The following is a 68,845-nucleotide window of genomic DNA, read 5'->3' on the forward strand; positions in this document are numbered from 1 at the left end:
GTTGGGGTTGTACTCAACTCCATGTGGTTGCCAGGGAACTATCCCCCCATTCCGCCATGGAGCTCCAGCTACCGTCCCCTCCCCACGTTGTGATCCTAAGTTTGGGATTCACTGGACCATATGGCCTCCTGAGCTCTCTTCCAACCCTAATCTATGATTCTATGATTTCCATTTTCCAGAAACCCTCTATATAGTCTTTGTGATCATGTTTTCCCCTTTATATTAGATTTCCTGGGGTACCTTAGCTTTGAGAACTAAGTAAAAGTCTCAGGCCTTCAGTGCAAACAGGGCAAAGATTCACTGAAGTCAATGAGTCTCCTGAGCTCGTGCACAGTCATGGGCCTCACTTTGGAGCCATATGTGTTTCCTGCTGAGCCTACTCACTAGATCTTGCATTATTGTTAAGGTGGATAGGCTTCCCAGCGCTGTAACTTAGCCGTTACAGTGATTACTCTGACAATTTCTCAAATAGCTGACATAAAATTGAGTTTTGAGGGTTTTTTTAATGTCTCGTGAATTCTATTGCATGAAAACTGAACATAACTTTACCGTAATTGACAGCAAAGTTATGGATTTGGGCAATTGGGGAAATGTCTTTTATTCTCAGTTGGGATTGACACAAGGGATAAGACCAGTATCCTAATTAAGTGATGTGTCTCCTTGTGCTGAAACTCTGCAAAAGGGTGCAATAGAAAGAAACCCTTCTGTAGCTTTTCTTCAATGCTGAAGTGAAGACTTTGGGCCTGACCTTGCCACGTGCTGAATAGCTCTTAGAAAATCTTCCCACAGTCTAAAGTCATAAACCTACAATCTCTCTCTCCTTTTATCTGTGCCATTTAAGCCTGTAAACAGTGCAGAAATGAAGAACCAGCTGCATGTGTCTTGTCCTAGTTAGCAGTAGCCAAAACATTTGTTCCAGTTTTGGCAAGGAATCTAATTATTTCTTGGCTTTCGGTCTTTAGTACCACAAAGCTTTTGAAGTTTAATGTATACACACTACAGGCCAAAGCCACAGTTGGTATAAATTGGTGTACTTCACTTGGATATCATGAAGTAGGGCCAGTTCACACCAGCTCAAGATTTGACTTCAAATTTTTTAGCATTAGAATGAACTTGGAATCTGTCTTTAGGGTTGCCAGATACTTTTACAAAAAATACCAAATATGGAGGGGGAAAAAATAGGACCAAAGTTACTGAGCAAAAAACCCCTCCCAAACAAAAACCACACCAAAAAAAAAAAAAAAGAATCACTGAGCCTTTAAATCCCTGCTCTCCCTGCTCCTGCACCCCTGCCAGATGCGGCAGGGGAGGAATGTCCCAAGCGGAGGAATGTTCGAGAAAATCAGAAAATGCCGGACATTTTACATGTCCGGTATTTTCTGTTCTTTTTTACCAGACAGAAGCCACAAATACAGGACTGTCCAGGCCAGTACTGGACACCTGGCAACCCTATCTGTCTTCATGAATGCTTCCTGTCTTCATGGGCAGAGATGCAAAATACTTCGGGTAAAAGATGACTTCTAATGTAGCATCTTTCTGTTGGATTTGGGCATCGCATGGGCTATTTAACCTTGTTTAGAAAAAGATTTATTTGTAATGGAATTTCAGGAAACCAGCAAATAATCCTTTTTTTTTCTTTCCTGGGTGCAGGTAATTGGTGGCATAGGCACTAACTTCCTGAGTTCCCAGGGATGCTCCACCTTCATTCTGTCCCTCCCCAGCCTCTTCCCAACATGCTTCTCTCCTTCCCCCACAGTGCCTCCTGCGTACCACTGATCCTCAGCAGGTGGGAGGCACTGAGGCAAGGGGGAGAAACTGATTGCTGGGGCCACCAGTGGGTGCTGTGGACCCATTATCTTTTTTCCATGGGTACTCCAGCTCCGGAGCACCCATGGGGTCAGTGCCTATGATTGCGGGTGAATTTTATAGACTCTAGATTAGGGCTGGATGTGGTTCACCATGGTTAGCCCCTGGTAGGTTGCTGGCAGCAATAGCCACTTGCAGCTCCCATTGGCTGTGGCTCGCCATTCCTGGCCAATGAGGGCGGCAGGAAATGGTGTCCTGGTCCATCTTGGTTCCGGCAGCTCCCATTGGCTGGGAATGTCTATCTGCAGCCAACAAGAACTGCAAGTGGCTGTACCTGCCCATGTGCAGGTAAATAAAGTGTTGGCAGCCCATCAGAGCTAACCCTGGTGAACTGCGTCCAGGCTGCAAGCTGCTTGTTGCTCATCCCTGCTCTAAGGCGGTGTCTAGACTGACATGATTTTGCGCAAATACTTTTAACGGAAAAGTTTTTCCATTAAAAGTATTTGTGCAAGAGAGCGTCTATACTGGCATGTGCCTTTGCGCAAAAGATTTGCTTTTGTGCAAAAGCATCCATGCCAGTGTAGATGCTCTCTTGCGCAAGAAAACTCCGATGGCCATTTTAGCCAGTGGGCTTTCTTGCGCAATAAATTAACATGGCTGTCTACACTGGCCCTTTTGCGCAAGAATACTTGCACAAGAGGGCTTATCCCTGAGCGGGAGCGTCGGAATATGTGCGCAAGAACCACTGATTTTGTACAGTTCAAAGTCAGTGTTCTTGCGCAAATACTCGCAGCCAGTGTAGACAGGTGGCAACATTTTGCACAAAAGTGACTGCTTTTGCGCAAAATCATGCCAGTCTAGACGCACCCTAGATGTTTACTTGTGTGGCTTGTAGATGCATTTATGGAGCTAGCAATGCGTGCTGTACAATGAGCTTGCAATTATTTATACCTCTTAGGCACTGGTAAAGTTAAGAAGTGACATAGCCCCTTGTACTACCCACAGAAAACCACTAAGAGGAACATACCCCCATCAGTATTTGGTACTCTACAAGAGAAGGTTTTCAAAACAGGTCTTTAGACCTCGCCACAACCCTGGAAATATAAGAGAAGCTTTGTAACGAGCATTGACATTTTTCAACAAAAGCCACTAGGGACATGGAAGTGTTCAGTGAGCAATAAAATGATTATGATTAAGCACCTGGAGGTTGTTAATGTCCTCCACATGAAAGGAGAGAGAATTTCCTTTTTCTTCTTTTCTTGATAGCCTGGATTAAAAACAAAGCCAGCTGTTCGGTCTGAAATGACTTTAGTTCAAATCTTTCTTGCTCAATAAGCCTTTCATGATGCGTTTCCTGCTGAGATAATTTTGAGCCAACCCATGCTACTGAACATGCAGCCTACTCTCTCAGCAGTAAGCATGTGTCCAGTTAGTCCCGAATCCACCCCTCTTCCTTGAATCATTAAAATGTTTTTGTCTGACAAGGCACAGCAGAAATGTTTCTTTTATAAAGCAGGGAACAGAGCGCTGCTCGTTAGAGGCTAGTTCTGTGCTGAACGCTTACGTAACATTCTGAAGGAGAGTCAACAGGAGGGTAAAGAGAGAGAAGCTGGAGTAGCAAAGAGAGAGTGGCTGGAGCCCCAACCCCTATAAATGGTTGCCTGAGTGCTGCCCCGTACACTCCAGGCAGTACTAAGAGCTGGGGGGAGGAGGCGCATGCCGCGTCCTGTGCAGCACTGAGGGCCAGCTGCCCTGGGCCCTGCCCCTTCCAGGAGCAGGGACCGGGCCCCCTCCCTCACCTTGCTCGGGGGCTGCAGCTGCAGTCAGCTCCACTGTCTGTGGTGTAACAGGCTCTGCCTATTGTCCTGCACTGGGTTATACCTATAGCATAGGCCCTTCCAGCCTTACATGACTATGAGGCTATAGGTTTTCCCACTGAAACTGCAATAGGCCTCTGCCATCTCTGAGCTGGTCCAACGGGGCAAATGCTCCTAAATGAGCTTTGGGTCAAGCTCTAGGCTGTGTGGACAGGAAGAGGGAATATGAAACGCATCCATCAAGAGGCCTAAGTAACAAATTTGTGGCGCAGGAAGATTTGTAATTGTAGGGAGGGTGAAAACTCCCTGCCTGCCCTCTTCCCTCCTCCCCGCGGAGTCTGGAAGCAGGGCTCTTTCTCTGGGAAAGGGAGGACCTGGACAGGGGCCAGGGAGAAGAGCCACAGGTAGGAGTGGGCGTTAGGCCAGGAGTGGAGCCTCAGGCACGGGACAACAGCGGGGACCCCACTTGTAAGGCCAAGAGCAGAGCCCTGACTGTGGAGCCAAGCACAGGGCTCTGGGGAAGGATCCCTGGCAGTGGGAGGCCAGGCACAGGGCCAGCAGATAGAGTGTGGAGGTAGTCCCAGAGAAAAGCCCCACACATGGGGCCGGGAGCAGGGTGAGCCCGGAGACCAAGAGGATGGGGCCAGTGGCCAAGACCCTAGCCCCAGGTGAGGTGACAGATTGGGGAGCAGAGAGTGGGTGAAGGGCTGGAAGCAGCACATAGGTGCAAGAAGCACCCCCAGCTTTTATGCATGGGGCCAGTGGCCCACATAAAACATGGGCATTCTGCAGCACTGCCTGCACTTATGCAGATGAGCATCTAATCCTCCAAAATTCGAGAGGGAGGTGAGGTAGTTCTACACTGGATATTCTAGCATGGGTGACAAGAATTGTGACAAGCAAGTCAGGCTTGGATAACCAGCTTAGGGATGTTAAATTTCGATTAATTCACTAATTGAATAGTCGATGGGATTTCCACTGACTATTTGATTAGTCAATAAGAACTTCTGCATTCCACCTTTGAAAAGTACAAGAGTGACCAGTGGGCTCTTTTAAGCCAGTTCCCTCTGGCACCCCTCTTCTCCCCCCCCTTGCTGCCTCTTTGTGATAGAGGCAGCAAGAGGTGGGGGGGGGGGGGAGAAGCGACTAGTTGCTTACATCCCTAAACTGGCTCCCAGCTCCTGTTATTTCAGGGAGAATTTGTTTAATTTGAATGAAATGTGGCTAAGCAAGATGCAAAAATGTACTGGAAGGATCATTTTAATTCTAGTTATTGAACTCTAGTTACTGCATTTTGTGCACATTAATGTTGTCAGAATTCCTTTCTGTACCAAGGATGATGACAACTAAATACTCATAACTTCCATATCTGGATCTTTAACATGGCTGGCACTGATTTTCATTGTAAAAGATTCGCTTGCAAAAAATGACAGATTTCACCCTGAATATGCTTGAATATTCACAGTCTCATAGCCCTGGTCTGTGGCAGTCTCTATTGGTTGATGCAGCTACTAATAAAACTGCCTCTGGCTACTTGTTGCTTACAAATTCAGAGTGAGGACAGTGTTTTCTTCCACACCAGTAAATATCTTCATTATATGGTATTTGGCCTTTAGAATACAGTGATTAAAAAGAATGATATAATTCCAGGGCAAGCTGTTGATGCAGATGAGCATGGACATGTTATTGTGAGCCTGGAGCAGGCGAGCACTATCTTAGAAAACTCCATCTATCTCTGTCTGGGTTGCTGGAGGACTTCCCACGCTAGAAGAGTGTCATTGTCTGAAGGCAGTTAGTATATTACATGAAGAGCAGTCATCTGTGCCCAGATCGTGCACTGAATGTGTTCTGCCATTACATATCCACTTGTAGTGGTATGTTATATTAAAGAAACTTCAGATATTATTCTATAATCTCATCTAAGTAGTGCTGGATGAATAATGGAAAATAGTTCCATTTATGTTCCTTCCACTTTGAAACTTGCTTCCTCTTTTACAGCCATTTTCGGTGGTTCTCAGCTAATTGCTGATAGGTTCTTTGTTTCAAAACTTTTAGTGGAAATGTTTTTAAATGCATCAGAAAATGCTTTGTGTGTCATAAAACACCCCTTTTTAATTTAAACTCTGGCTCATGAGAATGGTTCAGTCATTTGTGATGTAAATTTTCTTTGAACTTGGTTATAATATTCTCTTAAATGACAAAAAAAATTGAGAAGGTTTTCTCAATATTACTAAACACAAATATTTGGTTTTTCCCACTAGCTCAGTTGGTTGTCCCTTAATAATGCACAAATATTCATCTTCTGAGTTTGGTTCTGACTTTGAATAAGTCTCTATTATAGGATGGTGAGGGGAGATTAATTGTTTCACTAAGGACTTTGTCTGACTCAGAAGTGGAGTCCTTAATGACCCCATTGAGAAACATAGCTAAGTTCTTGACCAGGTTTTGCTTTACTACTTCCAGTGAGAGGAAGTTTTCCTAGTTCTGTTATTTGCAAGAAATATGATGTATGAGTAAGTCTTTTAATCATATTAGAAACCTGTGATCATGCAAAAGGCCCTCTCAGCATCATATCCTCACTGCGTGCCCAAACATAAATAAGACAAGGTGGTCAGAAAAAAAGTGCTGACCAATCAACTAAGCAATTGCAAATTGTGATGGACTGAAGCTACATTTGGGGAAAGCTTGCTTTAGCAATAGATTATGTGCAGAGTGAACCTCAAACCCTTTGCACTGCTCAAACCTCAAACCAACTCTTGTGCAAGCTGACACACAAAACATCAGTCAACGGCCGGTTGCAAATGATCATGTTCTCTACTAAAGCAGCATGTATAGAGCTGGAGTTCATGGATGGATCAACACTTTCAGCATGAAGAGCCAAACCTACTGTACTATACCCATGTAACCCTGTTGACCAGAGTGTCATGTGCACTCAGTAATACTCATGCAGCAAAGTTGTTTTTATATTTATTTACGGGGTTTTTATTTATTTACGGGGTTTAGTTAGTTTAAATGCTTTTGGATCCAAACAAGTTGATGAAATTGGAGAAATTCCTATTGGTCCCCATGAAAATGACTTAGTTACTGACTATGAGCAACCCTGTGGTACCTTAGAGACTAACAAATATATTAGGTCATGAGCTTTCATGGATAAAACCTACTTCATCAGTTACGAACATTAATGGAGGCTCAGGACGGTTTCATTCCTGGTGCTACCACATTCTTCCGTTTGTTTGTACATTTTTGCTACAGCTGCTGTTGTTCTATCAGGCCTGATGTCTGCTGAAGTAACTGACAAGATCACAGATGAGTTCTCACACACATGGTCTAGCAAACTGAATATGTTTGGATTCCTTGGGGGGTTATATACTGTACAGCAGACCTCACAGGGAGCTGAATGCGATGCTGCCTTTCATAGATCAGTCAGTGGTCTAAATAAAAGCCTCCTGTTCATTCACTGAACATGGCAATGAAAATGTTCCCTTTCCTGCTCAAAAGTACAAGATTAACTACTAATTAGGTGGATTAATGACAGTTGGATTCCACTGACTAACTGAGATAGACACCACTGAAAAATTTACCCCCTGCTTCTAAGTCGCAGTGACTTTTGGCACACTTTCGTACACATTAAGGGCCCTTTATAATAATCTAGTCTGACCCCTGCATAACAGAGGCAATAAAATCTTACCCAATAATGTCTGCATCATGCCAACGATTTTCTGGCTGAGTCTCTCTTAAGCTTTCTCCTGTTTATAAGATTTCAAGTGATAGAGAACCCATCAAATCCCATGCCTGTAAGGGAAAAACATCCCTTGACTGAGGTACTTCTGTGTGGGGCTTCTGCTTTTAAGCCAAGCTAAATTAGAACTGAAATTAAAAGATACCAATTTTCAACCAGATTTAGTTTTTAGATATCGCAAGTAAAGTAATGTGCAAGCAGAAAGAAGTGGCCCCAAAGTTCAATAGTTCTTTGTGATGTTATTACTATTACATAAGCAATTAAATCATCGAAAGTCTGCCAGAGAGCTGTTATCCCACACCTTCGTCTGATGTAGATCATAGCTGTTAGAGAACAGCTGTGTTTTCTGGAAATGATTTCATATTTCTGCATGTTGTCTGCCACTCCAAGTCTAACACTTTCAACAGAAAATAACGCTCTTCCTTTCACCCCCAGATTCCATTTCCTAAATGCAGTAAAGGTGGTAGATAATTGTTCACTGTGCAATGAATTATTTTGGCTGCCTTTCCTCAAAACCTTGTTTGCACTGGTTAAGTAGCTGCAAATGTCATGCAGGCATGTGGTGTTTGGTCCCGATTGGAACAGAGGCTATGCACGCTGGATCCAATTTGCCTCCCATTTGCACCAGTTGTGCTCTGGTGCAAGTCCTCTAATTTCAACAGAGCTACTCCTGAGTTACACTGATGGAAGTAAAAGGGGACTCAACCCCCCATTTCCCTTCTGGAGGCTTAGCTTTATGAATAACTCAAGCAACAGAACATAAATCACACACTTAGGCTTTTTTTCCAAAGCATGATTATTCCTACGATTACTCTGTAGGCCCTCCTTTGTCCTAGAGCAATGCTAAGGGCTAGCATGATCAGCATGCTAGTTTGAGTCAGCAATAATTAATCTGCATTTTTTTCTGGTTTCTAGGACTGGAATTTAGAGCAGGGCTGAGCAATGAGCAACCCGCGTGCTGGACGTGGGTCGCCAGAGTTAACCGCTGGCCGACTACCAGATGCTGCTTTCATCTGTGTGTCTGCAAGTATGGCTGCTTGCAGCTCCCATTGGTTGCAGTTTGTTGTTCCTGGCCAATGGGAGCTGTGGGAAATGGTGACCTGGCCCGTGGCGCTTCCTGCAGGTCCCATTGGCCAGGAACGGTGAACCGCAGCCAATGGGAGCTGTGAGTGGCCATGCAGGTAAATAAAGCATCTTGCAGCCCAACAGTAGCTATCCCTGCTGAACTGAATCCGGCCTGCAGGCCGCTTATTGACTACCCCGACTTAGAGTATTGCAGCAAAGGAGCTTTGCTTTACTGCTACTTTATTACAGTCCTTTTCTTCTTGGACCCTTTCACATTGTAGTGCACACACAACCTTGTCTCCTGTCTTTTATCACCCCTGAACTAGCGAAATGTTTTGTAGTTGCAATTCCCTTCACTCCTGTTGGTCAGGTTGAAAGGGCTGTTTATGTGTATACTAGAACTGTGATGGGCACCTGCCGAAAGGACACCCATGTGATTGTGTCAGAGATCCCATATATTGCACAGCTGTAAAAGCTTGGGGATTCTACCCAGCTAGCAGATTCCATTTATGGAAGTAGTGGCTATATAAATACTTGCAAGGCTACTTAGCAAATGATAGGGGAAGAGAGAATAATACTAAAGCTGTAGCTACCAGGCACCAAGTAAAAGTAGAGGGACTAATCCCATTGATTCCTTTTAAGTTCAGGGGAAAGAACGGGTATAACCAAAAGCAGAATTTGTCCTGGCTTAAACTACTTTAGGGGTCCTCAGCTTGCCACGGTTTGGTTTGTGCCAAGTATTTTGTTAATTTCAATGTAGTGCTAATCGGTAACAGGAGGACCAATTCTGAAGCAATTACTATCTTATAGACATTCTCCATGATGAATGGCACAGCTGAGCACCACTCCATCCTTGGTACAGATGTACAACTTGTTCTCCACTCTGGTCAGTGATGGCAAACAGTATGAAGGGCTGAGGGCACAGGTCCAGTCCAGCCGCGTTTTCTGCAGCCTTGCTGTTGGGGGCCAGTTCAGCCCAGGAGCAATTACATCAACTGAAATAGTCCTCTAGGAGCCATATTGACTGACCAACTAGGAAGTGGACATGTTCCCTCATCCACCTTAAGTGTCCCAGGTCAAGGGGAATCCCTAACTACGGCTCAGGACAGTTCTCCATATGCTTTGCACCGCCTGCACCTTCCTCCAACTAACTAACCCCATTTCCCAAGCCCCACTGCCTATTCCTGGCCTGAGGGTACAATTTCTGCTCTGCTCTTTCCCATCACACAGATGCATGTCCATCCTCTTAGCAGGATCCTAGGACCAGCACCACCAACAGGGGAGCCAAGGAGGCAATTGCCCTGAGGATTCAATTTAAAAGGGCCCAAGGCTCTGGGCCTTTTAAATCACTCCCGGAAAGGCCTGCCAATTGGGGGGTGGGGAGGGGGCTGACAGGGCAGTTGACTTGGGAATTCGAAAGGGCCTGGAACTCTGGTCACCACCACTGCTGCAATAGCAGCAATAGCAGCAGTGGTTGTCGGTTCTTTATATCGCCACCGGAGCACCACATAGTACACTCCAGGTAGCTCTAAGGGCTGCCTTGGGGCAGGGGGGAGGCGTGGCATGGTGCACGTCAGGTAGCACTGAGGGCTGGCTACCTTCAGCCCCGCCCCTTCCACCCAAGACCCCATTCTTTCCAGGAGTGCGGAGCTCGGTGCCCCCCACCTTGCCTAGGGGCCAAGCAAGTCTGTCAGCTCCCCTGCCACCGGAGCCCCCATGCAGCATGGTCCAGGCGGTGCTGAGGGCTGGCTGCCTCTAGCTCCCCTCCCTCCACCTGAGGTCCCATCCCTTCCGGGGAGTCCAGAGCCAAGCCCCCCCCTCACATTGCCCAGGGGATTCTGTTGCTAGTCTTGCCTAGGACTTGAGGGCTTGGTGGCCCGAGTCACACTGATTTGTATGTGGCTTACAAAGGGGTTTAGACTCCAAATTGAGTCAGTGCACAGACTTAGTGTGCAGCATGGATGTGTCCACGGATGTTAGCGTGAAGCACAGCCTGAAGTCAAGGGCTTTAGTCTCCCTGTATCATTCCTGTCAGCCATGTTTGAGGATCTGCTCCTTTTCAACTGCCTAGTTCTTTAGAAAACTGTTCAAACCGAGTTGCAAATAACAACTGCAAAAGATTTCTCTGTTCCACCTACTAGCATATGTGGAAGAAATGAATAAGTGTTGCTTTCAATGAAGCAATCTCTTGCCCGTACTGCTACCTCCAACTGGTCTGCTTGGCTGGGCATTGACCTGGAAGGCAGCTGGGGTAGGTCTACACTACAGCACTAATTCGAACTAACTTAATACGAATTAGTTAATTCGAACTAAGCTAATTCGAACTAACGCATCTAGACCTAAAAACTAGTTCAAATTAGCATTTTGCTAATTCGAACTAGCAAGTCCACATTGAGTGGACCCTGAACCGAGGTTAAGGATGGCCGGAAGCAGTGCCGGCAGGGCATCAGATTAGGACTTAGAGCGTGGAGCTGCTGTCTCAGGCTAGCCGAGGGCTGTGCTTAAAGGGACCTGACCCCCACCCTGGACAGGCAGTTCTCAGGGGTTTCCCGCTCGCTTGTCTAACTCGATGAGGAACAGCAAAGCAGTCCTGACTTGGAGTGCCCTGAATGCCCACACTCGGCACATCACAGCACTCAGCCATCAGCCCAGCTGCACTTGCTGCAGGCTGCCATCCAGGGGGGTCAATCGGGGGGCTGCAGGAGAGTTTCCACCCCGAGGAGCCTGCAGAGCCACCCCAGTCCTCTTCATCAGGGGCTCGTACCCCATTCCTCCCTCACATCCTTCCACTTACCCCTCCCTAGCCCCCCTTCCTGATGTAAAAAATAAAGGACACGTGTGGTCAAAAATAGAAACTCTCTTTATTTAACAAAACTCGGGGAGACTGGGAAAAGGAGGTGGGAGAGGAGAAGACAGAGGGTGGGAGAGGGGAGGGCAATTAAAATGATCAGTGGTTTGGGACAGGTCCCATATGAAGAGAGGCTAAAGAGACTGGGACTTTTCAGCTTAGAAAAGAGGAGACTGAGGGGGGATATGATAGAGGTCTATAAAAGCATGAGTGGTGTGGAGAGGGTGCATAAAGAAAAGTTCTTCATTAGTTCCCATAATAGAAGGACTAGAGGACACCAACTGAAATGAATGGGTAGCAGGCTTCAAACTAATAAAAGAAAGTTGTTCTTCACAAAGCAAATAGTCAACCTGTGGAACTCCTTGCTGCAGGAGGCTGTGAAGGCTAGAACTGGAACAGAGTTTAAAGAGAAGTTAGATAAATTCATGGAGGTTGGGTCCATGGAGTGGTTTTAGCCAGAGGGTAGAAATGGTGTCCCTGCCTTCTGTTTGTGGAAGGCTGGAGATGGATGGCACGAGACAAATCGCTTGGTCATTGTCTTCGGTCCATCCCCTGCAGGGTCCCTAGTGTTGGCCGCTGTCGGCAGACAGGCTACTGGGCTAGATGTGTAGCGCCTATTAAAGTTAATCCGAACTAACGTCTGTTAGTTCGAATTAACTTTGTAGTGTAGACATACCCCTGGATTCCTGTGAAAACCAATTGGATTTGTGATGAACAGAGATTTAGAAGAGTTCAAGGACTAGACTGAATACCCAGTAGCTTATGTGCAGGATTTACCCTGGGATGCTACTTACTAATGTGACAAAGCGCCTCCTCAGCCTTGTGATAGAAATGTAGCTGTGTAGTCTGGTGTAGCTGAAACAAAATACATTTCCTCAGCATTGGTGGGTCCTGCACTTTCAGGTGGATGATTTACCTCAGAGGTTCACAGCAGCCCTCAAGTTAGACACCAGCTTGCTGTTTGTTGAGCTATTTTCATCATAGGCCAGCATGGGGAAAAAAGAGGAAAAGCCACACTTCATAATCTCTGTGGCCCCTCTAAGTGGTCCAGGGGAGGACAAACCCTTGTACTAAAGCCAGTCTCTTTCTAGAACTGGAATGGGGAATTAAAGATGGGGGGAACCTGGTCCTCTCCTCTACTCTAGGTTCCAGCCCAGGGAACCTGTGGTAGCCATTGTTTGTAACGTCTCAGGGCAGGAATAGCTATGAGACAGCTACAAAATGCTTTGGCTACTTCCCCACAGCCTTCTCCAGCACCTTCCTTACCTCAGGTTATTTTTTTCCGGAAAAGTGCGTCTACATTGGCCACAGACGCTTTTCCGGAAAAAGGCTGCTTTTCCGGAAAAGCGTCTGTGGCCAATGTAGACGCACTTTTCCGGAAAAACTGAAAACGGAATAGTATTCCGTTTTAAGCATTTCCGGAAATTCATGCCAGTGTAGACATAGCCTCTATGTTTAACAAATCTGGCCCTTTGCAACTTTGGAGCCCAGAGCTCATCAATTTTCTATTGGTTTAGTCCCCTAATACACTTAAGTACTGAAAAGCCCACCTTAAATTTTTCTGACCTCATTTGCCTTGTGGTGCCAAAGCAATCAGAAGTTCTCTACACTGAAAATAATGTCTGAGACTAGTGAAAATGATGCCTTAATTAATCATTAAACAGCAAATTATACATACAATAACAGAGAGATGCAGAAAGGACACTACAGAGAACATCTTCTATATGATCTGTCTCTATCTAGTTTAAAAACTAAGGACAAGCAATGGGAAGGGAAGTCCTCACTGAACACGGCCAGGAAGGATGGCAGAAAAAAATTACTGATTCTGCCACCCTAGCTATCTTGATTAGTCTTATGGAAATTAGTTGCATAAGACTGCTGAAGGATTTGCAGAATCGAGATCTAAATATTTGTGCAGTGTAGGCACCTGATTCCTCAGTAGTGCTAACCACCTACTAAAATCTCCAAACCTACTCAAAACTGCTGAAAAAGCAAGCTATCAGCACCTCAGTAGAATACATCTCTGTTAAAGGGTGTACATGTACTTCCCCAACTGTCCAAAATAATCATTGGAAAGGTTATGTTCACAGGTGCTATTACAAAGAGGAAATAAAGCCTGTGCATCATTTAAATTGCAGAGTACTGTAGAAATGAAAAGTAAAGTATCTATGCTCAAGAGCAGAAAATGGACTTTGTTTCAGATGAGCACACTCACTCTATTGGTTTAGTTTGCTGAACAGTTGAAATGTCAGTTGTCCACTGTAATCTCTCCCTAGACTTTGGATCACTTAATGTGGATGCCTTCCAGCTTACATCCATAGGAGCAATACTGGTGCTGAAAGGAAGAATGCAGAAGTTGGGAGAAGTCCAATCAGACTGTCCTATCAGAGGCTGCTGTTCTGTCTGCTTCTGTCCGCATGTCTTTTCTGCCAGCACTTCCTTACCTTCCTTTGAAATTAGAGCCACACAGGAGTCCTGCAGACACTCAGTCTCTCATTTACACTTATTTCCTTAAAATAAGTTCATTCTACCTAAAGTTTTTTTTTCTCACCTCAACCTTGATCGCTCCATACAAGTATTTTAAAGACTATCTTTGGGTCCCATTCAGTTGCGATGTAATACAACATAGCACTGTTGACTCAGTGGAGGATTCTACTTGCCTTTGAACCTCTTGATGATGTCCTACTTTGGAGTTTGTCCAAGTGATTGGAATAACAATAGATCCGAATTTGGTTTATCTAACAGCTGGAACATTATAGGAACTTGTCTATTTATGTGCATAAGGATTTTTTTTCAAAAATGGTTAAGTGACTTGGGTGCCTGAGTCTTATTGACTATCAATGGGACCAAGGAGCTTCTTGTCTAGTTTTAGTGTCCAAGGGTAGGGTCTTGAATTGAAAAATGTACATGTGAAATGCCCCTGGAGAAGAAGCAAGGTAAACAAGGAAGAGGTAAGGAATTGGTGCTGGCTGAGTATATTTTAGTTTTCTGGTGCATTAAGTAACCCAAAGGGATTATTTTTCCTGTTTTAAATGAACAGATACAGTAAAATAAAGGTCAGCAGTGGAGTTGATTATATTCATATGTATTTGATATATGATTGCTGTACAAGATCTAGTCCTCTCTAAAACATGCTAAAGCCATGATTTACCTCCAAATGCTTCTGCATCAATCCATGATCCTGGCTACACAGATCTCAGAGAGAAATGTGCATTGTTGATACAAGATATGCAGTGCAACTGGGAGGGTAGAATTTGTACACTAAAATATTTAAAGAATGGAACGTCATGGTTTAATCCTACAGTATGATGCAGAGTTACCTATGGACTTGATCAGTCTTAGGGATACTAGTTGTATAAGACTATTGAAGAAGCATTTGCAGAATTAATATGATGCAGCATATCTATGGTACATCAGAGTCATCTATGGACATCCGAGCTGACTGTCTAATACTGTACAGTACTCTTGTACATTTCTAGTGATGATGGAATGAAAATTCCCTGTTAGGGAAAGATGGGATTGATTAGTTGTCCTCTGTACCAAGGAATATATGAACTGGAAAGCGATCTAAAAGTAAGTTGATCAATTACTCATTCAACATGGACAAAGTTGAGTATTGCTTGGGCTCAGTAACAAGAAATATTTAATTGTTTTCTTTCAGACACAGATGATAGGCCAGGTGAAGTATATTAGTTTCCCTTTGTCATCTGACATCCTTCATTTAAAATTAAGACCTTACTACACAGAGGTCTGAAAATCAGTGTGACAGGGTTGCCCTACTTCTTCCAGAAGAGGCCAGGTCACATTCTGCTGATGGCATTGAGGCTTTGGGGTGTGCTGGGAATGCAGGTTGAGTTTCAATGTATGGATGCCAGGCACGAGAACCCTAAAAACCAACTATGGTAAATATCATCTGCAGACCCACTGGAGGTGGAGGTGGGATGAACAACTGCCCTGGGGTCTGGTGATTCAAAAGGGTCTGGGGCTCCCAGCCACCACTGCTGCTGCGGTAGGGGAGGTGGCAGGAGCCCTGGGCCTTTCAAATCACCACTCAAGCGCTATGCAGTGCGCTCCAGACAGCTCTTAGGGCTGCCTAGGGAGGTGGGGGTGCAGCACGGCATGCTCCCAGCAGCACGGGAAGGGGGGTGCATGCTGGGCTTTGAGTGGGGCTGAAGGCCGACTGCCCTTGGACCTGCAGCCTTCTGCCTGAGGCCATGCCCCTAATGGGAGCGCAGAGGCAGCTGCCCCCCACCCTGCCCAGTGAGATTGTTGGCTCCCCTGGTAAATAATTCAGCCAATCAGTGGCTCACTTGGTCACTTTCATTTAAGGGAGAAGCGCAAACAGTGCTCGTGTCCTTTTGTGCTCCTTTAGAGATGGCCTCTTCTTTTTAAGGAATAAAGAAATGCCCTGATACTTTTTACCTCATGAAGGTGTTGCCTTGACTTCCATGTCTTTATTGGAGACCTCTTTGGAGGCCAGGGATGGGGAAAGTAAGCTGGAATGTGTGTTTCAACTTTCCCAGCCCCTGAAGGGTAAGGAGGGGGAAGATGCTGATCTGCTTGAGGTTCCAGTGCTGCAAAGCCTCACACCCAGATTCAATTTGTCATACAATGAGCGGTCCCATTGGCTTCATTGGCACTACTCAGAGTATGAGGGCTGGATTAAGAAAGAGGCTTTAGGGGCTGCAGCCCAGGGCCCTCGCTAAGGAAGCTCAGGGCCCTGGACTGCAGCCCCTAGAGATCCTGCCTTCCAGACCAGCTCTTCTTTGTGGGATGAGGGTAGTGGCCAAGGCTCCTAGGGGTTCAGAGCTCCACGCATGGAGCTGCCTGGCTGGGGAAAGGGCACTTCTCCCTGAGCAACAGCAGCTCCCTGCCAGGCAGCTCCGTGTGCAGAGCCCTGAGCCCCTGGCTGGACAGGGCTGATTAAGTAGCTGCCGGGCCGTGCAACTGCGCAGCTTAGAGGGAACCTGGGAGACGGCTCCATGTGCTGTCATTCTTTCACCCCACCAGGCTGGAGTTGCTTTGCTGTCAATGCTGGGAAGCTCTGTCCCTGCGATGCCCTCACCTGGAGGTTCTGCCCCCATAGGCTGGGATTCACGGTCAATGGGAGTTGAGAGAGCTGGTACCTGCAGGCAAGTGGGGTGTTGCCTATCCCACCCCACTAAAGGACGGCAATCCCACACCCCAGCCTCTTGCCCTAGACCTGAGCCCCCTCTGCTTTCCATCTTCCTCCCAGACTCTGTACCCTAATCCCCATCCCTGAACACGTCCCACACCCTAAGTCCTGCCCCGAATGTGCACCTCCACCCCAACCTCTTACCATCAGCTTACTCCCACACTCCAAACCCCGTGGCCCCAACTTGGAGCTTCCATACCCCCAAATGCCTCATCCCCAGCTCCACCCCAGAGCGTGCACCCTGTTGGAGCTCTGCCCCTTTGTCTCAGCTCATAGCCCCCTCCTATACATTGAACCCCTCGTTTTTGTCCTTAACCCAGAACATGGAAGGACTCACAAAATCTAATATCCCCGAGCCCTGAGAAGAGTTAATCTGACCCTGCGTTCAGTGTCAGAAAAGTTGTGAGTCTTTTCAGGATTAGAATCTGCTTTCTTTTCATCCTACTTGTGCTCCTTTGGGCTGGAGCGCACAGGGCAAGATGTTGAATCCAAACTGACCTGAATGAGAACTACTTCACTGGGGCAGGGGAAAGGTAAACTTCTTCCCCCTGTACCATACCTTTGCTGCCCAAGGTTAGCATTTGAAGTGCAAGAAAATGTAATTAGTAAAAGCCAAATCTTCAGATGAGACTGATGTTAATGGAATAAAAAAAATCAATATGACTTCCACAGCTATGAGAAACCAAACATGAAAAAATCTAAACTGAAAGCTCCATTCTCCCTGTGATGGGGGGCGGGGGGAGTACTACTCTTTTCTAGATAGGCTCTGACTGCTTCAGTTCTTGGTGTGAATTCAGAGCAGAAGCTGGGGGAGAGATGGACTGAGCCAAGGAACAAGATTTTTCAGTGATATGCAGGCCTAAGAAGAGACTAAACCTTGGAACAACAGATGTGAATACAACCGGGATTGTTTAGTTACATGTGATCAGGTGATTTTCTTTATCTGGGGATTTTGTTAAACTCCTCTGTGGCAAGCCCATGTGCCCTCCCTGAACCTTGTAACTTTTAAACCGAATCCCAGGGAAGCAATTCTCTGTGCTTTAATCTGGTGTGTTTTTTTCAGTTGTCTGTAACACCTTGCAGCCAAGTGTGTTTTACCAAATATATACCTTTGTTTTGTTAATAAATTCACCTTTTAAAACTGAGGTCTGATTCCTGTGTCCTAGAAGGCAGGAGGTTCTGCGTGCACATGCCTAAGACTGAAGATCAGTTATTAAGAAATTTCAGTTTGTTTTCAAGCTTTCTCCAGATGGTGGGTTAAAGAGTTTGAGATTACCCCACCGGAAGAAATTCCCAACTGCGTCTTCCTGGGTTCTCAAAGGGATTTTTGCGTTTGTGTGGTGGCAGAGTACCACCCAAAGTCAAGGGATCTGTGACCTTGGGGAGTTTTTTTTTAAACAGAAGACTTTAGTGGCAGGGTATTTTAAGGTCTGTTGTGGGCCCCTGCCTTCTGCACTTGAAGCGCCAGAGTGGGGAACAGCCTTGACACTCCTCTTTATCATAAAGCTCACGTTGCAAAATCTTTTTAGATGGCTTATTCCAGTCCAGCGGTTTCAAACCACATATGGACACTCTCAAACAGGGGCAGATGACCATTTTGCAGGGCCCAGGGCAGCCAAATTTCGCAGGGCCCCCCTTTGCCACAGCACATGCGTGGGGCTTCTTGAAGCGCGGGGCCCGGGGCGGCCACCCCGCTTACCCTGCCCTATATCCGCCCCTGCTCTCAAAGTTTTCCTTGAAGAACAGCAGATAAGATTGTGCTCTCATTAGCTTGAAAACTATATTCTAACCCTATAAAAGTTCTGTTCGTAGACTATGGTGGAAAATATCTTAGAGACTCCTTTAAGTTAAAAGGTTTAACTGAAAAATCTCTGATCTGTCATTGAGTATGTATCATAAAAACTATTTTCTCTCGTCTGCATGATTGGTTGTGGCATCCTATCACTACATGATGAAGGTATGAGCATCAAGACGGGTTTTCTGTATGCAATGTGCACTTGCTTAAACTTCTATCCAACAAAGCATATGCTTAACCTTCAGCATCTGAATATTGCTGGCTGGCTGTGGGATTAAAGCAAGCTGATTTCCCAAAGTTCAGTTCCCATAATGTCTTTTATTTGAACCAAATGAATCCAACATAGACAAAGAAATAACGGAGTTTGGTATCAAATTTGATTCTGGTAGTGTAAATATTAAAATAAGGTATCACTGTCGTACATCAGAGTGGCCCTCTGACATCTGTAAAAACAAAATAAACCTCTTCAGGGACACTGCTGGATGCATGATAGTTTTCTTTTTTCTTTTTTTAAATGGGTTCAGTTCACGAAATTTCCGTGTTGTGCTGGTACGTTAGCAATTATCATAGAGGAAGTTTGTCTGGGATCAGGCCCAGCTCTCCCAAAACTGCATTTGTAAATGGTCTGGAAGTTGATTTTCCTATTGGTGATATACAGATTGACATTTATCAACAGGCTTTTCTTCCGTTTGATTGTTTTACCATTTCACCAAGTGCGTGGTGTGATTAGATTGTGGTTTTATAGGAGGCTGAAGTTTTGGGATCATAGAGGGCCACAACCCAATGGATTTTTCTGCATGGGAACAATCTGTATGGATTGTTTAACCTATTTTAATTAGGAATGTAAAATCCCATTTAATTGGTTAACTGGTTAACTGATTAAAGGGAGCACGGGCAGGGCTGTGTGCTCCAGGCCCACTGGACTGGAGAGGCTCCCACTGCCTGCTGAGGCCGGCTGGAACGCCATCCCCAACACAGGCAGGGGATGCTCCCACGCAATCAGAGCAGCCCCTGCATGCAGAGTGCCTGGTCTCACTGTAGACAGGTTGCTGTGGACGACCGGAGCAACTCCTCTCCATGGCGGCCCCCCCACGTGGGGCTGGAGTCCCCACCATCTAATCAGAAGCCCTAAGCAGCACCCATTAAGGTTAACTTTTCACATCCGAGAATTTAGTATTTTTTTAGTGTCTGTATCAAAAGAGCTCCCTATTTTTTGGACCTGATTTAGTTCAGTGGACACTGGATCAGGCCCTTGGGTGAATATACATAAGATCTGTGTTGCTAAATAATTTGTCATCTGGTATATGAGAAGTGATTTCTCTACTTTGATAAGGAAATCAGAGCCATAAAACAGCTATGAACGTCAGATGTCTCTCAGAATGACAAAGCCCATTGGTGTCCAAAAGAACAAATATTGTAGATGGGAGTTTATGGAAGTTTTGCCATTAATTTCAGCGGGGCCGAGATTTTCCCCCAGTGAGTCTTGTGTGTGATAGAAAAAACAGCCAAACTACTTTACATCATACATTATGAAAGGCACAATTCATATAAGGCATGTTTCCAGACTTTGACAGTTAAGAGACTCAACTCATTTAGCTTATTGAAGAACAGATAGAGGTGATGTGACTATGAAGTGTATGCACCTAGAAAGAAAGAAGATTAGTGGAAAAGGACATTAAAAAGAGCCAAAAGCTGGAAGCAAAAGTTAGAAACACTCTGACTGGAAATGAGGTGCAAGAGTCTAACAAATCTGTTTTTAATTATGTAAATATACCCAGAAGCGTAAGCAATAGACACATTTGGCAAACTTGCTATTAATATGTTCTATCATCTTGTTACAAAATTAAATTGTATTAGGAGTGGGGGAAGGACCAGGGCATGGGATTGCTGCCCATGTAAGCTTTGGACAGTAAATAAATGCAAATAAGGACTAAAGGAACATACTAAAGAGGGAAAATGCAATTTCCAGTCTTCATACATGTGGGTGATTTGTAGAGAAGACAGATATGGGGAGTAAACTCCATTCATATACTACTAAAGGGCAAACCCTCTGCATTGGAAAATGGATTCAATCTTTTGTCCTCTCTTTCCCCTCTCCCCTTGCCTTGGCAGCATCTCCGCACATTCTTCAGGCAGAATTTTAACTAGACAAAAAATCGCTATCTGGGTGAATGCATTATTTATTTTAGTAGACTTTAAAATCCCTTTAAATATTCTCTGCAGTTGAAATAATAGAATCATAGAGCTGGGAGAGACCTTAGGAGGTCATCAAGTCCAGCCCCCTGCCCAAAGCAGGACTAATTGCAACTAAATCAACCCAGCCAGGGCTTTGTCAAGCCAAGACTTAAAAACTTCTAGGGATGGAGATTCCACCACCGCCCTACGTAGCCCATTCCACCCTCCTAGTGAAACAGTTTTTCCTAATATCCAACCTAGACCTCTTGCACTGTAACTTGAGCCCATTGCTCCTTGTTCTGCCATCCGTCACTTCTGAGAACAGCCTTTCTCCATCCTCTTTGGAACCTCCCTTTAGGAAGTTGAAGGCTACTACCAAATCCTCCCTCACTTTTCTCTTCTGCAGACTAAACAAACCCAGATCCCTCAGCCTCTCCTCATAGGTCATGTGCTCCAGTCCCCTAATCATTTTGGTTGCCATCCACTGGACCCTCTCTAATGCGTCCACACCCTTTCTATAGTGGGGCCCCCCAGTATTGGACACAATACTCCAGATGTAGCTTCGCCAGAGGGGAATAATCTCTTCTCTAGATCTGCTGGCAATGCTCCTCCTTATCAACCTAAGATGCCATTAACCTTCTTGGCTACAAGGGCACACTGTTGACTCATATCCAGTTTCTCATCCACTGGTCCTTTTCTGCTGAACTGCTACTTAGTCAGTCGGTCCCCAGCCTGTAACAATTCTTGGGATTCTGCCATTCCAAGTGCAGGACTCTACACTTGTCCTTGTTGAACCTCATCAGAATTCTTTTGACCCAATCCTCATTAGAAGTCTTCATGGTTTCTCTCCAATTCATAGCCATCAGCAGCCACCTACTTTATCACTGTCTTGTAATCCTGCTCATTCTAGCATCCCTTAGTGAATGCTTGCCAATACTTTAATATAACCCTTCCTCTTGAAGACAGTTGTCAGATGGCTGTGACTCCTGAGTTGTGATACAGTTCACATAGCCAGGAATGTGACTTCATGCATACAGGACTGAACTGAAAGCTCAGAGTTTTGGCTCCATGATACTTAATCCCTTCGGCCTGGTCTACGCTAAAGGGGAAGATTGACTTAAGATATGCAACTCCAGCTATGTTAATTATGTAGCTGGAGTTGAAGTACCTTAAATCATGTTTTGGCAACGTCCACACAGCGGGAGGTGCTCCCGTCGACTTCCCTTACTCCTCACAGGAGCAGGACTATCGGAACCGATGACAGCACCCTCTTGGTTAGAATTAGCATTCCCTACACCCACTAATTAGAAGCCCGGAAGATTGACTATAGCAGCTTCGATCTTCTCTGGAGTGTAGACAAGGCCTTCCATGTCAAACTTTGCTGTAGTGGCATCCTTTATTTTGAGGTATACCTGCTATGTTAGCCCAAGGGAAATATCATTATGGGGTTCCCTCTGAAACTTTTAAAATGAACCAACTTCCAGCTTAATTTACACAATTGGCTGTATTCTCTTTAATGTGATTTATGCTTTTGTACATTATTGACCGTTTAAAATTCACCCTTCTTCAGTAACAATGGGTTTTATGCCTGACTTAAAAACACACTATAATAGGTCACTGTACACGTTTTCTGATGGTCAGTTAGGATAAATGAGGGCAACTTTTCCTTATAGGTTTGCAATACTTCTCCACTAAAAAACTTCTAAGGCAAATAAAAATATATATCTACTATATATGTAAGGGTATGTCTACACTACCACCCTAGTTCGAACTAGGGTGGTTAATGTAGGCAATCGAAGTTGCAAATGAAGCCCGGGATTTAAATATCCCAGGCTTCATTTGCATCTTGCCAGGCGCTGCCATTTTAAAATCCCCGTTAGTGCGGACTCCGTTCCCGCGGCTACACACGGCACGGAGTAGGTAGTTTGAATTAGGCTTTCTAATTCGAACTACCGTTACTCCTCGTGGAAAGCCTAATTTGAACTACCTACTCCGTGCCACATGTAGCCGCGGGAACGGAGTCCGCACTAATGGGGATTTTAAAATCGCGGCGCCCGGCAAGATGCAAATGAAGCCTGGGATATTCAAATCCCGGGCTTCATTTGCAACTTCGATTGCCTACATTAACCACGCTAGTTCGAACTAGGGTGGTAGTGTAGACACACCCTGAGAGATTTTGTGTGTATGTCTGTCTGTCTGTCCAAGAATTCCTTCTAAACAATGAGAGCTAGGACCATGAAATTCACTATACAGCTTCCTCTTATTTAAAGCAAGGCCAGGGTTTGGTTGTGCCAGGAAAACAGGGTATGGCTGGAACGGGATTTCTTCTCATAAAATCAAATAGAAAAGAGACAGAATCACAAGCAGGTGAAAGAGGCTGGCTGGGTGTGCCCCCCCCAATTTGGGACTACCACCCCCCCAAACCTCCCACCCCGCAGGCACCCTTTAAGGAGGGTGGGGGGGAGGAGTGTCTGCAGCTCTCTCCCCCCCCCCTCGATTTGTACGAGGACATTGCTGGCAGTCCTCGTTCATCAGGGAGCAAGGGGAAAGTGCACAGTTTGCTGCATTGTCACTGGCTGGGGAGCACAGGAGACAGATAAGCCTGGACCTGTCCCATCTAGGGGATATGCACTTTGCCCACTGGAGCTGATGGGGCCATAGAGAGGCACCTCTCACCTGACCCCAAGCTGCTGCAGTGGGAGCAGCAGGGTTGGGGTTGTTCTCTCTCCCTGGGGCAGCCTGCACACTGAACCCTCATCCCCAGCCCAGAGCAATGATTTAAATGAAGAGAAACAAAAATGAATTGAGTTAAGGACCTGAGCAATGCCGGGTAACTCTTCTAGTTATTATCAATGTCTCTTCTATGCTAAATGCCTCGTGGTTGATTTGATGTAGTACAGCTGCACGTAAAGACTCCAGCAGAGAGTTGTGCAAGGTGTTATACAAATATATATTTAAGAGACTTCCCCTGCTCTGAAGAGTTTGCAGTCTCATGTGCAAAGCAGACAGAGGTTGGGAGAATTTTATTCCCATTTGCATCTGGGCAAATGAGGCAGAAGGAGCCAGGAACTGAACACAAGTATTCCGAGTTCTCCTCACTTAGTGTCTTGCCATAAAACCACCCTTGTGTTACCAGTATTTCAGCTGGTGAGGGGAAGTAGCTGTGACGACAGGAATGTGAAGAGTGTCTTGGCAAGCAACGTGGCACTTCAAATGGCTCAGACTGCCACTTCCTTAGAGAGATGCTTATGATTAAATCCTGACTGGAAACAGCACCATGCAAACAAATTACCACAGGCACCCTGGCATGAGATAGGCGTAATTAATTGCACACAAGGGGCAGACCGGGGCAAAGCAAGCTTTGAAAATTGATTCATTTGAATGATGTGGCCTCTCCTTTGTAGGATAAAAACTGGCTACATTTTATAAAGGCTAGAGGTTGGCTTGCTGGGCTGCTGCTTACTGTATCAAATTCAGCCACTTCACTTCCCCCCTCCCTCCCCCCATCCCCTCCAGTCTGTTTTATTTGTCTCTGCAGCCACTTACCATATGTTTTAAATTGTAACCTCTCTGGAACTGTTCTATTATTATATATGTATAGTGCGTATCACCATGGGTGTCTTAATGGTGGCCTCTAATTACCACCAACATTTTAATAAAGAGGCCCCAAGTGGGTGGTTTTTATTCCTTTCCAAATGGCAAATAAATAGAAGAAAGAGGTCTGTCAAATTCACCTGCAAAACTGCTGCTGGTTACATTTGCAGAGTTCTACTGTTAAAGAAGGGGCATGAGTCGCACATGGAGACAAAACCACCATGCAGCTCAGGATCCGACGTAGCCATATTTAGAAATCTATATGCCAGATGTCCATGTTGTTACTTGTATTATGATTGGAATTCTCTTGTACTCCTTGCTCAATAACCTGTGATGCGGAAGCGCAAACGCGCTCTTTCGAGGAATCCTGTATACCTCATTTCACAAGGCATAAGGGCTCCACCGAAAGAGGAGGCTTTTCCACCATTTGGACCTGTCTAGACTGGGCCAAATGGCGGAAAAGCCTCTTCTGCAAAAGCAATCAGAAAAAGCTACGCAAATGGCAAAGTGCAATTTGTGTAGATTTTTCTGATAAAGCCCTGTAGTCTAGACCTAGCCTGAGTTCAGAGAATGAACACATGGTGGTGGGGGGGGAGGGAGTATGCGGGGTCATGTAGCCTCCCTTTCCCCAAGCCGCTGCGTTGCTTGTACTGAGCATGTTCACACACACTGAGCATGCTCAGTAACACTACTGAAGCTGGCTGCCCTCATTCTGCTTCCACCCCAATCTTATGGATAAGCATGTGGGTGATAGAGAGTCAAAAAAGACTGACTGTATTGGAATTCCTGATCATCTTCTCCCTCCTCCTGCCCCTGTCAACAGCCTCCCATTTGAAATCCTCAGTACCTATTGCAAAAATGCATTATATAAGAGAGGTGTATGTGTACATATGTAAATAGATAAGGTGCCAGTAGATGGCACTCAAGAACATGCAGCATTGTTTTTGCATTTGGTAGAACCGCTAGATCTTCTTGGTGTGTAGCTCTTTATGTCGCACTCTTAATAATACCAACATCTTCTATGTGTACTCTGTATGCTACTTATGCACAGTTGAACTTAGCCCTACATACCTTGATGAAAGTATCTCTAGTCCCATTACGACTATGAAGCATACTCCTATTGCTAGAGTGGTCAAAGTTTTGAACAGAGGTGTGTCTGTATGGCATGTGTGGGTATTTAAGGCATTCTATTGAGATAGGTGGGTGACCTAAAAATTCAGTTCAAGTTTCTGGTACTGGATGCAAAGATTAGCAAATTCTGGGACAAAGGGGTTCAGCTCAGTGCAATGCTGGTTCAGTAGGGATTCTTTAAGAGAAAATCAAATAGTTTTCCTGCGACCAATGAATTTTTATTTATGTAAACTCACTGTAAGACTAGATGGAAAGTTGATACCACTTTGAGTCACTGTTTAGTGGTCTGTGGGCCCAGTTCCTGTTGAAAAGCCAGCCACAGCATGAAAGCAACCACCACAATTAGCACTCGCAAATATGCATTGTGATTTGGCCAGGCCGCACAAGAAGTCTAGAGAAGTTCTGCATAAAAACCAGATCTCCTGACTCATTCACGTGCTTTATGTAAAAGTAAAACAAAGCCTGTTCTATATACATGGAACATAATTAGCAGCAGGGCCTCACCAAGCTGTCTGCCAGCACTTCAGGGCTTGTCTAAAATAAGTTGAGGCCAGATCTATAGTAAAAGGGAACGTTCAATCAAGATATGCAAGTCCAGCCACGTTAATTACATACCTGAAGTCAAGGTGCCTTGTTTCAAGTTTCCCCACCATCGCCACAACAGGAGGCCAATGAGAGCAAATACTCCTATCAGATTCCCTTACTTGCAGAAGCAGGAGTACTGGATGCCAACAGGGGAGCCCTCTGAGTTTGATTTAGCGAGTCTAGTTAACTAGACTCACTAAATTGAACTTCGGAAGATCGATCACAGCAGCATCGATCTTCCGTTTAGTGAAGACATGGCCTAAGCCATACTCCAGGTCTTTCACTGTGCTTAGCAGTGTTCACACAGCAACTTCGTGTGCAGCAATCTGGTAACCTGTAGATTCACACACCTGAAATGTGTTTCATTCATGAACTACGAAAATACTTTCTATGCCCATTCACTTTCTGCTGAGAGAGAACTATAATCTCATTCCATAGGTGAAAATTTCTGGTCAAGACTGAGGCCTCTGCCTACCAATGATGGCAGTAGAAAAGAGGAAAGCTTCCATCAAAAATCTGTTATTCAAAAGATTTAACATGGAAGATATTCCTCTGATTGGAATTCTTCCCCCGTTGCTTTAACCACTAGGCAGCACTCTTTCATGCAGCACATCATTATTTTCTATTCCCCAAAGATGTTTGAAAGAAGAACTGCAAAAATTTTGCACAGGGTAGAGTGTTGTAGATTTTTGTAAACATCCCAAATCATTTGCAGAATTTTAAAAATTGTAAACATAAACCAAGTAGTTTGGAGGGAGGGGAGGGAAGTGGGAGGAATCTGTCCTTCCTTTTTTTTCCTCTTCTTTTTTCCCCATTAAGACCTGAACTAGGGCTTTGTGCTTCTCCTCAGCAATTCTTCACTTTATAACCATTTGACAGTTGAAGTAGATTTTTCAGGGTCCTGAGATATTCCCTTCTATTCCTGTCCAGGATGTCTGAATAACCCCCCAAAAGAGGCTGAGATCCTATCTGAGCCTTTACTCAAATTTGTACACCCTGGGCCAGAACTTCAGGAGTTTAGTCAATGTTGTGTAAATAACTCCTAAGGTGCCATAAAGTTTTCAGTTGATGAATCTTACAGTCCTTGATTTAAGAGGCTCCTGGGAATCAGGGCATGATAGCTATTGTGACATCAGCTACTACATTGTAAAGACTCTGGACTCAGGTGCTGGCAAAGTAAATTTTCTAGGATTTTATTTTAAAAGAAAAATTGAGCATTTTATCTGCCAAAACTTTGCAGCAGATCTAACCAACCACTTGAAATGTTACCAATGGTATGTCTAATCTTGCAGTCATTGCACAGGAAAAACACTCACTGCCTTGAACAGTTTTGCTACATAATGTTGAAGGATAGGAGGTAATTTAACTGTCTATTTCTAGCATGGATTGATTAACCCCTTTTCATGGGGTAAGCTTGCTGCTCCAGTTTCGTTTCCGGATCAGGAAGCAATCGATCCAATCGCTGGAATTTCTTACGAAAACCATCTATTTATAGGTAAGTGGCTATGACAGCAGGATGTCTATTTACAAATCTATTTCAATGAGCCAGAATGACGATTCAAAGACCTTTCTGCTTGCGTGATGGACAAAGATAACAGATACTTAGCAGAAAAACTAAGCTTACTTTTCTTTTTAAAGGGACAGATTCCCCTCCGATGTAAATTGGAATAATCCCAGTGACCCCAATGGAACAACATCAATTTATACCAACAGGCATCTAGTTCCAAGTATTCTAAAACAATAGACTCTTCTCTCGAGCTAAGTAATGAGACATTATCAAGAGTTCTTTGCCATTATAGGGGGAGCAGAACCCCCATAAGCCTAAAGGCAGGATATAGAGAAATGCAAAGCTTGTCAGTTTCAGCTTGCATGAGGTTTTGGGTTAACTTTTTCTCAGTCCACTTGCTCTGTGTTTCAGGTTCATTACACCCAGTTTGATGGAATAGAGACGTTGCTTGAGTGCGGTGAGCTGTAGGAATGGATAAGCTACTTTCCTGCTTAGAGGCAGCTTAATTAATTGGAGCACTGAGAAGTAACAGTAAAGGTACCTTGCTCGGAAAGCCCAGACACTGCCTCCCACAGAGAAAGTCAGAGGAATAGTCTGGATGGGCACAGAAACCCAGCGAAGTGTAAGTCCTGGGGATCCTAGCACATCACCAGCACAAGAGGGGGATGGGATGCAGGGGCTACATCTGATTCCCTCTATTCATTTTTCCAGGTGTGCAGGGGTAAGTCTTGACTCTTCCTGCTGCAGTGTCAATTTCATACCTCTGTGGCCCCTTTTAGTTGTGTGTGGCCTTGATTCCCAGTGTGAGTTAAGCCTTACTAATTCCTTGCCAGAATGTTATGGGAAATCTGATGGGTTGGCAGGAAAACATGCTGTAGATTGGGTCTGGTGCTTGCTTGCCTCTTTCTGCCACCAACACCATGGAGACCCAAACACAGTAGAGGGGAACCTGTTGATTGCAAGGCAGCGCATCTCTGTGGGCAGTGAGGAGAATCCTGCGTGGAAAGTGACTCTCCACTGCATCATAACTTCAGATATGCAGGGTGTCTGTCTGGTCGTGTGACCTGGACATGCCTCAAGATTTCAAGCCAGACTAACAGTAGTTTTAAACTAGCAGACAGTTGCTTTTTCCTCCTCTCTCAGGAGATGGCACTCTTCCGGGGCTCTTATGAAGCTCGTTTTAAATGAGAGGTAAATTGAGTTTGTTGCACAAGGGTGGCAAAGATTCATTCAGCTCTGAAGACCAACAGTGTGACCAACAGGCACACGTTTTGTTATGAAACTAAGAAACCTAATCTCAGCAATACCGTGCTTGTTGAGAGAGAGTAAAAAACTTTTGCTTTGCTTTTCAAGGAATGTTGTGGGCCCCTCTGTGTGTGTGTTTGTGTGTGTATGTTGTGGGCCCCTGTGTGTGTGTGTGTGTGTTTGTGTGTGTATGTTGTGGGCCCCTGTGTGTGTGTGGGGCGGGGGGGGAGGCTCCATAAAAGTTGAACATGAAACTGTCCTGAGTTAGTTCCCTGTGGTTTGGCAGTGTTGAGATGAAAGGCTGGCACTCGTCTAGCCGAACAGGAAAAAGCTATTGCCACTGGATTCCTTTGGGCAGATCTCTCATTGAAAGTGAACAGGAATGTTGCCAGAGGAGGGGCTGTGGAATCAGCCAGCCGAAAAAGGGGAGGATGAGGGCTTGCTTACAAACAAAGAGTTTCCTTTCAGCTGCAATCCCAGCATGCCATTCCAGCGCGTCTTTTGGCTCCTGTCCACTGGCCCCGGAAATGAGGGTTCTTTTTTTCCGTAGCACTCTTGTACATTTCGATTATTAGAGTTCCCCAGCTCAGCTGTGTGCTCCTCTGTGTAGTCAGGGAACCACATTGCTTTTATTCAGCCTCTGAGTGCTCAAGATTTTCAAAAGTGACTGTTGGATGCCAGAATGATGTGGCTTCTTAGAGCCAGGCTCCTTCAAGGTATCCAAAGTCAGGCACCCACCAACTGTGGCACCTGAAATCAGAGACCGTTTTGGAATGTCTGGTCTTAAGGCGCATGGTTATCACTCTCAAGAATTTTGACGGAAGAACCCAGCTTGTGTCCTGCTCTGCATGAGGAAAAAGGGTACAAGGAACATTCCTGCTGCCTTGTGAAGGGGTTCTATCTAAACTAGGGATGTTAAATAGCGAGTAATTGAATAGTTGATGCATTTTGCATCGACTATTCGATTAGTCCATAGAACGCCTCCGCCTTTGAAGTATAGCAACAACCCTAGGGCTGTTGCTACACTTCAAAGGCGAAAGCACTGGTGGAGCCCGGGGTCAGCTGGGGACTCCTTCACTGACCCTGAACTCCCTGCGGCACTGCCACTATGAAATGTGGTGTGCAGCCTGAGAACACCCCAGCTGGCCCCATGCTGCACGTGGCATTTCAAAGCAGCAGCGCCACATGGAGCTCGGGGTCTGGCCCCAGGCTCAACACAACACTGCTGCATTGAAGTACCCCCTTCATACCCCCCCCTTGCTGCCTCTTTCTGATAGAGGCAGCAAGGGGGGGGAATTGACTAGTTGACTAATCTGTTGACTAGTCCTTCACCTCCCTAATCCAAACCAGTTGGGGAACTTGGACAGTGCTTCCTGTTTAACTCCTTGATGGATGGTAGCTTGCCAATGCTGGCCAGCATGGAAGAATGCACACTGCAGTGCACACACTGAAAGGGTGGTAGCATTCTTTGCACTACACTCCACCATAGGCTGTGGCTTAAAACCCTCAGTTTGGTCCTAAATTGCCCTGGATAGCTTTCATTTTCCCCACCACTCTATTAAAGCTACCAATGACAGCTGTTGCACTGGTACCAGCTTGACTTCCCTTTCATCTAACAGCTATAAAATAGAGATTAATGGGTCTGAAAATAATCGCTGGCTGTGGGGGGTAAGGAGGTTTGTTTTGGTTTGTTGTATTTTTTCCCACCACATTGATATATTTCTTGGTCTGTCTGTTGGAAAACGAACCTTAATGGTGGTCTTAGCTGCAGTTTTTAGGGTCATCATTGAGAATTTCAGGTCATTCAGACATGGATGAAGTAAAAATTTGTATTTTTGTTTGTGTTTTAACTAGCCAGTGTGTAACTCCCTGTCTAGGAGCGGGCAGGCAAAAGAACAAAGAACTGCATGACAGTAATAGCCAGAGATAATGTGCCACTGTCTCTTCCCATCCAGCGAGGTTTCTGCAACCCGGCTGGCTGTTATTTTAATAGCTGTGCATCCCACCCCTATGTGTCTGTGGGCCCAGAAGCCAATCTGCAGTGACGCGTTGCAAGCATGAAACGTATTCATGTTCAGGAATGGGAGGGTCAGGGCCATTGACACACACCGGTATCCGGCTGCCTATTATTTCCTGCCAATGCTGGCATCGTACCAAGCGCTAACATGACAGGTGGATGGAGTTCACAAGGAAATCATGTCATGGGCCAGTTTTCCAGGAAAGCTGTTAACTCGATTCACAAACCTGGGACATTACAGCAAAGGGTAGCATGGCTGGGCTGAGTACTGGTGGCCTTTAAAAAAACCAGAAAGTCTGGAAATTGTTTTACTGTATAAAGTGGCTCTGAAGCTTGGAGAGATTAAACTGTGGTTTAGCCATGGCGCTGCATCCATTTCACTGGAACATGGGACATTCTTTGTGAGATTCAAAGAGCTGTGTGCTTGATTGTAATGAATACACCTGGTTATTAATTGATGTCCGCACATTAAACATATTATGATAGGCTGGCTTCTAGTAATGGGTGAATGGAGCGGGAGGAAGAGGGGAGCAGATCTTAAGCTGGTGGAAATGACGAAGCCTCGTTAACTTCACTGAAGCTAAACTGATTTACAACAGCTGATGATTTGACCCAGTGAGTCTTCCAAATAAGACTTTATCTTCCATAAACCATTAAATTTAATTTCTTCCAGCTGGGCAGTCAACACGCACTTTTAAAGCTACGGTATCTTTCCATATTCTTATGTACAGTAGATGCTCTGATTTTATATAGAACTAGAAGAGTTACCTGGTGTTGCCTGGGTCCTTCCGGGAGGGGGCTGGTGGCGTGAGGGGTGCAGGAGTCAGGGCAGGACCTTGAGGATGTTAGGGGGCAGGCCAAGGTTGGGTGTGCGTGTGGGGAGGGTGCAAGAGTCAGGGCAAGACCCTGGGGTTGTGCGGGGAGGAGAGAGGCAGGGCAGGGGGCTGGTGGTGTGGGGAGGCGAGAGTAGGGGTTGGGAGGTGAGGAGCTCAGGGCAGGGCATCCCATCCAACAGAGCCTTCCCCACCCCACCCCTCCAGCCAGCAGATATCTTCTCTCTCCCACAGCCCTCCCAGCCAATGGGGGCCTTCTGTCACTCCCCCTCCCCCAGCCACCAGGGGCCTTTTCTCCCTCACTTTGGTGCGTCACCCCAGGACCAGGAGGTGGAGGGGGGCTACTTACCCCATCTGATGGCAGGCAGGTCCGAGTCCTGCTCGTCACTCTCTTGGTGCTGCAGCTAACCCCTGTGGTCCCTCTGCGGTATAGCTCTCCCCTGCGGGCTCGCTGCCCCTCTGTGGCCACTTTCAGTATCGTGTCCCGCCTCTCTGTGCCCCTCCCTTTTCACATTATGGAAAATGGTCCCATTCCCGGCACTTCCCATTTTCTTGGCACAGCCAAACCCTGACCTTGCTTTAATCTAGGCTAAGAGGAAGTTGCATACTGAATTTTGCGGTCCTAGCTCTCACTGTGTAGGAGGAGTTCTTGAACAAACACCCTCACAGATGGACAGCATAGTCCCCACAAAGCCATGCTTTTGAGGGGGTTTTATACAGTTATGGGCTCGTACTGCACAAAGCATTGGGTGGGGGTGTGAACAGAATTGACAGAAGAAAAGTGCTTTGTGAAATAGAAATTCAACTCTCCCTATAGGAATTCTTTAAATGTTTTGGCTGGCACTCTAGAATTGCAGTTTCCCTCACGCGAGAGATGTGATCAGTCAACAGTTGTGTTAATAGTGACATAATTGATCGCACCAAGAGCCTAAAATTCAAATTGATGCTGCGTTTTAAGCAGCTTTTTCTGCTTTGACTATGTATTCTTGTCTATGTAGGCTGAGCTACACTATATGTAAGATAACTGGCAGTTAAGGGGCTGTGTGTAGTGGTTGTGTTAGCTGAGTTGGTCCCAGGAGACTAGAAAGAGAAGGTGGGTGAAGTAATATGTTTTATGATCAACTTCTGCTGGTGACAGAAACAACCTTTTGAGCTTACACAGAATTCTTCACATCTGGGAAATATATTCCTGTCACAGCTAAATACAAGGTGGAACAAATTGTGTAGTATAAGTATTTAACACTGATTTCAAAAGACCATTCAAGGTGAAGTCATCAGTTAACACGCCTCCAGTCAGAGGAGGGAAAGGATTGGAGGGGACGGGGAATAAGTGGGATGGGGTGTTTAATAGATTATAGATTGTTGTGATAAACCATAAATTCAGTAACAACTTAAACAACAAATAGTCTAGCAGCACCTTAAAGATTAACAAAACATGTTGATGGTATCATGAACTTTCGTGGGTACTGAAGAAATGGGTTGTTTTTTAAGTTTTTCCAGTTACAGACTAATTTGACTACCCCTCTGAAGCTTTTGAACATAAATTCAGTGTTTTCATTAAGACCATGATTTTTAGTGTTTAGCAAAGTTATGAATTTAAGATCTCACATTTGTCTTTTGGAGGTGTTTTCCTTGAGGACGATAGGTCAGATACAGTGTGATTGCTTTGTGAAAAGTTTTCACCGGCCCAGAGATAACAGGGTGTTTTTGTCATTTACCGTTTTTCCGTGTGAGTTCATTTGAGAGCACAGTGATTGTCTTATTTCACCCATGTAGTTGTTGTGAGGGCATTAGAGCACAGGGGAAGGTACGCAGGGATCTTGATATGCGAGTTGTGGAGGGTACTGATCAACATTAGCAATGAAGCTACATCTGTACACTTTGCATCTGTTCTGGCAGTGTCTGGTGTCACTTCAAGTTATTGTACCCTGGTCTGTTGGGTGTTTGCTTCAGATAATGAGCTTGGAGAGGTTAAGGGATTGTTTAAAAGCCAGAAGAGGGGTACAAGAAATTTCTTTCAGGATGTGGTCTCCATCAAGCATGAATTGTAATTGTTTATTGTTATGCCATAGGGGATCCAGTAGGAGGTGATAAGGGACAACTAGGGGTGTATGGTTGGGGAGGTGTTTTATTTTCATATTGAAACAAGTTCTCTCAGGGTATTTGGATAGCCTGTTCAAGGATGAGCTCTATGTCTCCAGTGGAGCATCCTCATTTGGCGAAAGCAGGTTTGTGTGTGAAAGTGTATGTCTTAACTAGACTTGCTAAATTGAACTCCGGAAGATCGATGCTGCCACAATCAATCTTTGTTTCGTGAAGATGTGGCCTCAGTGCCTCTGCTCTCCACCTGCGAAAACGAGGCTCACAACACAGCCTTACCTCATGGAGTGTTGCAATGGTTGATACTTCAAGGATTATGAATTATTCAGCTACTGTGGTTATAAGAGCTACATTGAGTAGCTGGAACTCATTCAATAAGCCCATGAAGTACCGGTAATTATTTTCTTTTTAAACTAGACAAATTTTGATTTAGAACCACAGTCACGTACCAAATATGTATAAATATTGAGCAATTTGGGAATAATTAATTGGGCATTTTGACTTGAACAAATTCAAAGCATTGTGATACGGAATTGATTATTATTTTAAAATATTGTCCCAGGCTATAACAGCAGGTATGTAAAATAGCAATCTAGAGTATAGGTGCAGACGCAATTTCCTGTAGTTAGATTTTTAAATTATTATTTAAGATCCCTGTATGTTTGCCTGGTGCACCTGAGCAATTCCCTTACTAGATAATTTTGTATCCGTGTGCAGGTGATTTTTTTTTCTTGTGTGATGCAGCTACAGCTTTCAGAAAAGAAGGGAGAGACAGGCAGTTGCGACAGTAAAAAGTGTATCGACTCCAACCTAAACTCATGTAAAACTGAAGTATCATTTGTTGCATTCAACATCTTTTCATACAAGGAGAGAAAGCATTTTAACTGCAAACTTATATTGATCTCTGAGGGGATTGCGCCATCAAAGTTGAATGGTGAGTTCTGGATTGCCTATGAAAATGCCAAGTGGAAATCAATGCAAAAATTCCTGCGTTCCAAATGGTTGAGCATTAAAACCACGGGGACTGCATGACTATGACAGGATACCACACATCAAATTCTGATTCACTCATAAGGCTCATGGACCTCAGCAAAGTTTCTGTCTAACAGGGTATGTCTACACTACAGCGCTAATTCAAACTTAGTTCGAATTAGTTAATTCGAACTAAGCTAATTCGAACTAACGGATCCAGACTAAAAAACTAGTTCGAATTAGCGTTTTGCTAATTCGAACTAGCATGTCCACATTAAGTGGACCCTGAACCGGGCTTAAGGATGGCCGGAAGCAGTGCCGGCAGGGCATCAGATGAGGACTTAGAGCGTGGAGCTGCTGTCTCAGGCTAGCCGAGGGCTGTGCTTAAAGGAACCCGACCCCCACCCCGGACAGACAGTTCTCAGGGGTGCCCCGCTTGCAAAGCAGTCCTGGCTTGGAGTGCCCTGAGTGCCCACACTGGGCACATCACAGCACTCGGCCATCAGACCGGCTGCACTTGCCGCAGGCTGCCATCTGGGGAGAGGAGACAATTGGGGGGCTGCAGGAGAGGTTCCACCCCCAGAAGCCCGCAGAGCCAGCCCAGTCCTCCCCATCAGGGGCTCGTACCCCATTCCTCTCTCACCTCCTTCCACTTACCCGTTCCTAGCCCCCCTTCCTGATGTACAAAATAAAGAAAACGTGTGGTCAAAAATAGAATCTCTCTTTATTGAACAAAACTCGGGGAGACTGGGAAAAGGAGGTGGGAGAGGGGAAGAGAGAGGGGAGCGCAACTAAAATGATCAGAGGTTTGGGAGAGGTCCCATATGAAGAGAGGCTAAAGAGACTGGGACTTTTCAGTTTAGAAAAGAGGAAACTGAGGGGGGATAGGATAGAGGTCTATAAAAGCATGAGTGGGGTGGAGAGGGTGCATACAGAAAAGTTCTTCATTAGTTCCCATAATAGAAGGACTAGAGGACACCAAAGGAAAGGAATGGATAGCAGGCTTCAAACTAGTAACAGAAAGTTGTTCTTCACAAAGCAAAGAGTCAACCTGTGGAACTCCTTGCTGCAGGAGGCTGTGAAGGCTAGAACTAGAACAGAGTTTAAAGAGAAGTGAGATCAAGTCATGGAGGTTGGGTCCATGGAGTGGTATTAGCCAGGGGGTAGGAGTGGTGTCCCTGCCCAAAGTTTGTGGAAGGCTGGAGAGGGATGGCACGAGACAAATGGCTTGGTCACTGTCTTCGGTCCATCCCCTTCAGGGTCCCTAGGGTTGGCCGCTGTTGGCAGACAGGCTACTGGGCTAGATGGACCTTTGGTCTGACCCAGTATGGCCATTGTAAGCTCAGGGCTCAGGGTCGGGGGTCTCAGTGGACCACCTTGATTTTCATGCACACCTGTTCCTGGGTGGCCAGGCTGGCAGCTTTCCTGCCCTAGATGGCCACTTTCCACGATGTCCGCACTAGCCCAGGCGGGTGCCCGCCTCTTGCGGTCCCGGGCAAGCTCCTGGGAGCTGCCAGCCTGGTCCCGGGAAGAGGGGGAGGGCTGGGGGGCATCGGGTGTCTGGCTCGAGCCGTGCCAGGTGCAGGGTCTGCTAGCTGGGTGCTGGCAGGCTTGCACCTGGCACGGGCACCGTAGCCAGCCCGTGCCACTTTAAGGGGTCCAGCGCCGGGAGCGGGGCATACGAGTTTCCCTGGTGTTGGCCAGAGTGGCCACCAGGGAAAGCTGGGGAGGGCTAGCCTCCCACTAGTTCGAATTAAGGGGCTACACACCCCTTAATTCGAACTAGTAAGTTCAAACTAGGCTTAGTCCTCGTAGAATGAGGTTTACCTAGTTCGAACTAAGCGCTCCGCTAGTTCGAATTAAGTTCGAACTAGCGGAGCGCTAGTGTAGCGCCTATCAAAGTTAATTTGAACTAACGTCTGTTAGTTCGAATTAACTTTGTAGTGTAGACATACCCACACAGACTAAGTTTTGTGTTTGTAACTTCCTGATTGTGGGTGAAGGGTGGTGGAAGTTCACTTAATGCAGCTTTAGTTTCATCACAGAAGTTCAGATCTATAACATAAGAACAGCCATACTGGATCAGACCAAAGGTCCACCTACCCTAGTGTCCTGTCTTCTGACATTGATCAATGCTAGTTGCCCCAGAGGGAATGAACAGAACAGGTAACCATCAAGTGATCAAGCCATCAACCATCAAGTGGACCACAAGTTGAATATGAGTCAACAGTGTGATGCTGTTGCAAAAAAAGCAAATATGATTCTAGGTTGTATCAACAGGTGTGTTGTAAGCAAAACTCGTGAAGTCATTCTGCCGCTCTACTCTGCACTAGTTAGGCCTCAGCTGGAGTACTGTGTCCAGTTCTGGGCGCCACATTTCAAGAAAGATGTGGAGAAATTGGAAAGGGTACAGAGAAGAGCGACAAGAATGATTAAAGGTTTAGAGAACATGACCTATGAAGCCAGGCTTCATGAACTGGGCTTGTTTAGTTTGGAAAAAAGAAGATTAAGGGGGGACATGATAGCGGTTTTCAAATATCTAAAAGGGTGTCACAAGGAGGAAGGAGAAAATTTGTTCCTCTTGGTTTCTGAGGACAGGACAAGGAGTAATGGGCTTAAAGTGCAGCAGGGGAGGTTTAGATTGGACATTAGGAAAAAATTCCTAACTGTCAGGGTGGTCAAATATTGGAATAAATTGCCAAGGGAGGTGGTGGAATCTCCCTCTCTGGAGATATTTAAGAACGGGTTGGATAGACATCTGTCAGGGATGGTGTAGACGGAGCTTGGTCCTGCCTTGAGGGAGGGGGGCTGGACTTGATGACCTCTCGAGGTCCCTTCCAGTCCTATTATTCTATGATCATCCTGTCGCTCATTCTCAACTTCTGACAAACAGAGGTTAGGAACACCATTCCTACCCATCCTGGTAATAGCCATAGATGGACTTATCCTCCATGAACTTATACAGTTCCTTTTTAAATCCTGATATAGCCTGGGTCTTCACAACATCCTCTTGCAAGGAGTTCCGCTGGTTGACTGTTGTGTGAAAAAATACTTGTTTATTTTAACAAACTGAAATGTAGTACCATCATTTTCTGGTATAGAGAAAGCAATAACACTAACATTCTATCTTTCTCTCACAGCCCTTGGAACAGCCTCTGTTCTTCAAGTATTGCAACTTGTGTATTATGTCCATTGGACAGAAAGAAGCATAGAGGGAGGCTAAGGACAAGCTTTTCAAAAGAGGTCGCTCACTTGTGTGCCTTTATCTTTGGCCATGCAACATGTGTTACTGACACATGCCTCAAATTGCCCCAGAACTGAGGCACCCAAAATGAACAGCCACTTTTTGGCAAAGTGTTGGCTAATCTTTAGGTTGATGGCAAGTCAGTGATAAAATGGGAACAGGATCCAGAACTTCCAGGCAAAAGACACGAGTTCTCTGACCAATCCCTTGATAAACTGCCTCACTTCTGAATGAGACCAGAGTAAGGAGCTTGTTTTCCCAGCATATTACGATTTTGGTTGCCTAAACTAAGGAGAAATTCAGAAAGAAGCCTTTATAATGCTACAGAGCATTAGATACATTTCCTCTCACCAGTGGATGTGAAGAGGTCTCTGCTATGTACTGCCTCAGGCCATGTCTACACTACATATAAAATCGAAGCAGCCATAGTCGACCTTCTGGAGTTTGAATTAGTGGGTTTAGTGAAGACAGGCTAATTCAAATTGAGAGGGTGCTCCTGTTGATGCTGGTAGTCCTACTTCTACAGGGAGTAAAGGAAATTGAGGGTAGGGATTTTAAATATCGATTCATTGAATAGTCAATTAACCTCATGAATTCTTATTGGTTACTCAACTATTCTATGATCTCCAAGGTGGGGCCGGCAGCCAGTGCACTCCAGCACCACTCCCAAGGAGCCCCCTGCCTCTCCACACTGCTGCCTCTGTATCAGAGACGGCAGCCCAGGGTGCCAGGCGGGAGCTGGTCTGTGAGGGAAGCCAGTTTAACAACCACTCCCCTCGTGGACCGGCTGCCTGTCACCCTGCACTGTTGCCTCTGATACAGAGGCAGCAGCGCAGGGTGGCAGCAATCCCTGTCCGGGTGGGGTCTGAGCTCCCGGACCCAGCACAAGCCAGAAATATTTCAACGTAAGCTATGCAATTAACGTGGCTGGAGTTGCATATCTTAATTCGAACTTATCCCCTAGTGTAGATCAGGCCCCAGAGTGCTGCCCTGCCTGAGTGATTACTGAGTTCTGCAGACAGAGCTGCAATAGTCCCACACTCTTACACCTCTCCCTGTCTCAGGGTATGTCTAGACTACATGCCTCTGTAAAATAGGCTACCCAACATAGTCAATGAAGTAGGGATTTAAATATCCCCGGCTTCATTAAAATGAAAATGGCCGCCACGCTGTGCCGGGTCAGCTGATTGTCGGCACAGCGCAGCAGTCAAGACGCGGATTGGTCGACAGGGGAAGCCTTTGTCGACCGCTCCCTTATGCCTCGTGGAACGAGGTTTACAGGAGTGGTCGACAAAGGCTTCCCATCTACCGATCTGCGTCTTGACTCTCGCGCTGTGCCGACAATCAGTTGAGCTGGCACAGCGCGGCGACCTTTTTATTTTAATGAAGCCAGGGATATTTCAATCCCTGCTTCATTGACTATGTTGGGTAGCCTATTTTACATGCCTCTGTCAGCGGAGGCATATAGTCTAGATATACCCTTAATGCTTCTGTCCTGGGCACACCCATTTGGTATGGGCAACCTAAGCTACAGGGGCATCATCACAGAGATTGGTCTTCGTATGCTGAGGGAAAAGAATATGGAGTTGATCTCTGCCAGGCTGATCACAAAGTAAAATTCTACCTCTGTAAACTCCTATGGTCATTATGTGCCTCTACTTACCCCATAGAATTTGGCCTTTTAATCCTCTTGGGTTCTAGCTAAGTTTGTGTTTCTAATTTGTTTTCACAAACCTGAGCTCACTCGTTGGTACGTTAGTGTCTCCAGGAGAGACCCAGTCCCTTGAAATAACTCTACTGTCCAGGGTGAGAGGTCTGGATCTCTTCGCACTCCTGGTATAATTGCATGGCCCTCAGTGCAGAAGCTGCTGAGTTACACAAATGGCCCTGAAACTCTTGCACTTCAGAAACCCACGTGACACAGTTTCCTTCACGGCAAGTTCATCAAATTCCACTTTCAAAAAAAGAGGCAAAAAAATCACTCTCTTTCCCATGAAACCCAATCGGCAGGCCTGGTGGAGCTGTGTCAACCAGACTACCTCAGCTGTGCTGATGTCAATCACGTCTCTCGTTTTTAATCAGGAAAGACCCTTCTTGAATGCACCTGTTCAGTTATGTAGCATGCTATGTGTTTCCTGTTAATTGTTACTCATGCAAAGCCTTTATGTTGTAAGGGGACACCCTAATATTTTTTAATGACCTTAAGCAAAGTGATTGACACTGGATACCAGTGTCAGATGTTCTGGTGACGCAACATGTTCTCCCAGTAGCAGGAGAGCTTCCTGCCGTGATTAAGTTGGTGCTATGAAAGTGCTAAAATGTGTTGTCAGCTTTCCTCTGATGCAAGCAATTTTATTATCGTGTCAAGTAACCAGGGAGTGTAGCAACGCAAATACTGACTCCAAACATCCCCTGCCTCACATACAGCCTGCGCTATTTAAAACCCAACGTGCGCTTTGCAAGTCCCGAGGTAAGGCAGGGAATTCAGAAGCAGAAGCCACGCTGGGGAGGAGGGGACGAAGGCACCCAAGGGGCCGTGCCTAGGTGGTGTCAAGGCATGGTCTCCCTCTGGCCAGAGGGTGCCTGTGGAGGGTTTCCCCTTACTGCACCTGTCTCCCCTTACAGTGCTCCCATTCAGGGAGATGGAGGTACGTGGGAAGAAATGGGAGCATGCCAGGCCCTTGTGCAAATGCATTTGGCAGGCAAAGGGTTACCTGCAAACTCTCTCTCCTTTAGCATGTAGATTGAGATGCCAGTTCAGTTACATCTCAATGACTTGAATGGGATTTGAGCATGTGTTTAAATATTTAGCTGAGTCTTAATGGGAAGCCTAAATGAGCCCATTATCATAGAATCATAGAACCATAGAGCTGGAAGAGACCTCAGAAGGTCATCAAGTCCAGCCTCCTGCTCTAGGCAGGACCAATCCCAACTAAATCAACCCGGCCAGGGCTTTGTCAAGCCGAGACTTAAACACCTCTAGGGATGGAGACTCCACTACTTCCCTAGGTAACCCATTCCAGTGCTTCTCTACCCTCCTAGGCTGTGTCCAGACTCAGGGTTTTTTTCGAAAAAGTAGCCTTTTTTCGAAAAAACTTCACCTGCGTCTAGACTACAGCCGTGTTCTTTCGAAATTAAATCGAAAGAACGCGGCTTTTCTTTCGACGGCGGTAAACCTCATTTCACGAGGAAGAACGCCTTTTTTCAAAAGTGCTCTTTCGAAAAAAGGCGTTCTTGAATGCCAACAGGGCTTTTTAGAAAGAGAGCATCCAGACTCACTCGCTGCTTTCTTTCGAAAAAGCGACTTGCTTTTTCAAAAGTTCCGCTTGCAGTCTAGATGCTCTTTTTCGAAAGAGGCTTTTTCGAAAGTATCTTTTGAAAAAGCCTCTTTCGAAAGAGGCTTGCAGTCTAGACATAGCCCTAGTGAAATAGTTTTTCCTAATATCCAACCTGGACCTTTCCCACCGCAACTTGAGACCATTGCTCCTTGTTCTGCCATCTGTCACTACTGAGAACAGCCTCTCTCCATCCTCTTTGGAACCTTCCTTCAGGAAGTTGAAGGCTGCTATCAAATCCCCCCTCACTCTTCGCTTCTGCAGACTAAACAGACCCAACTCCCTCAGCCTCTCCTCATAGGTCATATGCTCCAACCCCCTAATCATTTTGGTTGCCTCCACTGGACCCTCTCCAATGCGTCCACATCCTTTTTGTAGTGGGGGGGGGGGGCAGAACTGGACACAATACTCCAGATGTGGCCTCACCAGAGCCGAATAAAGGGGAATGACGACATCTCTGGATCTGCTGGAATGCTCCTCTTAATGCAACCTAATATGCCATTAGCTTTCTTGGCTACAAGGGGACACTGTTGACTCATCCAGCTTCTCATCCACTGTAACCCCCAGGTCCTTTTCTGCAGAACTACTACTTAGCTGGTTGGTCCCCAGCCTATAACAATACTTGGGATTCTTCCATCCCAAGTGCAGAACTCTGCACTTGTCCTTGTTGAACCTCATCAGATTCCTTGTGGCCCAATCCTCCAATTTGTCTAAGTCACTCTGGACCCTATCTCTGCCCTCAAGCATATCTACCTCTCCCCCTAGCTTAGTGTCATGTGCAAACTTTCTGAGGGTGCAATCCATCCCCTCAACCAGGTCATTAATAAAGATATTGAACAAAACCGGTCCTAGAACCGAACCTTGGGGCACTCCGCTAGAAACCGACCGCCATCCTGACATCGAGCCGTTGATCATTACCCGCTGGGCCCGGCCTTCTAGCCAACTTTCTATCCATCTTACTGTCCAGTTATCCAATCCACATTCCCTTAACTTGCTGGCAAGAGTATTGTGGGAGACTGTATCAAAAGCCTTGCTAAAGTCAAGGTATATCACATCCACTGACTTTCCTACATCCACAGAGCCAGTTACCTCATCATAGAAGCTAATCAGATTGGTCAGGCACGACTTTCCCTTTGGGAATCCATGCTGACTATTCCTAATCATTTTCCTCTCTTCCAAGTGTCTCAAAATGGATTCCTTAAGGATCCCTTCCATGATTTTTCCAGGAACCGAGGTAAGACTGACCGGCCTATAGTTCCCTGGATCGTCCTTCTTCCCTTTTTTGAAGATGGGCACTACATTTGCCTTTTTCCAAACATCCGGGACTTCTGCCTTTTTCCAATCTCCGGGACTTCTCCTCACGACTTTTCAAAGATAATGGCCAAAGGCTCCTGAATGACATTTGCCAACTCCCTCAGTACCCTCGGATGCATTAAGTCTAGACCCATGGATTTGTGTACGTTTAGCTTTTCTAAATAGTTCCTAACCTGTTCTTTACCCACCAAGGGCTGTCCATCTTCTTCCCATCTTGCGTCACTTAGCACATTAGCCCGGGAACACACCTTGTCCGTGAATACAGAGGCAAAGAAAGCATTGATTATGCTGACTACAATGACCAGAGGCTGCATGAGAAAGGTGGTACCTCGGGTATCCATGCTGCCTGGCTGCTGTGAGGCATGGAGGGGGCACTCAAAGCATTTTCCACCCTGGCCTTCAAAACACCTAGGGCTGTGGTGGGAAACTTACCATTTGCAGACCATCGGGGTTCTACTTGTGGCCCACAAGACATTTTGTTTATCGTTGCCCACATGCAGGGTTGCCAGATTCCGCTGGTTTCTGTCCACATCGTTGTTTTCCTACCACTATGACTAAAGTGACACACGTGTAGAGCAACAGGACCTGAAGTGAGGTCTGTGCTGATTGCACGTAATACTGCGAGAGCCATGTGCTCCCTCTGCATCCAATCAGAGGGCAGCTGCAATTCCATCGGCACACCCTGCACATTATACATACGTAAGTGCAAGGGATGGAAAATTCAGTTGAATTAGTTAATTGGTTAAATAGTATGTTTAGCCAATTAACTGATTAAATGGGGTGGGAGGGGCAACCTAGAGTGGCACCCATGCCATGGGCAGGGGCTGCACTAGCCGGACTACTTCCAACCCCATGTTGAGGGGGAGGCAGGGAGCTGGCAGCCAGGTGGGGCTTCTGCTGGGGAGGAGAGTCTGCAGCACTGTGACTGTGACTAGGGTTACCAGATGTCCAGTATTTTCACCATCTGTCCGGTAAAAAAAATTCAGAAAATACCAGACACCTAAAATGTCCGGTACTTTCTGATTTTTTTCCTGGCCAGGAGGTGAAATTCCGGTGCTGTCCGGCTCAATATGGAAGCAATGGAAGCAGTTTGGCAAACCTAGTGCTTACCGGGTTCCACAGGAGAGCTGTCTGGCCTGGCACAGGCAAGCAAGATGGCGGGACCAAAAAGCCTCACACTGAGTTTTTAAAGGGGCCACGGTTGTTGATGGGGTTGGTTGGTTGTTTTTTTTTTTTCTTTAACTCAGTATTTTTTTCTGAAACCATCTGGCAACCCTAACCGTGGCAGGCCACAGGCAGGATGCTGCTCCCAGGTAATGGTTAACCTGAATGGCTGATGCTTGGCAGGTAACCAGTAAACTGATTATCCATTTACATCCCTAGTAAGTGTAGTTAGCAAAACTACCAATCTTGCAGCCCACTGAGATGCAAGAAGGCCACTTATACGGCCCACTCACTAGCCTGGGTTGCCCATCACTGATCTAGGGCCATCTCCAGTATTGCCATTGAACCTGCTGCTCCCCCTTCCCAACATTTGCAATGTCGGCCTTTGTTTTGAACAACAGCCTGGTCCTAGCTGCCTTCTGGTTGCCATTTTAAAGCCCATTTCAGCCACTTGAGTCTCTCAAAAAGAAAAGAAAATTCTGCCCATTGAACTGCAAGTGCCTGATACGGCAACCTATCTTTCAGGCAAACAGAACTGCCATTAGCTTCACAAGAAGATGTACATCAGGTCATTAGCCTTGGGCCTTGCTGGAAAGGCATCCACATTAATCTTTCATACTATCACTTGAGAACAGTTTATTTTTCTTTCCTTCTTTGCCAACTCATCTAATTAACCAATAGAGCAAGACAGATTTGGAAAATGCAGCATTTCAGAATACAAACCTGAATCAGCAGGACAACTGCACCTGAAAATGTTGATTGTCCCAATTCCACACAGTTTGAAACAGAAAATGAAGTGTGTCACTTGAGCCTGGGTTGATGGCAGATCTTGCCAGTTATCAGTGATTAAGTTGCCAGTGCTTGCCTGCTATGAATAATGACCAAAAAATTGTTTGCAAGGCTACAGCCTGTAAAAATATTCTATAAATTCAGAAGGGACCAGTGTGCCAAATAAAAACGGACTTGCAGCGTCATTACTTACAGCTATAAAAACAGCATGGTCTTCAATTGCAATCCTGTTTTGATTCAGACTTTTCAGCGAAGCAAGCTGTTTGGTTTTTTTAAGCAGTAGATTGCATTTCTATCTCCTGTCATGGCCTCTTGGATCGCTCCATGAACATTAAAATCAGAGGGCTGACCAAAGGAACTGTGTAAAAATGGCATCATCTTAGCCCACAAATCTGCTCGCTGTGTGCTGTCAGTCAAATCGTTTTTTCTTTCTCCCTTTCCTATTTGCTGTGCTGACCCAGGCCAGCGAGGGGAACACAACTCTATTCCTCCTTGTGTAGCATCCCCAGAGAGGTTTGCTAAGTACCATTCCCCTGTGCAGAGCAGTTAGTAGTGTTGGATTGTCACGGATGCCACCAAGGCCATCCTGGGGCTTGCAGAATCTTTATAACTGGGGATGATGCTTGAGAAGGGCCCAGATTGTCAGTCAGGTCTCTGGGTGAGGTTAGGTAATGGGCAGGAGGCTCTTTAAAATCCCAAACAGAGTTAGGGTTGCCAGATGGTTTAACAAAAAATATCGAACAACCCCCCCTCCCCCCAAAAAAAACCTGGGGAAAAATTCTGTTGAGACAAAAAAAGGGGAGGGGGAGACCAAAGTGGTTGAGCAAAAAAAAAAAAGGGGGGGGTAGGGGGTGCTGTGCATTTCAAAGGCCCTGCGCTCCTCATGCCTCCACCCCTGCCAGATGCAGTAGGGGAAAATTGTCCCCACCGGTCTTCCGTCCAAGGGAAACAGGAAATAACGGACATTTTACATGTCCTGTATTTTCTTTCTTTTTTTTTTTTTTACTGGACAGGGGACCCAAATAACAGACAGTCCGGGTGAAAACCGGACACCTGGCAACCCTAAACGGAGTATATTTGATGTAGTCACTATGAGAAAATAAATGCAGAAGTCCTAGTTAGTCACCACTCGGACGAGAAAATATGCCCAGAAAATGACTTTTCTTAGGGCCAGACTGCCCTCAGCATGCAGAAGGGATGTGTCCAGCTTTTTCAGCAATAGGTGTTTTCCCTGGAGAAACACAGCTCCATTCTGCACAATTCAAGGCACAATTCAGCCACTAATCTGAAGCGGCAAATTAATTCATGTTCTTTTCCCATAATGCTTGTAAGTGGATAGCTGATGTTATTGTGGGCTTTGTGCTGACTCTGTATATTACACAGTATCACAGACAGGCAGGCTGTCCATTGACCTAAAAACATAAAACTCATTGAACTGGATTCTCGGCCACATCCTATAAAATCTTACCGAGCACACTCAGTTCTGGGCAATCAAATAAAGATTCCCCGCAGGAAACACTTGCTTATGCCTCATTGACTTCAATGTGACTTGAGTACTTAACTTTAACACATGCTTAAAAAGGGAGATTCAGCAAAACACTTACACACATGCTTTGCTGAATAAGAGCCAAAGTATGTTGCTGAAGCCAAGGTATTAAAGTCTAATGAAGATGAAAGAAACTTTCCAAACCTAACAGGGTTGCATGTAAGTACAAGGGACCAGGTTAGCAGATGAATTGCAGTATGCGGGCCTTAAGTTTGTATGAATATGAAAATATATTTGCTCTTTTGGATCTTTTAATAACTGATAGATTTCAGTGAAAACTGTAAAGAAAAATCTCAAATGATTATTTTTCTTTCCTTCCATCCTAACTGGAAAGTGTTTCTTCAAAATGAACAGGATTAAAATTAATTAAATAAGATAAAACTGTAAATAGAGCTGTGCCAAGAAGATGTTTTGATTTGATGATGAATTTGAAAAATTAAAAAAATTTAAAATTTTCAGCAAATCAAAAAGTCAAATTTTTTGGTCAAATTAAATGTTTTATCAACAAAAATCCAAAAGCTTCATTTCAGTTTTGACCACCGTTTTCAATAAAATTAAAGGAAATTTTGAAACGGTAATTTTGCATTTTGAACTTAAAAAAAAAAAAGAAAAACACAAGGCTTTCATTTACATGTTGAAACAATGTTTTGTGGTTTTGGATTTGGTTTGGACTTTTTTTAACCAAAACAAACTGCTAAAATTAGCACAAGATCACAAAGCCTTTTGGTGTCACCAAATCTACATTCCCTGCTCCCACACTGCCAACTGACTGAAAATTAATCAGCTACTATCGTAGGAAAGTAGTCAAATTTGTTCTCTTGTTCTGTGAAGGAATGTCGCTTTTCTTCACGATTATCTCATTGCTTTCAACAGCACAGCTTACTGAGTCAGGTACTTCTGCGGTTTGTAGACTCTGGCTTCCAGGTAAATTGAATTAGAAATTGAAGAATTTGTTAAACAAAACATCTGTACAATTGTTCAAAGTTGTTTAACTACCAAAAAAAAAAGAGACATTTAAAAACCATTAAAAATATGATCCTGTTTCATGCTGTTAGGAATCTTAGAAAAGTCTGGTTCATTCCTGAATTCTTGCCTACCCCAAATGTAGTCACTGGAAAAAGACTCCCATGGATTTCAATGGTCTTTGGATCTGGTCCCAGATCACTGAAGGATCAGGTTTTAAAAATAAAGCCTATTCAAGTCAGGCAGTCATTCTTGAAAGCATTTAAGCATGTGCTTAAGTCCAATTTTATTCAGGAAACTATTTAAAAGTGTGCGTAGTGTAATACTGAATAAGGCTGCTCTCCTAGATCGGAGCCCGAACTCTACTAGATATGTTAAATGTTGTCTGTATAATAGTAAAATACAGAAACCTCTTTTTTTTTGTCCTACATCTTCCCCTGGCCCTATGCATCAGAAGAAAGTCATGATAATGTAATATATATATATATATATATATATATATATATATATAAAATTCTGAGCCTCACTACATAGTATTAAGGACTGTGCCTTCTAGGCTGAGCTTTCCAGACAGAATGTAGACAGGACTGACTGAGTGACCACAAAATACCACACAGCATACAAACAGTGCAGTGCTTGGTACTGTGAGTGGATCCAGTGACACCAATGGATTTACTCATGTTGATGAGCCCTACATCCAGTGTTGAGTATTTGCAGGATTGGGCTCTCCATATATAGATAGAGTAGCTAATGCATCTACTTATGCATGAGTAACTTGTTAGTAATGCCATTGACTTCACAGGTAATATTTTGCTCCCATGCACAAGTCTTTGCAAGAATGAGCCTTATTATTTTGATGTAGCTTCCTCTTTACTGAAGATGTAAATAAGAAAACCATTATCCAAGCAAAAACAGGCTTTGTAAGTATAGCTGAGACAGACCAGTATGTGTTCAAAATTATTAGCACAACTATTGCTCTTCAAAGCAGTGTCATAAAAGACGACCGTCAAGCTTGTGAACCAAATCTGAAAGTACAAGCTGTCATGGTGACAATGAAAAATGCCAGATTTTCTAAAGCTCTAGCAGCACTTAAATGTTTATTATTTTAGATGAAATGTACATTTTTAATCTTTTTTTATATCAAAGTCATCAAAAGTGCTAAATCCAACCACTTTCATTTACAAAAAAAACTCATTTTTTAAGCAATGCTTATACCTCCTTATTTGTGTTGGACAAATATAGTTACAAATAGCCACCTACCTCTATTCAAGAGCAAAACAAGTTTAATATTACTGTTTTTTAAAGTACCACTGACAACTCATTGGAACAAGCCAAAATGACCTGTCATCCATGAATCAGCTTTCTAAGCAATCACAGTTGGTTTTTTCCTTTGTTTTTCCACTGAACAACATAAGTCAAAGGCGACTTAGCCGCATGCTCTTTCTTTTTCTTTTTTTCTTTTTTTTGTCTCATCTCTTCAAATGCTACAACTCTTCCCTTGGTCAGACCTCACAGTGTGTATTATTTTTAAGCGGGTTTCTGGCACACCAGGTCAGGTGAAGTTATTTTCTTGATTGTTCACAGGGCTCCCTTTCCAATGGTATCCAAATGTTGACTAATTAACCGACTGCAGTTATGACAAATTTGTTTTCTGTGAAGGAAAAGAAAATCCACCATTTTTCACTCTCTGTCCTGGAAGAAATACCATTTTCTGTAAGTCTGTGATAAGACAGGTACTAACAATTCCAAAGAGGCTGCAAGAGTCTCTCAATCCAACCCATTTATATTCCAAAAAACGTGTGCAGTCTAACTTATCGATAAATAGTCAAATCGATTTACAAGGGAGCTCTCTTCTGGTTGAGGTTTTCCTGGTAGCCTCTAACCAAACAAGCTTCTTTGATTTGCCACAAGCGCTGTCTGACTCTCCCGTCTTTTGGCTTTCTTGTGTCGTTGCCTGATTTTCCAGCACACAGCACTCAAAGCCAGCAAGAGGAGTCCAGATGACAAGAGAACCAGTCCAAACACGGAGATGACTGAGCCGTGGGAGTTGAAGCTGTATGCCACGGCGGTGACCACCACTCCAGCTATAAGAATGACCACGCCAAAGGGGACGGTGCAACGATAACAGGACAGCTCCGCTCCTCCAGTTGCTGCAGTCAACTGGCACTCACTGACCAAAGGGACAGTGGTTACCACACAGTCATTGTTATTGCTCTTCTCCATCATTACAGGTTCGGGGTGCTTGGGAGCACCTAGAACCTCTTTAATTGGCTCATCTGTCATCTTGTGCTGCTGGAGTTTCTGGGCAACTTCTTAGGCTAGACTAGGTTCTGCTGATTAAGCCTTACACTGTGGAAAGAAGATGCAAGCATTCAATTGACAGGTCTTCAACGATCACACACATTATGGTAGCACAGAGAGATTCCAGTCCAGATATGCCCCCCCTTCCCCATGCTTGATGTTGCACAAGCTTTGATTGTACAAAGACTGATGCATGGGCTTAACTTTCAGCATGTGAGTATTCCTGTTGATCGTAGTGGACTGGATGGAGTTGATTTTAAATAGGGCTACTCCAGGGGTGGGCGATCATTTTTTGCTGAGGGCCATTTCGGAAATTTTTGAAGTGGCCCCAGGCCGGACAGGAAGGGGCAGGGCATCGAGTGCAAGGGGCAGGGCCAAGATATTTCCGGGTTCCCCACCCCCAGACCATGATTGGTCTGGGGGCAAGGGAGTGCCTTTGCCCCCCATCCCACATTCCCCCAAGGTGCCCATGCCCCTGGTGTGGGAGGAGACTTCCCTCGCTCCCCTGCCCCTAGGCCAATTAGGGCCTGGGGGCGGGAGGAGGGCACGAAGCCTCCTCCGCTCTTCCCCCAATCTGCGAGTAGTGCGTGGTGCTTCAAAGCACCACATGCTCCTGGCAGGATGAGAGGAGGCTTCGTGTGCTCTTCCATCCCCAGGCCCTAATTGGCCAGGGGGCAGGGGAGCAGCAGGGCCTCCGTGGACCGGATCCACCAGCTTGGTAGGCCGGATCCAACCTGCGAAGGCCCTTTTCCCCACCCCTGGGCTACTCCCATGCCTCAAGTTAAGCACATGCAAAAATCTTTGAAGGAACTGAGCCATTCAACTAGACAATTGCTTGTCCTGAGGGGGCCTGGACCAAATCTGTTTTCAGTTATATCTGTTCAACCTTACGTCAATGAGCTGATGTAAAATAGATGTGACTTCTTAGACTTCAGTGGAATTACTCCTGGTTATGTTAGAATAGAATTTGGGACAAGGAGTTTGCCTGTGTGAGTGAGCAGAATTTGGCCTGGTCTTTTCACATATCTTACACTAGAAGACTTATCGGGTGATGCTCAAGTCCTTAACTCGATTAATTTTTGGTCCTCTCTCTCTGCAGCAGTCTGGCGCCAGGTGAGAAGTCTCTCTCCATGGCTGTTGCAGCTCTAGCGGGCACAGCCAGGGAAAGGGTGTATTTCCCCTGGCTGGGGCAGGTACAGGTTTGTCTGTCCCTAGTGCTCCCCAGCCAAGCAAGGAATGCAGCAAACTGTGCACTTTTCCCTCCCTCCCTGTATGAATTGGAGAAGGGGGAAACTTCAGCCCACCCCCGCCCTTCCTAAAGGACACTTGGGAAATGGGAGGCTTGGGGCTTCTCTCTTTACTGTATGGTTTTATGAGAAGCAATCCCATTCCAGGCACATCCCATTTTTCCCAGCACAAATAAACCCTGATCTTGCTTTCAGTTATGATAAGAGGAAGCTTTAAACTGAATTTGGTGGCCCTAGTTCTTGCCATTTAGGAGAAGTTCTTGAACAAACAGACAGGTGGACAGACACAGATGGACGGACAGACGGACGGACAGACAGACAGACAGACTTACTCTCTAAAACATATAGTAGATATAGGCATTGCTCATTATCACAGCATCTACACTTAAGCCCTGATCCTGCAAAGACTCAAACAATCATTTAATTTTAAGTGAGCCTAGTCGCCTAAAGTTAAGCACATTAGTAAGTCTTCAAGGTTTAGGGCTTAAAAAGAAGGGGGAAAACATGTAAAATACAAGAAGCATCTAGAAATAAAACTATAAACTAGCAAGCAGTAATATAACAGCTTGATCCTGGGAGACGGAGTTTTTATTTGTAGAATAATTAGCTGTTTTTTCTTTTATTATTTTATTTATATACATAAAAATAAATAAAATCAGGAAGCTTTTTGCAGTATAAAGTGTCTGATCGTTATTAATGAAATTACTAGATTCCACATCTAGATTCCACATCTTTTCTTACACCTTTACTCTCGATACATAAATAGCACGTCACTATCTAGATCAAGAGATGTCTCCCGGCAGTAGGGAATATGTCAAATAAGCAATGCCACATATTTATTTAGTTTCATAATAGAGTGTTGCAACATCCATAACCGTACTTTACTTGCATTCCTCCTGAGGGACTGCATGCGGATGGGCTCTGGGAGTCAATTTTTATTGCAGCTTCTTGAAAGCACATTACAAGCATAAAAAAGGGCCAGATTCTGCCCTCTTTACTCAGAGTCAGTAATAAATAAGTAGCCCCATTGAACTAAATAAGACGTTGCAGAAGCAGGACCTAAATGCAGATAGGAAGTCGATGATACCATCTTCTCGTTTTTAAGGGGAATTGGACATCCAAATTCCCAAGTGACATAGAAAATCTCAGCCTAAAACGGTCTATAGTGTTAAACGCCCAGTTGTGATCAAATGTGTTTCGACAGTTGTAATATGTATTTCAATGGGGGAAGCAGAGTTTGAAGCTGGCCATGTAATTAATGAATGATTCAGAAAACAGACTTCTCATTTGATAAGTAAAATATGTTTGTTTTCTTTTTAAATGAACAGACATTACTCCTTTCTTTTAGGCTCTGCCACTGAAGACAAGGGGTATGTCTACACTAGCCCCCTAGTTCGAACTAGGGAGGCTAATGTAGGCATTCAAAGTTGCAAATGAAGCTTGGGATTTAAATATCCCGGGCGCCGCCATTTTTAAATGTCCCTTAGTCCGAACTCCGTGCCCGTGGCTACACACGGCAGAGAGTAGGTAGTTCGAATTAGGATCTCTAATTCGAACTACCTACTCCCTGCTGCATGTAGCCGCGGGCCCGGAGTTCGGACTAAGGGACATTTAAAAATGGTGGCGCCCGGGAAGATGCAAATGAAGCCCGGGATATTTAAAACCCAGGCTTCATTTGCAATTTTGAATGCCTACATTAGCCTCCCTAGTTTGAACTAGGGGGCTAGTGTAGACATACCCAAGTAGAATTGGACACGTGAGTAAGTATCTGTGCCAACTGGTGCGCGCTCAAGGCTTTCTAAATATTTAAGCATTATTTCAGGGGTTTTCCAAAGAAAATAAGTAAATGAGGTGCCCAGATCCCACTGACATTCAAACTCCTATAGGCTCAGTTGAATATCCCAGACTGAGGGTTCTTTGGAGCAGAAACTGTGTTTTGGTTTTCATCTGCCTGGGACCTAGGCTCTCATCTTTAATCAGGGTTCCTAGACACTACGACCATGCAGTAATGTACAAGGTGCTTAGCACAGTGGAATCTAAGTGCTGGGAAATACCAACAGCTGCTTTATTTTAAACCACTCCAACTCCTCCCTTTCAGCCATGCTCTCTCAACACCCCGCCACTCAAATCCCAGCTCATTTTGTATATTTGACAGCTCACTTTTCCCCCTGTGTCCTATTGGCTTTGAACAGTAAACTGTCTCTCAGGTCAAGGATTATTTAGAGAAAGGGGGTTTGATTGAAGGTTTCTAAACTTCAGATGCACCTGTATAGGGGAGAGCTTATTCTATGCCATAAACACGCTGTTTCAATGCATCTGGTCTGCGATCCTCAAAGGGATTTAAGCCCCCATTTCCCACTGAATTTCTAACTCCCGTAGGCTTCTTTGAAAAACACATGGCTACGTCTACCCTGCCCCCTCTTGCACAAGACAATATGCAAATGAGTGAAGCCGTGAATATTGCCGTGCCTCCTTTGCATACTTAATGAGCCACCATTTTTGCGCAAAACCCCTCTTGCACAAGAGCCGGGAGGAGGGGGTTGCGCAAAAAGGAGATGCCCCTTTTTGCGCAAAAGCCCCTTGTGCAAAATGGTGGCTCATTAAATATGCAAATGAGGCATGGCAATATTCACAGCTTCACTTCATTTGCATATTCTCTTGTGCAAGAGGGGGCAGTCTAGACATAGTCCATCCATTAAACTGCCCAACATCCATCCTTAATGGAATAGTCAGTTTTCTACATTTGCAGCCAGGGGTGTGATTCCCAGTCATATAGACGTGCTCACACTAGCTTTCATCGAGCGAATGCACTGAAAATATTGTAGCCACAGTGACATGAGCTAGCAGCTTCCCAATCACAAACCTGCCTGGACCCCATGTCTATATACTTTCTGTTAATTGTGCTCCTGAAGCTATACACTATTTATAGTGCAAGAGCTCGATGCGAGCTAGCACGTACATTGAATCATAAAATACTGGAACTGGAAGGGACCTCAAGAGATCAAGTCCAGTCCCCTGCACTTATGGCAGCATCAAGTACCATCTAGATCATCCCTGATAATGGTCTACATGAACTGGGAATCAAATCCCCAGTTTCAAGCACAGATGTATCTGAGAGGGCTCCAGAGATTGCAATAAATCTGAACAGATTTCAGAGGTAGCCATGTTAGTCCTTTTCAGCAAAAACAACAAGGAATCCGGTGGCGCATTAATAACTAAAAATGTTATGATGGCATAAGCGATCATGAGTTGCAACTTACTTCATCAGATGCATTAAGTGAAAGAAAAAAACAAATAGTAGGGGTACAGAGATTGGAGCATGACATCTGTCAAATTTCACAGAATAAATAGACACAAATCAGACATCAAGAATGGTAATATACAAAAACCAGTGGGAGAACAATTTTAACCTCCCTGGACACACAATTATAGACTTGAAAGATGCCATCCTCAAGCAAAACAAAACAACCCTCACACTTTCAAGAACAGGTTGCAATGTGAAACTGCTGAGCTGGAATTAATATGCATATTTGACACCATCAGAGTGGATCTGAATAGGAACTGGGAATGGCTCTCTCATTACCAAAAGTAATTTTCAACTTTAGGTATTCTCACCTTCTTATCCACATCTAAACCTGACTTAATTAGATCTGATGTAACGCTCCCATCTCTAGAGCCCTAGTCTCTGGGGTTTTTTCTTTCATTTCATACATCTGATGAAGTGAGCTGCAACTCATGATATCTTATGCCATAATGAAATTGTTGGTCTTTGATACAACTGGACTCCTTGTTGTTTTTGATAAATGTGGAGTTAGCATGCTCTAATTGCATCGTATGTATTCAGGCATTTTCAGACCATAAATACCCTGTGTAGACATGCCCCTTGTTTGTTTAATAGACATATAGTTTCAGCCCCCTACACTTGTTCTGTGCCCTCTTAATTTGTGTGGGTTAACTTAATACATTGTACCTCTCCTTTAAATGCCTATTGCTGACTCCCTAGAGTCCCTGTCCCTCTGAGTATGTAACCCACACACCTTCTGGGGGTGCTGTACTATCCAATGTAGTTTAATTGAGACCTCTTAGAGAGAGATTAATGTGTCTGCTAGCGTTTAGCTCATCATGTTCTAAGCTCCATTGGTCCCAGGTTTGATTATGTCTGTTGGCATTACAGTTCCATGACAGTCTGATATGCACATTCCTAATAAACCTTGTATCACACTGGTGCATAGTCTCAAACTTCACAAAATCAGGATAAGTAAGTGCATATTAAAACAGTATGTGGGAAGAAGCTAACTTGCCTGCCATGAAGCAATGTCGGAGTTACAAAAAACAAAAATAAGAAACACAAATGCCTCCCTAAAAAGTACCAAAATCACCTACAGCCTAAAGCTGACCCACTCAAACTCTTATGCAAATCTCCCATTGCCTTCAAAGAGGCAGGCTGTTTCTTTACATCAGGGCATAAGTGCACAAATATTAATTAACAAAAACATGCTAAGCCTATCCTGAGTTATTTGACCGGAAATAACTGAAACTGCTCCAAATGTATGATGTAAATGTGCACGCTCCTGGGAATGCAAGGGCCAGATCCATTGCTGGTGAAGATCAAATGAATTCTAATTGACATCACCTGGAGAACTCATCCAGGGTTATAAATAGGAGCTTCTAGGCAGGGCACACAAATATACCAACACCACTGTGCCTTAGTTTGCTTTTAGTGGTTACAGCATTCTTTGTAGTCACAAGGTTTTTCTCCTAAGCAGCTATTTTTACTGGGGCAAAAAGGTTACAGCAGTTATTCAAAAGGTAAAGCTATAGAAGGGGGAGTGGGATGTTTTATTCTAGTATCCACTAATAAAGGTAAAATGAGATTTGCTTAACCATATCCAGCTGCGTGTGCACCTACCATGCCCATCTGAAATCCATCACAGCAAAACACTTGGTACATGACTACAATGGGGGGAAGAAAGGGGGTCAGGGAACTTGGTTTTAAAAAGACTCCTCTGTCACTATGAGGCAGCAGAAAGAGCAGCTCCAGGCTTTGAAGTGTTAGTGGTTGTTGGATGATGAATTGGACATGATACGGCTCTAGCATGGAGGGTTCCTACAAGAAAAGAGTTTGGGTAAAATCAGCTTTTCAGAATAAGGCCCCTGCGAGGAAGGAAGGGTCTGCTCTATATTGCCTTCTGAACAGTCTGGGGGATTTTCTACCTCCCTAGTGCTCCACTTTAGTCCCCTTTCTTGGTGCCAGCAGCCTCTTGCATGTGACCTGGTGTATTTCCTTGGATGGCCACCCTCAGGCTTTGTCTACACTGCAGGGTTTTTGCACAAGAAACTTTTTGCGGAAGAGATCTTCTGCAAAAACTTATTGTGCAAAAGCGTGTCCACACTTCAAAAGCAATGTGCTTTTGCGCGATAGCATCCGCACTGCATGGACTGATGGCAATTCACAGAATGGCCATCAGAGCACCTGTGCTATTTCTGGTAGGCTCTTTTTATGCAAGAAACCCCTGTGGAACATCCACGCATGCCTTTTTACGCAAGAGCTGTAACTATTCCTTATGGGGAGAGAATAACTCTACCAGCAAAAGCCCTCTGTCCCATCGATTTACTGTATTTTTTTGTGCAGAAACACGCTTGAGGTGTGAATGCGCTGCCGGTTTTTGCGCAAAAACCTTGTAGTGTAGACATAGCCTCATTGAGCACTGGAACCCAGGGCATCCTGACCCATTAACCCATCCAGCAAAGGAGCTTGAGGGAAGATGGAGTGGAATCTTATTTAGCTGAATAATGTAAACCTTAGCTCCTCATCATGGATACTAGGTTATTTCTAAGCATGAACCAATTAAAGATAGCACTCTGGGAGAGACTCAGGAGATGCAGGTTCTAGACTCCACTTTTCTGCTGGATGACCTTGGGATGTCAGTTCACTGCTTGGTGCCTCAGTTTCCCTACATGGAAACTCTGGATCATGATACTGACCTCCCTTTTTAAAATACTTTGATTGACTGATAATGTCCTGCTTTTCTACAGGACTATTAGGGTTCATCTACACAGTAGCACGTAACTTGAAATAAGGTATGCAATTTGAGCTACGGAAATGGTGTAGCTTATTTCGAGAGAGCCTATTTCGAAATAGAACATTATTCCGACAAGTCCCTTAATCCTCGTGCAGTGAGGTATACGGGACATTGGAATATAGTAATAAGCCCGCTACTTCAAATGTATTTCAAAATAACGGGCTTGCTGTTAAGATGCGCAGAATGCAATTTTGGGATAACAAATAGCGCTGCTGTATAGACGTATCCGTACACTGAAAACTTTCCCTTTTACTCAATCCAACAGAATCCCCTGTTACAAGTTGATGAGCACTGTTTCACTGTATTTAATGTAAGGCTCTCATTTTCTTTTTTGCGTTTTTAAATACAATTTCTAAGGGCTCAGAACCAGAGCCAGAGATAGGCAGATCTTGGAGCAAATCAGTGGGACGGCAAAGATTTATGTTACTAGGCATATTCACCATTGGGACGGCAAAGATTTATGTTACTAGGCATATTCACCATTGTGTGTGTGTGTGTGGGGGGGGGGGGTGTCTAGGATCCTTCTAACTCTGCAGCATGGCCTTACATTTGAGGAGGGCAATAAATACATGGGAATAATTAAACTGAAGTTATTTTTTTAGATGTTGCCTAGACTGCACAAATATCCCACAAATGCAAGTGTGCATTTGCACAAATACCATAAGGCTCTGGAGAATTGAAGAAACTAATATGCCCATGAATCTCTAAAATACATTTAGCTATCACTAAGATAAGCTAAGATCTCCTTTCTTATCCTCTTGAATAAGTTGTGCCTGATGCCTAACAAAATGACCAGCTGAACTTTATATACTCCCTCCCTCCCCCAAAATTGTATGGTATTGTCCTGCTCTAGGAAAAAACTGAATTACCTTCAAATTCCCACTAGGTAGTTGTTAAAAAAAATTCCTTATAAAATGAATAGGATGGCACAAATAGTCAAATCACTAAGTATGATATTTGTACTAAACAAATTATTGTCCTGTACCACACCTAGAAATAGATATGTTGTTCTGGGAATGATTTGCCTCTACCCTTGAATATTTCAGTGGAAGAGCAGTGCTTTTTTAAAAGATATTTCTCCCTCCTACCCTGCAACAAAACTGCATCCACAAAGCAAACTTTTTCCCCATTCCCCATCAAAGTAGGAAAGTGGATTGGGAAATAAATTTGAAAAGTGGAATTTGTGAAATCTACAAATTAAGTCTCATTTTCAAACTCTGAAAGGTTCCAATGCGGTGCTCTCAGGAGGTCATGCTGACTACCATTGGAAAAGTGTAAAAATAGTTGGAGTGTGCCACCCTTTGCAGCTTTTTGCATTTTATGCAATAGTGGTGGAAGGTGATTAAGTTTGTTACACAGACGTTCTGGTCCTGATTCTTTGTAATTCCTTTGCACTTACTCTTGGGAGTAAGTCTTCAGGATCGGTTCCTGGGATAAGAGGTGCATGTATATATATTCATGCAGGCTGCATCAGAATGTGGATATGGATGTTGAAGTTGGTTGCTAAACCAAATTCTGGCATGCAAGAATTACAAACAGCTTATTGCTCTTTTTCATTTCTCAGTCACAATCGGGGAAGAGGGGAGTCTGCACTGTATGCCGTTCCAAATTGCAAACTTTTCAAGACGGAGACTTTGCTTTCACACGTGTTTGAAATATACCATGCACCCCAAATGTACTGTAAATGAATAAATCATGCCTATAACCAAATGCCAAATATATAAGAGGAAGCATGACAGAAGCTGTCAGACACCCCACTATTACAGAATAGAAGCAATTCTTTCAAAGAGCCTTGATCTCAGAAATTCCTATTCCACCTCCAAGTGAAGAAGAATGACGTGCACTACATATTGTACCTTTATGGGGGAAAGTTCTACGGAATGTAACAAGATTTAAACCAACGGACTTTTAATGGGGTGCGTTAGCCACTGCTCTAAACAACTTCAGAATTTCAGAGAGAACGAAATCCTTTCTTTAGTTCGCTCCCCCCACCCCTCGTTTGCCCAACCCTATCAAACAGCAGGTAAATTCACCAGAATGGCCCGACCCCCCCAAGTTACCGAAGTCTAGTACATTCGGGGAGGGGGGGTGTCTTTCCCCCCAGTGGCGCTCCTTTCAGGAAAGTTTTGCTGAGTGGGGGAGAACGTTTGTACCTGCCGGAATGACAGCCACCGCTCACCCGGGCAGGGGACTACGTTCCTCGGGGCTGTTCTTTAGGCACCAAACCCCAGAAAAAATCCCTCTCCGCATCTTGGGCTGCAGCAGCTGCCGCGAACGTTCGGAGCCGGGTTCAGCTGCCGCGAACGTTCGGAGCCCGGTTCAGCTGCCGCGAACGTTCGGAGCCCCATTCAACAAAGCGCCTCCGCGGGCCAGCGCCCCCTCCACCAGCTCGCCCGGCCAGCCCCGGCGCTCTGAAGCCGGCTGCTGCCGAAGCCCCGGCTCGATGCCCAGCCGGCTTGGACCGGAGGCACGACAATGCCCGGCGCTGAGCGCGCTGCTTACCTTCCCCCCAGCCGGCGTGGAACTGAGGCAGCCAGCCCCTTGCACCGCCGCGCACACGGCGGGGGGCGCCAGGCGCCGCACAAGGGAGCGTGCACAAAGTGCCGAGCCAGCCTGGAAGACCATTAAGGGACCGGAGGAAATGCGGCAGGACGGAGCTTGGCTGGACGGGCCCTGCCTGCGGGAGGGCTGTGTCTCTTTGGAGCAGGCGGGCCGGAGTTGTGGGAAACTTTGTTTCTCCAGCTGGGCAGGAGGGGCGCTGGCCCGGGCCATCCAGCCCTCAGCAAACGGGGCCTGGCCTAGATCCAATGGGGCCTTGGGGTGCTGGGGGAATAGGAATAATAATGGCAACTATGTACTCCCTCCTCTGCCATCCACCCTGCACGGACCCCCACTCCCACTTTCAGGTCACCACGCAGAAAGTCAGGCTGAGCCCAGCTAATGGGCGCTGGACAGTCACCTAAAGCAGTGGATTTCAGACTTAGGATCATGACTCAGTACTGGGTTGTGTAAGGTCGGGCACTGGGTCTCATTGCTGCAGGGTGACCAGTGGGGGTGCTAAGGCAGCTACCTGCCTGTCCTAGCACCACAGATTGCGCTGTGCCCCAGAAGCAGCTGGCAATAGGCCTGGCTGCTAGGTGGGGGGAGGGACGGGAGGGAGAGCACACAAAGCTCTGTGCACTGACTCTACCCCAAGCACTAGCTCCGCACTCCCACAGAAGGAACCTGCTGCTGGCTGCTTCTGGGGCGCAGCATGGTCTGTGGTGCCAGGAGAGGCAGGAAGCTGCCTCAGTGCCCCCGCTGCACCGCTGACCCGGAGCTGCTCAAGGTAAACCCCTCCTGCCCCAGCCGTGACCCCAAAGCCGAGGCTTCCCTCTACAGCCCAAACTCTCATCCTCAGCCCCATCTTGGTGCCCACACTCTAGTGAAATTATGTTGGGTCGTGGGCCTCAACAATTTTCTTCAACTGGGTCATGAGAAGAAAAACCTGCCATAAATAGAAAAAGCCTGAGGAAACAGGTACATTTTCACAGCAGCTCCGGAAGGTCCCCGTATCTGCTCCCAACCCAGCAAATCCAAGGGGTCCCACAATCAAAACATATCCCCATCCTTGTAGGAAAGTTAATTTAACTATGGTAGTAGATGCTGCTCCTGCAATGTATTGCACGTGGCAGGACTGCTGTACTGAGCCCCATACAGTTCAGAGGGGCACTGAGGCGTGTGTGTCTGTTCAAGTGGAGTTCCTTGCAAGGTCAATATCATATGTTTTTTTTTAAAGCTGTGCCTCAGCGCAATGCCTTTGAAACCTAGAGGGGTTCCTAATTGCTCAGAAATCTGGTGGGAAGGATTGCTGGTTTGCATCAGCTTTTATGTTAATGCAATAACGTCTGAGCGTGTTGGTCAATCAAAGGAATTTCTAGGCTTCATTCAGTTGACTTTAATATCAAAGATTTAGTTATTTTTCATATCATGGATTCTGTTGTTTACCTTAGATCCAAGCAGGAAAAAAACTGTCTTAAAGACTAGGCAAGGGTCTGTTTGATTTTTGTGGTTAAGTTTACACACAGCTAACATTTACAAAGCACTATTTTATACATGGGTGACAGACCAGCAGTGCACAAACCAGATGTATGTTATCAGCCTCTGTCACTACAAATATACATGTACTTTTGACTCCCCTTTCTGGGGTGACATCCTGGTCCCAGTGAAGTCAATGGAAATCTTGCCATTAATTTTGTTTGAGGCGTGTTGATGTTGCAAACTTCTTTCTGGTGGTGGAGATGCAATCCCTTTAGTTTGCTCACCACAGGTTCATTGAGTCAAAGTCTGAAGAGGCATTCTGGAGAATTGCCACGACTTATACGAGAAGTCTGCTATTTTCACATTTTGTCTAGCACTCCTTTCTGTTGGTTATATTTGCAGTGTCTTTCATACTTCCCAAAAGACAGTCCAACTTCCCCAGAATGGAGCCTCATGTTCTGAGACTCTGACTGTACTAATTGCTTAAATAGTGGATACCACCACTGTTAGCTTGAGCACCGCCAGCCAGAATTTTTTTAAAATCTCTCCACAGCTGGTTGTTAGCATATTACAGCGAGAAAGTGCCATCTAGAAGAGTTTGGCAAGGAATATCTTCTTCATCCATGTTACTTACTCTACAATCAGAATTAAAACCCTGTACAGGCTGAATCTCTCCAGTCCTGCACCCTCGGGGCCTGAATAGTTCCAAACCAGAGAATTTTCCAGACCATGGGAGTTCAATATTGTCTAGCAGCATTACCAACATTTCCACTGCTTATTAGGCTGTTAGAGGACATTTGGGGTAAATTAGAGTTAAATAACAGCACAGAACACTGAGGGTATGTCTACGCTACAGCGCTAATTCGAACTGACTTAGTTCGAATTAGTTAATTCGAACTAAGCTAATTCGAACTAGCGCATCTAGACTTAAAAACTAGTTCGAATTAGCGTTTTGCTAATTCAAACTAACGCGTCCCCACTGATTGGACGCAGGGGCGCATTTAAGGGCAGCTGAAACCGGTTCTGGCAGGGCATCAGGTCAGTAGTTGCTTTGTGTGGCTGCTGTCTGAGGCTATCTGAGGCTCGTGCTTAAAGGGACCCCCCCTGGACAGCTGGTTCTCAGCTTTTCCGCTTGCTTGCCAACCTCGCCGAGGGACAGCAAAGTGTTTTTCTCTGCGCCCGTCTGTGTCGGTGCTTCCCTTTGGGGACGCCACCGCAGGTGGCAACATAGAGTCAGAGCTCGCCCTGCACTTTCTGGTGCAGTTTATGGACTTGCTACTGCAAGCCTGCCAGCAATAGCTGGAGGCTGCCTGGTTCCACCTGGTGCACGTCAGCTCCCTGCCTCTCTGCCTGGCCACCCTGGGGGCCATGGCGCAGCTGTGGAGGTGCCTGGGCGCCGGCGTGCCCCGCCGCATCTGGCGTCTGGACACCAGCATCATCCTGGAGCGCTGGGGAGACCAACAGTGGACCCAGAACTTCAGGATGAAGAGGGACACCTTCCTGGAGCTCTGCGAGTGGCTCACCCCTGCTCTGCGCAGAAGGGACACTCGCATGAGGCCCACCATCCCCCTCCAGAAGCGTGTGGCCATCGCCCTCTGGAAACTCTCCATGCCGGACAGCTACCGATCCATCGGGAACCAGTTCGGCGTGGGGAGATTCACTGGGTGCTCATGCAGGTATGGCACTCGCCGGCCACTGGGCCGGGGGTGAGGGGGGCTGCAAGGAGGGGATGGGCCGCCCCAGGGAAAATGGGGGGACGAAGTGGGGAGGAGGCAAAAGTGCTCCGCACTGGAGGGGCCAGTCTCTCCTGGTCATACTACATGCCGCCCGGGGGGGTTGCTCCCAGAAGTGGGGTGCAGGGCACTGCCAGGGCACGAGCACTCCCAGCCACCCGGGTGCCCCACTGATTCACGCTTTGCTGTGTCTCTCCGCAGGTGGTCAAGGCCATCAACCGGGTGCTGCTCCGCAGGGTGGTCCGCCTTGCCGACCCGGACGCCGTCATCCGGGGGTTCAGCGCCCTTGGCTTCCCCAACTGCGGGGGGGCCATCGATGGGACGCACATCCCCATCCATGCCCCGGAACACCAGGCCTCCCAGTACGTGAACCGCAAGGGGTACTTCTCCGTCCTCCCTGCAGGCCGTGTGTGACCACTGGGGACAGTTCACGGACATTAATGTGGGCTGGTCCAGCAAGGCACACGACGCCAGGGTGTACCGGAACTCCTCCGTGTGCCAGAAGCTGCATGCCAGGACCTTCTTCCCCGACTGCCACATCAGGGTCAGGGACGTGGACATGCCCGTGTGCCTGGTGGGGGATGTGGCCTGTCCCCTACAGCCCTGGCTCATGAAGCCCTACACGGGGCACCTCAACCCCTCCTGCCAGGCCTTCAATGCGAGGCTGACCAGGGCCCGCATCATGATTGAGGGGGCCTTCAGGCGACTGAAAGCCCGATTTAGGTGCCTCCTCACCCGCCTCGACCTCGCCGAGCACAACATCCCTCCCGTGGTGGCAGCATGTTGTGTGCTGCACAATTTGTGCTAGAGGAAGGGGGACGCTTTCCTGCCAGCCTGGATGGCTGAGGCTGACCGCATGGCTGGCCAGTATGCTCAGCCCCGCACCGCCGCCGTCCGGGAAGTCCAGCGGGGGGCTGTCCGGATCCAGGAAGCCCTGCGGGAGAGCTTCCATGTGGAGGAGGAGGACTGAACTCTCCTTGCATGCCCCACGGGGCCTTCTTCCACCCTCCTCTCCTTCCCCTTTCCCCTCCCTAACCTCCCTTCCTAATGTCAAATAAAGACACCTGTTTTGGCAAAAAAAACCTCTCTTTATTTTACATAACTGGGGTGGGAGGAGTGAGGATGGGAGAGGGGAGGGGGAAACCTGGGAGGAGGGAGCTGGAAGGGGGTGGAAGGGAAGGAAGGGAAAGGAAAGCTCAGGCTTGGGGGTCCGGCTGGCTCTCCCGTCTCGCAACACTGCGGGGGCGGGGGCCTCAGGGGGGAATGAGTGTGGAGGGTGGGGCAGGAGGGACGGGGGGTGCGGAGGAAGCGGGAGAGGGAGCAGGGGCAGCAGGGGTGGGAGGAGGAGCGAGAGCTGCGGCAGCCGCAGGAGCCGGAGCAGGAGGAGGCAGGAACCGGTCCACCAGGGTCTGGAGGTGGCCTCTGAGGCCACGGCCCTGCTCCTCCAGCGCATCCACACTCCGCTGGCGCAGCCAAAGGTCCTCACGGACCCAGTGCTCCTGATTGCGGAGCAGCTGCTCCATGAACCGGAGGTGCCGCCGCTGGTAGTCCTCCTGGTTTCTGGCACGCCGGCTGGCCCGGGCGCGGGTGGCTGTTGCAGGTGGGGTGGTGCGCCCTGCAGTCCCAGGTGCTGCGGCTGTGGTGAAACAAGAGCAGCAGTCAGTTCTCCCTGGGGACAAGGTGGGTGAAACCCAGCCCCCCTCTGCAAGGCCAAGGCCCCTGCATGACACCCAGCTGCTGCTCCATGGTGTACAAAGCCCAGGCGCACGGTCCCTGGGCTCCTTCTCCCTCCCAACCCCCCGTACACATAAGGGGAGCATGATGGTACTCACAAGTGGAGGCCTCCCCGGCCTCGGACAACACAGGAGAAGTGGTCTGTGGGGTTCCTCGGGGGTCCTGGGTCCTGGGCACGCTCCCGGCAGGCTCCTGGCTCTCGGCGTCCTCCGGCTCCTCCTCAGTGTCCAGGACGGGTCCCTCTGCCCCGGGGTCGATGACCACCTGGGGGGCAGGCACGGCGTGAGCCCCCAGGATGTGGTCCAGGGCCTGAAAGTGGGGGCAGGCCTCCGGGTCAGCCCCTGGCAGGCAGGCCCGGGAGTAGGACTGCCGCAGGTCCTTTATTTTACAGCGGACCTGCTCCCGGGTCCGCTGGTGGCCTCTGGCGGCCAGGCTGTCAGCCATGCAGCCGTAGACAGCTGCGTTCCTGTGGCTAGTGCGGAGATCGTGGACATTGGAGGCTTCCCCCCAAACCTCGATGAGGTCCACGATCTCCGCACCTGACCAAGCGGGCGCCCGCCTCTTGCGGCCCTGGGAGCCCACCAGGCTGGTCCCGGGAAGAGGCGGAGGGCTGGGTGGCATCGGGTGGCTGGCTCATCTTGTGCCAGGTGCAGGATCTGCTGGCTGGGTGCTGGCAGGCTTGCACCTGGCACGGGCACAGTAGCCAGCCCGTGCCACTTTAAGGGGTCCGGGGCCGGGAGCGGGTCATACGAGTTTCCCTGGTGTTGGCCAGAGTGGCTACCAGGGCAAGCTGGGAAAGGTTAGCCTCCCACTAGTTCGAATTAAGTGGCTACACAGCCCTTAATTCGAACTAGCTAATTCGAACTAGGCGTTAGTCCTCGTAGAATGAGGTTTACCTAGTTCGAATTAAGCGCTCCGCTAGTTCGAATTAAGTTCGAACTAGCGGAGCGCTAGTGTAGCGCCTATCAAAGTTAATTCGAACTAACGTCTGTTAGTTCGAATTAACTTTGTAGTGTAGACATACCCTGAGAGACAGGACTGATGGCTGTAAATAAACTTTATGGGACCACAGGATACTTGACCACACCCATGAAAAGTGGACATCCGGCTGGACAATGAACGTTTCTAGACCAGAGAATTCTGGACTAGAGAGGTTCAACCTGTAGTAACTCTATTGTAAACGATAACCCCCTTTGATCTTTGCACGTAAGGCGTAAGTGGAATGGAGCTTAGCGTATGAAAGCTGTGAATATTTCACCCTAATATGTTAGGCCAATGCTTTAATAGCTCTGTATAACTATAGCACAAAGCCATGGTAACTCCACCGAACTTTGTCACTGGCAGGATGTCTGATCACATGACTGCAGGACAGTCATTGGAGTCCTTGACAGACCTCAAGACCCCTGTCCCCTTCTCCAGGTCTCAAGGGTTTCATCCTGTCACTCATCTCTTCTGAGATGTCCCTCTAGCAGAGCTATGTGGGGTGAGCAAGTTTTACAATGGGTTACTTGGGTGAATCAGGCAACCCAGGCTGCTTCCTCTTCCTCCACCCCTTTCTCTCAGCTTACTATCACAGTGGGTTAGAGAGTATCGGTTGCCCCACACTTTTTCTCATCACCACCTTGGCTCATCAGAGGGGAGGTGTGATAGAAGTTCTTTATGCATGTGCAGTAAAGAAAAATAAGAGCTGAGGTGGGAACTGTGGTAGGTGGAGGTGAGGTGGGGAAACAGGATCTAGGCCACCAAGATTTGCGGAAGGAGACAGAGCAGAGAGAGAAAGGCAGAGTAGGCAACAGACTGCAGTGGGAGAGGAGCAGTGAAGAAAGGAAAGAAAGACCCAATGTCAGGCAGAGAAAGAAAGACAATGGCAGAGAATAAAAAGAGACAGGAGAGACTGGGGTAAAAATAAAGAGGAGGAAACACCGTAGGTAAAAATAAAGGAAAGGTATTTCTGTGGTTGATATAAAGGACTTGGTGCTCAAACTCCTGGTTTCTATTCATGGCTCTACTAGAGACACTGAGGCTATGTCTACACTGGCGGGTTCTTGCACCAGAAATATGCAAATGAGGCTAAGTGTGGAATATCGCCGAGCCTCATTTGCATACCTAATGAGCCTCCATTTTTGCGGAAGAGGCTCTTGTGCCAGAAGGAGCTGTCTACACTGCCCCTTCTTGTGCAAGAAAAACCCTCTTGCGCAATGCTGCTACGCTGATTATTTTCAGGAACAACGGCATTGCGCAAGAGGGTTTTTCTTGCACAAGAAGGGGCAGTGTAGACGCTCCTTGTGGCGCAAGAGCCTCTTCCGCAAAATGGCGGCTCATTAGGTATGCAAATGAGGCTCGGCGATATTCCACGCTTAGCCTCATTTGCATATTTCTGGCACAAGAACCCACCAGTGTAGACATAGCCTGAGTGACCTTGGGTGAGTTACTTAACTTTTCTGTTCCTATCAGTGACATACTTACCAACCTCATAGATCCTTGGGTGGAAGGTGTTAAGTAAATGTTTGCTGTGGCCATTCCTATATTATTATTAGACAGCGGGATGCCATCCACCTGAATTAAAAAAAAAATCCTCAGTCACCCGGCTATGAACAGGTCACTGGAAGAAGTCCCAGTGGAAACTCTTATGGGCCTTTGAGAAAGCAGAGGGCGGTGCCCATAAATTGAGCAATACTGTTGCTCCACTAATTACATGACGCACTTGCAGTGCTGTATGGCTGCCTTTGAGATTTTGACTGCACATCAACAGCCTCCCAGGCTCCTCTTCATAGCAAAGCAGAAAGTGATTCATGTATCTGGCAAAGTCTGACCAGTGTGAGCTCCATGATCAATTAGCCATTCTTCTCTTTTCCCCACCCTTTGCTGCTCCCCTCCCCCCTTTTGTTGGTCTCCACCCTCCCCTGCGCCAGTTGATTCTGCTTGCTGGAATGTTTGGAGAATGATCTTTGATTTTAATGAATTTAAATATGTTTTAAGTGGTTCTTCTGCTGTTGTGGAATGTGAATGCTTCGGGTTGGGAGTGCAGTGCTTAGTCAAGTCAATTAGTATTATGGGCTGGATCCTCCTGTGGCACAGATCAGCACAGCTCCACTGATGTTAAAGCAGCTGTGTCAGTTTGCACCAATGGAGAATTGGGCCCTGTTCCTTCATAAGTGCAGAACTGCTGAGAATGAAATTAATGAGCTGCTCCTTGTAAAAGGATGCCCCTTGGGATGACAGCAATATTTAAAGGGTTTTTCTTCATCTCCCCAAGATGAGTTATTCCATTGACTTCATTGTGCATTAATGCTTTGCTCATATGGAAACTGTTCCTTACCCCTAATCATTTCTGTTACCCTTTCTGAACCTTTTCAGCTAATCAAATGGGGGGGACCAGATCCACATAATATATTCAAGATGTGGGCACACAATGACTTTCTGTAGAGGCAATACAATATAGTCGGTCTTATCTATTCCTTTCCTAATGATTCCCAGTATTGTGTTAGTTTTGCCACTGCACATTTAACAGATGTTTTCAGGGAACTATCCACAAGGATCCCAACATTTCATTCTTGAGTGGTAATAGCTAAGGGTATGTCTACACTACCCTGCTAGTTTGAACTAGCGGGGTAATGTATGCATACCGAACTTGCTAATGAAGCCCGGGATTTGAATTTCCCGGGCTTCATTAGCATAAAGCCGGCGCCGCCATTTTTAAAAGCCGGCTAGTGCGAACCCCGTGCCGCGTGTAGCCACGCGGCACGGGCTAGATAGTTCGAACTACGTAGCCATTCCGAACTATCTGTACTCCTCGTGGAACGATGGCTACGTAGTTCGAACTAGCCGGCTTTTAAAAATGGCGGCGCCGGCTTTATGCTAATGAAGCCCGGGAAATTCAAATCCCGGGCTTCATTAGCAAGTTCGGTATGCATACATTACCCTGCTAGTTCGAACTAGCGGGGTAGTGTAGACATACCCTAATTTAGACACCATCATTTTTTCCTGTGTTTATTACTTTGCATTTATCAACTCAGAATTCCATCTGCCTTTGTGTTGCCCAGTCACCCAGTTTTGTGAGATCCCGTTGTAACTCTTTGCAGTCAGCTTTTTGTGTATCATTGTTCTCCCCTTTTTCAAGAACATTTATAAGTTTAACAGCAGTGATTCAAATGCAAATCCCAGCAGCACAACACTCATTCCCACTCTTTTCCCCTCTATCTTGTAAGTGGTGTACCCAATGTCTTCACGATGATCTAATGATCCTACTTGAATGCCCCGCCTTTTGTTATTCTTAATCACCCCGCCTCTCTCTTTTTATAACAAACTCCCTGCGCCAAAGGCAAAGCTGAAAACAGCTCAAACTCTGTTGCATTTAAGACCTGTCTCTGGAGTCAGGGTATGGGCTTTAAACAGACCTCAAGCATGACATTTAGGGGTTCAAACTCCAGGGAGGGCTACTGCCCCCTAGGCTCTCATAAATGGTGCCCTTGTTCAGCAGCCACCAGCTCTGAAAGCAGCAATGCAGAAGTAAGTGCAGCATGGGGACGGTATGGCCTCCCTTCCTTCTGCACTGCTGCTGGTGGGAAGCTGACTTCAGAGCTGAGCACCCGGTCGACATTACAACCACTGCGTTCCAGCTGCCTGGCTGTGAAGGCAGTGCAGAAGTGAGGGTAGCAATATATGACCTTCCTGAAATAACCTTGTTATCCCCCTCCAACTCCTTTTTGGGTCAGGATCCCCCATTTGAGAACTGCTAGTATTTCCTGTGAAATCTGTATAGCATAGGGCAGTGTTTCCCAATTGGTGGTTCCGCTAAGCGAAAGTAAAGGTTCCACAAGAACCCGGCGCTCCCCCGTCCCCTCTTAAAGAGACAGAGACAGAACCTTTTCAAGCTAAAAAGTGTTCCGTAGGCCAAATAAAATTGGGAAACACTGGTATAGGGGGTAAAAGCACACAAAAGGCCAGATTTCACAGTCCATGATGCA

The 68,845-nt window shown here is 46.1% G+C and overlaps 1 protein-coding gene across 3 annotated transcripts; it reads right to left on the reverse strand.

Moving 5' to 3' along the window:
* Positions 1-47,838: 47,838 nt before the first annotated feature.
* TMEM100 (transmembrane protein 100) lies at positions 47,839-59,241 on the reverse strand. 3 transcript variants are annotated; one of them, XM_075903830.1, is made up of 2 exons: positions 58,894-59,241; positions 47,839-49,109 (listed from the first exon to the last, which is right to left on the reverse strand). In XM_075903830.1, exon 2 carries the CDS (start codon positions 49,041-49,043, stop codon positions 48,639-48,641), a length of 405 nt encoding a protein of 134 aa, XP_075759945.1. In that variant the 5' UTR covers positions 49,044-49,109; positions 58,894-59,241; the 3' UTR covers positions 47,839-48,638. The 3 variants fall into 3 exon arrangements, with proteins under 3 accessions (XP_075759945.1, XP_006125208.1, XP_006125207.1); XM_006125146.4 differs by lacking the exon at positions 58,894-59,241 and adding an exon at positions 58,545-58,887; XM_006125145.3 differs by lacking the exon at positions 58,894-59,241 and adding an exon at positions 55,218-55,835.
* Positions 59,242-68,845: the final 9,604 nt, after the last annotated feature.

The sequence above is a fragment of the Pelodiscus sinensis genome, chromosome 20 (assembly GCF_049634645.1).
Source record: "Pelodiscus sinensis isolate JC-2024 chromosome 20, ASM4963464v1, whole genome shotgun sequence".
NCBI lineage: Eukaryota > Metazoa > Chordata > Testudines > Trionychidae > Pelodiscus > Pelodiscus sinensis.

Excerpts from the sequence above, each read along its gene's own strand:
- TMEM100 (XM_075903830.1), bottom strand. The coding sequence starts at position 49,043 with ATGACAGATGAGCCAATTAAAGAGGTTCTAGGTGCTCCCAAGCACCCC.